Here is a 57,792-nt window from a genome sequence, read left to right as displayed (position 1 = left end):
CCCGGCCGCAGCCCGGGCCCGGAGCCGCGCAGGTGAGGGCGGGGCCGGGGCGGGGCCGAGGAGCCGACGCCCCTCCCCTCCCCGCCCCTCCCCGCTCCCGAGCCCCGCGGCGCCGCCACCTCCACCTCTGCCCGCCGCGGAGCGCCGCCGAGCGGCCGGCTGGCGGCCCTCGCTCCGCCCTCCCGGCCCGGCGCGCCGCTCCCGCCTCCTTCGCTGTGCGCCCGCTCCCGCCCCCTCCCTTTCCGCTGGCGAGGCGGCGGGAGCCGAGCCCGAGCGGACCGAGCGCGCCGCAGCCGGCGGCTGGCGCAGAGGCGGCGGGGCGGGCCGCGGGCGGTCGGGCGGCGGCGATGCGGCGGCCGCGCTGAGCCCGCCCGCTCCTGGCGCCGGGAGCCGGCCGCGCGGGGCGGCCCCGGCCGGGCGGCAGCATGCGCAGCGGCGAGGAGCTGGACGGCTTCGAGGGCGAGGCCTCGAGCACCTCCATGATCTCGGGCGCCAGCAGCCCGTACCAGCCCACCACCGAGCCGGTGAGCCAGCGCCGCGGGCTGGCCGGCCTGCGCTGCGACCCCGACTACCTGCGCGGCGCGCTCGGCCGCCTCAAGGTCGCCCAAGTGGTAGGTGCCGGGCGGGGCCCCAGGTGCCGGGCGGGCGGCCTAGCCTTCCCTCCCTGTCCCCGCCGCGGGGCGCAGGCCTGGCCGGCCTCCGCCGCGGACCCGCTTCCCGGGGCTAGACCCCGCTCCTCGCACCCCCTCTCCCTCGCGGGGTTCCCAGGCCGCCTTCCAGCCTCCTCTGGGGACCCCACCCTCGCCTAGACCCTGTCCTCGCCAGCCCGGCAGCCTCAGGTGTGCACCTTCTACCTGAACACCTGCCCTGGGGCCTACCTATCCACTCCCGCCTGCGCTCTAGGGCGTCCGTTTGGTTACTGGGCTTGGTGGTGCGCAGAGCCTGGCACTGGGGGTCATGCTGTCGCCAGGTTACTCCTGGTCTTAGGAACTTGTGGCAGGTTTTCGGGCTGCCTGTTTCTGCTCCAGAAACTGGGGACTGGCTTGATTCCTCCCTGGCACCTGGCAGGGTGCTGGGCATACGGTAGACGCTTGGTAAATATTTGTTGAATGGAGGCATGTAGCCCAGATGGATTTGGGGGGCCCAGATCTGCCCACAGAGGCTCCAGTTTACACTGCAGAAGTTTGAGCCCTCCTAATTAACCTAGAAGACAGAATTGGCATCCTGGAAGCCACTGCCCCAGCACGGTGGCTGGCACTGCCCAATTGGTACCCAGAGTTAAATCACTCTGGGAGGGCAGCCAGTTTTAGATGTAACAGAAACAGAGAACTTTCTGTTAGGCTTGTCCATAGTAGAGTTCATTTCTCAGGGTCCTTAGTTTTAGCTTTCAGGGTGTTCAGGGCAGGGGCCTGTCAGCTCTGTTCTTGTTCTGTGGTTTTGCAACAGGCCTTTCTGGGCAGTTGCTTAGCTCTGTTGTGGACAGGGCATGCTCCACTTCAGAAAAATCTGTTTTTCCCAGGAATTCCCTGTCACAGGTAGGCAGGCCTGCCTCTGAGGCCCAGCCTCAAAACTTTAAGACTTCTCACCCAGAGAAGCCATTTGCACGGAGCTGCACTGTATGTGCATTTTGTTTCTTGAAGCATTGGTCCCTCTGTTCTTACTTGAGTGCATAAACAAACATTCCTTGGGAATAATATGTGTGGACACCCTTTAAATAAAGGTCCTGGTGTTTGTGAATTGCAGAATCACTGGCTGTTTTATCTTTCTCCTGAGTGAAAGGCTTGTTCTGCTTATTGCCAGAGGGTATTTTTTGAAGGGCTTTAAGGAAAGACAAATGGATCAGGTTACCTGTCTTTAGAATTTCAAACTGACTTTATCCAGTAAACTGGAATGTTCTCGAAGATGTATTGGTTCTGTAGTTAGGCATTGCTGTTAGCTGAGAGAATGTAGGTGGTGGTGGGGGGGACACGTGTGTGATTGCCTCTTAAAGGAGGCAGCTAGCCAGTGTTTGAGTATAGTATAGATAATCAGAAATGACTAAGAAAAGAGCACAGCCTGGTCAAGTACTTTGCCTTGTTTACACTGTGGGCTTTTGAAGTAAATAGAACTTGCCACTGTAAGGATCTAGTAAAAGAATTGCAATCCAGTAGCTTGTACAAAGCATTAGTTATTACCTTATTGCTTGGACTCTGTCACCTAAGGCCAGGGATGGAAGCCAGTGGTATTTATTATCACCTTTTGGTAAGGTACTGTTTTGTCATAGAGCTTTACTTTTAATCTGGAAGAACTTTTGGGCCCAGCCCGTAAAATCTCACTTAACTCTATTTGTTTAATCTCTAGACTTTAAACAATGAGAAATTACGCGTGGGCAAGTGAAGGAAAGGGACCTGTTTGAAGGGTATGGCAACTTGAAAGAGTCTTCTATGTACTTGGCTTTTTAGCCTGGATAAAAATCCAGGTTTTTAGGGGGAACCGCCCCCCCCCTCAAAATTCCAAGAAATTGGACTGTACATTTAAACTTGGAGAAAACAATAAGTCATTATGAAGATAGTTCTAAGATGTGACAAAACTCAGAATCCCATCAAGAAATATGAGTACGTTCTAATTATGTGGTTTTGCAGAAAAATTAGACTTTAAAAATTTCAGTTTTTATAGACTTTTTGTGGTATGTGGCCTATTGCAATGTGTAGATCTCTGCTACTCCAGGTTTGGTCCCTAAGCCAGAAGCATTGGCATCACCTGAGAGCTTGTTAGAAATGCAGAATCAGTGCCCTTACCCCAGACCTTCTGAATCATCTGCATTTGAACAAGGTCCCCCAGGTGATCCACGTGCGCATTAAAGTTTGAGACTTTAAATCATTTTAGGGTTAGTACAAAACCTTGCACAGGTGCTAGCAGTCAGCTCTCAATAGTAACAAGGCTGAGATTTTTCTATAAAATGAGCCTATATCTCCCTCAGAGGAATACGAGAATGAGGTAATACGTAAAAATTAGCACCTAGTTTATTAGGCCTTTAATTGACGTGTTTTAAACGTTAGCTGTCATTGTTGCTAATTAATATTTCCCGTCTCTAAAGAAACTTTGTGCAAATATCACCAAAAAGTCATAATACCATATTTGAAAGATTGTTCACTTGCTTATGATTTAAGTTGAATTGATATTTTAAATGGAATGTCATTTGACAGTAAAATTAATCTGGGATATTATGAAAATTAGTACAGTTGTATAGATGATACCTTTTCAAAATGGAAACCTGTACCTGTCTCTTAGTTGGAGGGAATGTCTACCATGGTTACATCAAATAATGTGCACTTTTTGTGGAAAACAAAAAGAGTTGGTTTAAACAGCTGATTTAAATTACCTTCTTCCTCAGGAGTGTGAATTCTGTGGGAGCTTATTGGTTTTTAGCTCTGAGATACCATTTCATGAAATAGTTAATGTAGACCTTTTGCTTTTGCTTATTATTTTTGGTTTTTTAAGAGACAGGGTCTCACTCTGTCACTCTAAGTTGGAGTGCAGTGCCCTGACCATAGCTCACTGTAGCCTCAAACTCCTGATCCTTCTGCCTCAGCCTCCCAAAGTGCTGAGATTACAGGCCTGAGCCACCATGTGCAGGCTGTTATTTTTTTTAGTCAACGTGGTTGAAAACAGAGTTTTGCCCTTGGGATGGGAGTGGTGGTGGGCATCTATTATATATACCAGGATGTGGCAACAGCCCCTGGATTGGACACGACTTTTTTTTTTTCTTAACAGTCCTAAACTAGAGACAGACAAGACTTTTTGAATAATAACAGGCATCATTTAGTGAGTGCTTACTCTAACTCTACTGTTGCCATCCCCATTTTATGGATGAGGAAATTGAGGCACAGAGGTTGTGAGTTGTGGTGGAGCTGGGATTTGAACCCAGGCAGTCTGGTTTCAGAGTTGCTTTTTACTGTCTCTTCAACACACCAATTTGAGTTGTTCCCTTTAGTGAGGGAGACCTCAAGACCAAGGACATTTCTGTGATCTTTGGGCAGCTTGGTGTCCTTAAGGGTGAGTTTTTCCAATGCGAAAGCAATGGATTTAAAGGTTTTGATTTCTCTTGGGTTGTGTGGTGTTCCTAGGTGTGCAGCTCCACACTTTTGTGATTGGGGATGGGTCCTTTCAAGGGTATTTCAGTTCCAAAAAGACCTCTCAGGGAGCTCCTGTCACTTCAGTTCTCTTCCTTGAGACCTTCCCATGCCCAGTTGACTTTTTGACAGTGTACTTGTTTAGGACTTTTTATAACAAAAGCTGGGTCATAGGATATATTTAAATTAAAATTTTAGCTCTGGTGATCTTCACATCTCAATTTCATCACATCCTGCTTCCTCAGTAGTATCATGGAATATGGGTGGTAATGACTAATTGAGCATTTTAGGAATTGTAAGAAGGGATGTTTGATGGGTGCTTTCCTAAGTAACTTGGAGACAAATTTGAATGTTTGCATTTCAGGATCAGGGAATGGCATATCTTTTATTTGATGGGAACCTAGTCAGTTTTTCATCTCAAGCCAGTCAACACAGTCCCTGGCCGGTTTCTGCTCTCTGGAGGATGCGCTGGGTGTGGGGCAGTACAAACCTGTATTTTTACTAAAATCTAGTGGAAAAATAAGTTATAGAAACTATACATAGCATGAAATAGCCACTTTTACAAAGTTGCAACCTTGGTAAACAGCAGTGAGTTTATCAGTCCCAAATCCCCTCAGCTGTGTTGGAAGAACTGGTTCAACTGATGTTCAGTAGAGTTGGATTTGGTTTCCTGGTTCTTAAGAGCTGGTCAGATGACTGGGCAAACACAAAATGACTCATGTCAAACCATGAAGGGTCAGTGTTTTGTTTACTACTGAAGATTCCTTTGTCCTCCTGGCTCCCACCTATCCCTGCAGATTGCATATGCTGGTGGGTGTTGTGGGTTTCATTACTTTGGCTTCTCAGATCCACCAAGATGTGGCTCCTTGTAAAACAGTCCCATTATCCTTGAGGAAGATTGTAGTCTGTAGGAGTTGTCTTCCTGATCAAGGACTTGGAATCAAATCCTAGCAGAGAAGCAAAGTTATAGCTACTCTTAAGTTTTTATGATGATTAAAAATAGTAAAATTATCATCCATGACTTCAGAAGAGGATGTTAAGTGTAGAGTACACATCTGTTTTTACAAAACCAGGCAAAGCAGTTCAAGAAAAGAATACTACAGACCAGTATTCCTCATGAACACACACATAAAAATCCTCAGCAGGCCGGGCGCTGTGGCTCACGCCTGTAATCCTAGCTCTTGGGAGGCCGAGGCGGGCGGATTGCTCAAGGTCAGGAATTCAAAAAACCAGCCTGAGCAAGAGCGAGACCCCGTCTCTACTATAAATAGAAAGAAATTAATTGGCCAACTGATATATATATAAAAAAAATTAGCCGGGCATGGTGGCGCATGCCTGTAGTCCCAGCTACCTGGGAGGCTGAGGCAGAAGGATCACTCGAGCCCAGGAGTTTGAGGTTGCTGTGAGCTAGGACGCCACGGCACTCACTCTAGCCTGGGCAACAAAGCGAGACTCTGTCTCAAAAAAAAAAAAAAAAAAAAAAAAAAAAAAAATCCTCAGCAAAAAGCTGTAATTAGGAAATAGAAGCTAGCAAGGTGTAAAAAAAAACACACCAAGCCAATTGTGATTTATCCCAGGAATGAAAGGCTGGTGCAGTTTTAGAAAATAGACGTACACCATATTAACAATTTGAAAGAAAAACATGTGATTATATCAGTTGATGCAGAAAAAAATCATTTGATAGAATTCAACACTCTTGACAGGTGTCTGCAAACTACGGGCCACATGCAGGTGTTTTTGCCCATTTATTTTTTTACTTCAAAATAAGATATGTGCATAGGAATAAGATATGTGCATAGGAATAAGATGTGTGGATAGGAATTTGTCCATGTTTTTTTTTTTTTTTTAATTATAGTTCGGCCCTCCAACGGTCTGAGGGACAGTGAACTGGCCCCCTGTTTAAAAAGTTTGAGGACCCCTGCTCTTGCATGATAAATGCTGCCATCAAACATAGAAGAGAAGGGAACTTCCTCAACCTGAAAAAGAGCATCTAAAAATATCTACAGGCCGGGCGCGGTGGCTCATGCCTGTAATCCTAGCTCTCTGGGAGGCCGAGGCGGGCGGATTGCTCGAGGTCAGGAGTTCGAAACCAGCCTGAGCAAGAGCGAGACCCCGTCTCTACTATAAATAGAAAGAAACTAATTGGCCAACTAATATATATAGAAAAAATTAGCCGGGCATGGTGGCACATGCCTGTAGTCCCAGCTACTTGGGAGGCTGAGACAGAAGGATCGCTTGAGCCCAGGAGTTTGAGGTTGCTGTGAGCTAGGCTGACGCCACGGCACTCACTCTAGCCTGGGCAACAAAGCGAGACTCTGTCTCAAAAAAAAAAAAAAAAAAAAAAAAAACAAATATCTACAGCTAACATCATACGTAGTAGGGAACGAATGAATGCTTTTCCCCCTAAGGTGGGGAACAGGCAATGACATCTACTCTCACCACTCATGTTTAGCATGGTACTGGAAGTTCTAACCAGGGCAAGAAAAATAGGGCATAAGGATTGGAGAGAAAGAAAACTCTCCCTATTTTCAGATGGCATGATTTGTCTACGTAGATAATCTCATGGGAATCTATTAAAAAAAGCTCCTAGAACTCATAATGAGTTAGCAAGGTAGCAGGATGAGATCAACACAGAAAAACCAATCATATTTCTATATCCTAGCACTAAATCATTGGAAAGTGAAATAAAAATCAGTATCAGTTACAATAGCTCTGAAAAGAATGAAATGCCTAGATATAAATCAAAACATGTACAGGATCTGCACACTGACGACTACAAAACACTGAAGAAAGAAATCAGAGATGACCAAAGTGGGCAGTTATATCTGTTCCTGGATTAGAAAACTCAATATAGTTAAAATATCAGTTCTCCACATACGATCTCTAGGTTTAACACAATCCCAAATTCCTAGCAAGACTTTTTGTAGATGGAGAAAAAGTGATTGTATAATTTGTATGAAACATCAAAGCCAGGCAAAGGGATGGTGTTGGGTGATGGAAGCGTGTCAATGCTAGTGGAAAACTTCTTCCATTTGAAAGAAATTTACCCTCATTTATTAGTGAAAATGTAATGTTAAAAGTAGGAAAAAAAATGCAGAAAATCATCTTAGTATGACGGACTCAAATCAAAAGAACTTTGGAGATTTTTCCTTTCAAAGGCTATGTAAGATACCCTGTGGTATCCCAATTTTTTGCTGTTAGGAAAACTGCATCAGTAAACGTCCTCATGAGTGTAGCCTGGATTTTTCTTTTGGATTATTGTTTTTTCGTTAAATTTCAAGGAGTGCATGTACTACATCGGAGGGCAATACCATCACATGTCTGAACATTAAAAAATAATGCAGACTTGGTCACTGTTCTTCCCCACAATATACCTGAAGGGCTAGTTGATCACAGGTCCGCAGTGTGCTTTCCCCACAAGTATAGACGCCTGGGAAACCGCAAGCTCTGTGAGCCCTTACGGTTCCTTCTGGGCCACAGGGCTAAATTCTTTCTTGACAGCTCAGAAAGAACTTTATTCTTAATTAGAAATCGGTAAGACTCTTCCAGAGGATGCTTAGAGGCAAGGACAGGGCTTGTGTGTGTCCTGCCGGGTCCAGGATGCTTCTCTCCTAGTAGAATGAATGCCTGCCTACCTGGGTGTCCGAGAGAGGCCTATTTCCAACCTGGAAGTATGCTGGGTATACCTGAGCCGTACTGCATGTGTAGTCTGCCCCATTAAGGACTGAGGTATATGTGGCAGCCAGGGTTGTTTCTCCCCCCCCCCCAATAGTCCTCCCAGATCTATTGAAATAACCTGGAAATACCAGCATTTTGACCTTCATCCCATAGCTGCTCTCACTACCTCTTGTATTCTTATTCCCGGATGTAGCCCCAAATCGTTTTGTAGGATGATGTCAGATTTCTTTGGAAAATAAAGTTATTTGCTAGAGTATACAGCAGGCCTGTAGCTGTGGTCACATATAATCAAATTTCCCAGACCAGTAATTTCTTGTGCTGCCTCATCAGACCATGCATAAGTATATCCTAACTTTAAAAAAAAATGATTTTACTTTAAATTATGAAACATGCCAAGCATTGAAATTACAGCAGTTCATATAACAAAATACCCATGTACTCATGATGTGTTCTGATATTTTTGTTTGGAAAACAGGATGATTCCTGGTGGACAGGCTGTGTGTGCAAGAAAAGTAGCAAGCAGGGTGAGATGAGATGGGATTTGGATTCATGAGCAAGGTGGGAGGTTGGGGGACCAGGAAGGAGGAGGGACAGACTGGGAGAGGTAGAGAGCAAGGCATCCCTGCCCCGGCAGTGGCCTCATCGTCTCCTGTGGCTGCAAAGAGCCAACTGAAACTATGAACTCAGTTCGAAGCGGTCCAGGGCTCTAGAGCGAGGGCAGGGCAGATGAATTGAAGGGTACAGAATTCAGAAAGTGACCTCCTTGGAAAGAAGATCTTGCTTTTTTTTAGTATTTGGAAACCCTTATTTTTAAGCAGTTTCACTTCTTGAGAGGGGAGGGTTTTGTGTGAATAATTCTCCATTAAAGGGAGGGCTCAGTCTTCATCCCGAGGCCCCCCATGCATGGCCTTATGTCCTTACTTAAAATGATGGAGTCCATCACTGGTTTTCAGAGCAGGGTCCCCTGGGACTCCTAGAGTTTGTTAAGGTAGTAATGGGAGACTGACACAATGAGAGGTAGGGTAGTAATTATATTTTAAAAAGTCTAATATAGACCACATTAGGCCAAAGGAAGCAAATTTCTTACCTTTTCCACTGGATTTTTTTTTTTTTTTTTTGAGACAGAGTCTCGCTTTGTTGCCCAGGCTAGAGTGAGTGCCATGGTGTCAGCCTAGCTCACAGCAACCTCAAACTTCTAGGTTCAAGCAATCCTGCTGCCTCCCAAGTAGCTGGGACTACAGGCATATGCCACCATGCCCAGCTAATTTTTTCTATATATATTAGTTGGCCAATTAATTTCTTTCTATTTATAGTAGAGACGGGGTCTCACTCTTGCTCAGGCTGGTTTCGAACTCCTGACCTCGAGCAATCTGCTCGCCTCGGCCTCCCAGAGTGCTAGGATTACAGGCGTGAGCCACCGCCCCCCGGCCTCCACTGGAATTTTATAGTACTGATTATTGCATGTTGATCAGAAGTTTTGGTTACTGTTTTGATTAACGTACTCCTGCCTTCGTCTTTGCACTTGGGGTTTATTCTACCATCTCTCACCCACTTCCTGAAAATGCCCACTTGGCTCTGTTCTTTGGATTTCTGCTCCAAAGAGACTTTCCCTGACCACCCCATCTAAAACAGGATGCTCCCCCACCCCTCCTCTGCTTTATTCTTCATAGCATTTCCCAACTGGCTGGAATGTCAACTCCATGAGAGCAGAGACTTTGAGTTCAGGTTCCCTGCTGAATCCCCAATGTCTAAACCGGTACCTTGCATGTAGTAAGATAAACGGTTGAGTGTAATGCATGTTTAATAAAAGAAAAATTGTAGATTATTAACATAGTTTATAAGGTCAAGGTTTTTTTTTTTTTTTTTAACAGGATTGGTGCTGTCCCAAAGGTCAAGGTTTTTGAAAACATGGAATCCATAAGGGAAAAGTAATTACATGTTTATAAATAAATTACTGGACTCTGTTCTAAGTGGAAAATACTGGGGAGAAAGTATGGAAGTAAAATGCCATTGTAATTACTTTTTCTTTTTTTAACTTTAAGTTTTAAAAGAGTATCTACTGCTACTAGGAAACAGAAGCTTTTGCTTAGGAGACAGATTTTTGTAGAAGTTGGGGAAACCATAAGAGGCTTTGCCAAGCCTTTTGCTTAGAAAAGTGTAAAATGAAAACCAGGGATTCTGTAATTATTATTGAACTTGTCTGCTTTCTGATTAACATATTCAGACAGAGTGTCACTCATATCTGCCAAGCCAGAATCTTCTGAGAACCCTTAGAGGAGACACTTTACATGTTAAAAAAAAAAAAAAAGAAGTCCCCACTGGGATCGAGGCTGAGGGCCATAGTGGTTGTTTTTATAAAGCTTTCTGATTAAAATAAAAGAGCAGCAGTTGCATGGGGCCTAAAAAGGGAGAGGCCAGCGATCTTCAGTGAAGGCTAGCGAGGGCTCTAAGAAATCCTGTAATCCAGAATTTTGTTGCTGAAAATTTCAGATGATTAGTTAAATTTGGGAATTGAGTTAATAAACACTTAAAGTGTTCAGCGTTTAATCAAATGTGGATAGTTCTGGATGGTCTCTTCATTGCCACTGTGATTTGATGACTGTCCTAGTGGAAGGAAGCCTTCATTTTTGTGGTTTCCCGTTTATTCCAGCACAGCTATGAAAAACAGTTTAAGGCTAAAAGATCTTTGTGCCAGTGGGGAAAAAAAAACCCCCAGGAACAATGGCTCTTCCAGTGGTGACTGCTTCTTTGGCTTGTCTACTTTTTTCTCACTCATTTTCAGGTCAAACCCTATAAATGTGTATAATTTGAGATTAAGAGTTGGCTAAATAACTTGGGAGTTTGATCAAGATCAGTAATAAACCTCATTGGCTACGATACTGCCACTGCACAAAGCTATCCGCCCCTTTGGAAAAAAAAAAAAGGATCCATACTTTCTATATATTTGAGTGCCTCGGCTGGGCACTGAAATATAAATTAGACTAAAGGTCCTATTTATATATGTCTAAATTTGTGTATTTTTTTTTTTTTTTTTTTTTTTTTGAGACAGAGTCTCGCTTTGTTGCCCAGGCTAGAGTGAGTGCCGTGGCGTCAGCCTACCTCACAGCAACCTCAAACTCCTGGGCTCGAGTGATCCTTCTGCCTCAGCCTCCCGGGTAGCTGGGACTACAGGCATGCGCCACCATGCCCGGCTAATTTTTTTTATATATATATATCAGTTGGCCAATTAATTTCTTTCTATTTATAGTAGAGACGGGGTCTCGCTCTTGCTCAGGCTGGTTTCAAACTCCTGACCTTGAGCAATCCGCCCGCCTCGGCCTCCCAAGAGCTAGGATTACAGGCGTGAGCCACAGTGAGCCACAGCGCCCGGCCTAAATTTGTGTATTTACATATACATAAATAGGACAAAAATCCATGCCTCCGAGGAGTTCACAGACGTCTGGGGTGTGTGGCTTTGGGGTGGACAGAACCCTTGGACGATCTGAATTAAATGCTCTGATAGAGGCCTGGGGACAGTGGGCTTGGCAGGGAAGTACCCATGGCCTTGTGGGAAAGGGGCACCTTGCCATGAGATGTTGCATGGCTGGTGCCTGGAGTAGGGTGTGTGTCCTGTGGCAGAGGAATATCCCAGGTGCTGGGAGTCAAGCCCAGGAAGGGGTGGGAAGAGGCAAATCAGCTGTGGTTCACCAGGCAGAGGCAGGGAAGGGAAGGGCACTGGTTAGATGTTGGGGAGGGCCTGGTTTGTTATGCTCATGAATTTGGATTTTCTGGAAGAGATGGGGAGGGAGCACTTGAAAGGTGGCTGGTATAAATCGAGATGTGCATAAGTATAATATACATGCTGAATTTTGAAAATTTATTAGGAAAAAACAATGTGCAATATCTAATACTTTTTTGTATCGATTACATATTGAAATGATAACATTTGGGATATATTGGGTTAAATAAAACATACGATTCAAATTAATTCCCCTGTTTCTTTTTACTTTGTAAAATACGGCTATTAGAAAACTTTTGAGTTGAATGTGTGGCTTGTATATTTCTATTGGGTGTGGCTGGGTTAGAAGGTGTGAGGAATGGCTTTGAGAAGGGTGAGATTAGGGCAGCAAGGCCTGGTAAGAGACTTTGAGTAGACCAGGTGAGAAAAGAAGGCCCAACTGGTCTTTTGGCAGTTTGGATGGAAAGGAAATGACACATGGGAGAGAGTTAAGAGGTAGTATTTATGTTTTATTATATTTCTTGTTTTTATTTTACAATACATTAAACTCACTTCTCAATCAAAAAGATGATATTAAAACTAATGTTATGGTGCATTATCACTGTGTGCCAGGTTGCTAAATATTTTATACTACCAAATGTTCCCATTTTACAGATGAGGAAACAGAGGCTTATTGGGGTGAATAACTCACTAGTAAGTGGGGAGCTATGCAGTCTCCCTTCAGAGACCACACTTGGAACCCTTGTGTGAGCTTTTGTTTCTGCATTAGGCAGATTATGAGTATAGTTCCAGCACCACTCGTCCGTCCCATCCTACGACGACTTGATCCACTTCTGTTGTCCCCTCTGCCGGCACTGCTCCTGGTGTGTCTGCCAGCCTCCAGAGAGCCCCCTGGCTCCTAGTTCTTGTACCATTCATGGGTCACATCTCCCAGAGTCAGGGGGGAAGGGCGACCCCTCAGCTCTTCTGTCTCCTTGGATTAGCAACGAAATTTAAGAATTACTGAGGTCAGAGCCAGGAAAAGTCGTGAGGAAGCTGGAGACCATATTCCTGGTGCAGGGAGGGGTAGAGACATGAAAATTGAGACTTGATTATCTTCCTGTTTGCCAGCAGACTTCACAGTGTTGGGGCCTGGAAGAATTATTGACCTGACGTTGGCACCCTTTTCAAGTTTAAATTATTTGTGGGTATTAAATGGTAATTTTTAATTTAAAAAATGGTAATTTTTAATTTAAAAAATGGTAATTTTTAATTTAAAAAAATTTTTATTTCAGGATATTATGAGGGTATGACATTATGTCTTTGCCTCACCCAGGCAAGGGTTAGAGGCATGCCCTTCCCCTCTACAATGCTCACTGTGTCCATTAGTTGTGGCTTCAACCCCCTAATCCCTGGAGAATATTACTACCAAGTCAGCAAAAATGGTAATATTTTAAAGATAAAATTGTAACTCATACAAATATAAAATATTTTATTAATCAATGAGGGAACCAGTAAGATGTTACAACCTGTTCAAAGGAAAATTCAAAGAGCAGACACGCATACATAATCTTCCATGAAATGAATTTCAAGTAGATGCAACTCTGGCTTGAAGGGGAATCAGTTGTCTCTCTACCAGACAGAATTCATTTGCCTATTTATAGACGAGGATCGTTTGCATTTCTGTCAGTCATGTATAACTTAACAGAATTATAAAATAGCTCACCGATAATGAAAGGCACAAATTCTGTAGGATCAGATAACTCGGAAAGTTATGTTCTGACAAGGCCTAGTTTTCCACTGAAGAGACTCCGTAATCATCTTGGTCCATGTCAAAGTCTTTCACAGTTTACCTTGAGATGGGGGGAGGGGGCTGAGTGGGCTGGATTTTTATCCAAGCCAAGTGTTAGAGCCTCCCGATTTCATTTGTTTCTTTCTCTCCCTTTCCTCTGTTTCTCCTGCCTGAAGGGGGGATCCCTGCATACCTGGGGTGCTGCAGGAGCATCCTTTATGGCCGCCTGCTCCCCACCTTCTGTTTCCCTGTTGTTTTTCTCTGATCATTTTTCTTCTCAAAAATAGACCTCAATTACCTACACTGAGGGCCATGCCCTTTTGGCCTCGGCCTGACCTTTAAGGGCCGGAGTCAGGCCAGAATGGCTAGGAGAGTACAGGTGAGAGGGTTGCCTGCCGCCTTAGGGTTGCTGTGGGATTGAATGGAAAGCGCTTAGCAGGGAGCCTGGCCACAAGAAGGCGCTTGGTGAGTGTTAGTTGTGACTGTTCAGGCGCTGAGGGTCCCTGCCTCATCTAGCCAGGTTCTGGTCCAGTCACTTTCCTACTCAGATTCTCTCCATGAAAATCTGCCAGCCTCAGCCTGGCTGGAAGCTCCTTGTTACCTCCTAGTAACAAGCCTGGAGACATCCTGTTAGGGAGTGAGCTGGGCGAGGCAGTGCCCTGTGTCCCTTCCTCTCCCTCCTGTCCCCACCGCTCTTCCTGCTGGCTCTACCATGCCTGGCCTCATTGGTTTTTCTTTGCTCTGATTAATGTCCTGTGATGTCCTGTGATGAAGCTTCATTATAAACTAGCTAACATTACATATGCCCCTCACTCTCTGGACACCGGCTTTCCGAATAGATTTGAATAATGAGGAATACTTATGTTCTATTGTAATAACTTTATAAGCATCTGCATGGCAGAGACCCTGTTTTCTTCTGTTCAGTGCTCACAGTGACCCCTTAGCTGCTTGGTAAGCACTTGCCAGCTCATCCAAGTTCAGCTTGATGGTGATTTTGGAACAAGTCCCAAATCCAGGAAGAAAAGAAAAACAACTCATTCATGTTGAAGGTGAATGCATGGGATAAATCAATAATGGAGCTTCACAGTGGCCCAAAACAGTCAGCAATTCAAGAGTTTTATACTCAAAGGGATCTGTGGCCATCCACGCATGCCCCTTCCTTGTTAATGGGTGAGGAATCTGACCCTTAGAGAAGCTGTGACTTGCCTGGGCTACCTGGTTGGTTGGTGGCCCTGGAACTTGAGCCTCGGTCTCCCATTCTTTCCCTGTGCTTTGCTGCTGCTGCAGGGGCGGAGGTTTGATCCTTTCCTTGAAGCCAGATGTGGGACAGTTCTGTGAATTTTGATCATTTTTCTTATCCATCATATGATTCTGGGGGGAGACAGATGAATTGTGAAGAGCCTTAGGCATTTTCTTAGGATAGTAGTTTAGAAAAGACTATGACAAACTCTTTGCGATCTATTTATTTATTTTTTTATTAATTAATTTTTCTTCTTCTTTTTCTTTTTTTTCTTTCTTTTTTTTTCCTGTGCTACCATAGCGACCTAGATCGTTGTGATCTATTTAAAGGGCAGGTATTTAACCAGCCCGGGCCAAGCGAACGTACTGGGGCAGGCAGCATGCTTAGGAGCCCTAAGGTTTGGACTGTAACAAAACCCTGGTGTTGGATATAATTCTGCCTTTTAGTTCCTTAATTCCTATAGCAGTAAAATGAGATCAGGATAACTTGCCAGCAAACTTGTCTATATTTCTCTTAGAAAATCGGCTTAGAGCTGAAGCTGGGGAAACAGGTGGATAATTCTCCATGGCCGTTCGCATGGTCCTGCGGTGCGTGACATTGGAGGCGGTGGTGAGGGTGTCACCGGTGGTGTGCCGCTCGGCGCTGACTTGGGAGGGTAGCTGGAGAGGGACTGCTCGTGCCCGTGCCTCACCTTCACTAGAAGCTTTGGAAAAGCTTCAGCTCTTGGTCTGGGACCTCGGGGGCCCAGACCAACAGCAGCCCAGGGACCGCCAAGCTGAGAGAGCGAGGGAAGCTGATATCCAGCTTGTGTGCTCTGCTTGCCAAGCCCTATGCCCTGGCACTGGACAGTGTCCACTGGGAGGAGCGGTTGCCTGTTCCCAATTCATCAGCCCAGAGGAGGTGCCATTTTTAATTTGCTCTCCCCTTGCCAAGCTAAGTTCCCACCCAGACCGGGGTCTGTTTCTTATTGGCGTAAAGGTGCTATATGGAGCAGCTTATGTCTTAATTATTTAATCAGGAAATTAATTTTTTTCCACACGCTCAATCATAGTGCACTATAGCCTCAAACTCCCAGCCTCAAGTAATCCTCCCACCGCAGCCTCCCAAGTAGCTGGGACTATAGGCTCATGCCACCATGTCCAGCAAGGAAACTAACTTTAGATACATGGCTTAACTGTGATACTAAGCTAGATAGGAGAGTGTATTTTAAAGTAAGACTAAATAAAGCAAAAATGTAAACTTTAAACATTTTCCAGATATACTATTTTAAACAGAATTGTTTTGCATGAAGACTATGCAGTGCCTTTCAGCATTTTGTATGGTCCTCTGTGAGGTGTGTAGGTGATGTATTCTGTACCAAATGACTGACTAAATACAAATAAACAGGTAACCTGCTGACTCATTTCAACAAGAGCTTTTGTTGAAATGAAAAACTCTCGGTTGTGCTCAGAACCCAGTTATCGGAATATCTGTCAAGCGGTCGATGTTGTGTGATGGGTAGTGGAGGTCGATGCAGAGAGTCATTAGAGTTTCCACGCCACTTGTTCCTGTCTGGCTGTGGCATGGAGGGGCCTCTGTGACTGGCTGGGCTGTTCTGGGGCCGTGCCCACCCCTGCAGTGTTGGTGTGCGTTGCCAGGAGCAGATACATGGGTTGTCTTGGGTTCACTGCAGGACCCGCTGGTAATCCGGGCCTTTGAGGGAACCCTGGGAGGGCCAAGCAGCTGGGCCTCATGAATCTTGGAGGTTTGACTCGAGTCAGTGCTTCACCCAAAGGGACTCAGCTTTTCTCTCAGTCTGCCTGGTGCAGGACAGTCTGTGGCTCCCAAGGGCCCATGTCCTCCCTTCACAGACCAGACCGTCACCTGATCACCCCTGAGAGAGGACTTGGTTCTGCCCAGGTCCGTGTTGGCCCCACTCTAGCCTGAGGCCAGCCAAGGGCTTAGTGTCCTGCCAGCTTATGGAAGGGGATAGGTCCATCGGGCGTGCAGGGGCTTACGAGCACTGACTGCTTTGGGGATAAAAACTGGCTGGTGGGGTGCAGGGGCATTGGCCCCACTGTGGAGGGCTGCATATGGCATTTTGTCTGTCTTAGGTCGCAAAGGCCCGGCCACCACTGACCTGAAAGAATCCCATGAGCGGCCAGGCGCAGTGGCTCACGCCTGTAATCCTAGCACTCTGGGAGGCCAAGGCGGGAGGATCGCTCTAGGTCAGGAGTTTGAGACCAGCCTGAGCAAGAGCAAGATCCTGTCTCTACTAAAAATAGAAAGAAATTAATTGACCAACTAAAAATACATAGAAAATATTAGCCGGGCATGGTGGCGCATGCCTGTAGTCCCAGCTACTCAGGAGGATTTCTTGAGCCCAGGATTTTGAGGTTGCTCTAGCCTGGGCTACAGAGTGAGACTCTGTCTCAAAAATAAATAAATAAATAAAAAGAAAGAAAGAATCCCATGAGAGACCGGTTAAGAACCTCAGGGGAAGTTGTAAACCATTGAAAAGGAAGGTGGTGTTCTCAATAAAATGCAAATCCTCTGTTTGGTTGCTGCCAAGAAGAGAAAACTGGCTGAGGAAGATACTATTAAATATATTTTAAAGTAAATAGACTGCAAGGAGTATGTTAAAAAACATTGCTGCCTAGCTTGTTTGCAGTGGGAAACACAATCTCTTGCTTTAAGGAATGTCATATTAAGAGGCCCAATGGAACAAACCACATTTCACTGTTAAGTAGTTGCACAAAAGTATAGTACAACATTCAGAATCTGCAATGTGTACACTTAGGTAACTTGTGTAAATAATAGCATAACCCCAAAAAGCAACTCTTCAGGGTTGAAGAATGATAAAAAAAAAAAAATGCTTAGCAAAGTTGCAGGCATTATGTTTTCTGAAATATGTATATTATAAATACATGCTGATAGATTATACATTTGAAATGTTCATCACAGATCTGTCTGCTCTCGGTACTGCTAACTTGCTGGCTGTGGTTGAATTCCAGAGAGCATCTGACTGTCTGCTTGGGTGGAGCTTTCTCAGCTAGGCCAAGTTGAGGTGCCTGGCCAGCCTGTGGGCTGGTGCCCTTGGGTCAGGTGTCCATCCCCTTGTGCACGCAGGGTCCTGAGCATGGCCCCGTGTGCGAGGAACAGCGTAAGTAAGGAGTCACTTCCCTTGGGGATGAGAGGGAGGGAGAGCAAGCGAGGGGAGAGAGATAGAGCAGTTAGATCTAGAAGGGATGGATGAGCAACTGACCTTTCCCTATGAAACCACTGTTACTGTCTCCATCACAAGCTCTGCCCTTTTCCTTCACACCTCTTCCAAATTGTCTGCCTCCCCTAAGCCCACTGTTCCAGCTCACGAGCCCTCTGCCTCTTCACCTGCATTCACAGGCCGCCTTCCATCCAGCCACCTTTGCCACTTGCCTGATTCCTAATCCCTCTCTTTATTTGGAGACTCCTGAAGTTACCACTCCTCTCTGAGAAGTCTTCCCTATTTCCTACTCCTCATTCTGCAGCCACACATCTGGAAGTGTCTTTTGGGAATCTGGTACTTACCAACCTCCCTTGTGTCAAGGAGCTTACAGTCAAGTCGTACTTACATTTGTAATATAAACATCTGATTTTTAACTTGAATACTATCTTCCAAAATGGGAAAAAAACATATTTTCTGATTGTAAACGTATTTATGTCCATTTTTTAAAAAAAATCAGACTACTGTAGAAAAATGAAATAAAAAGTAAAAATACTTGTGTTCTCATCAGCTAGAGAGGACTTCTGTTAACATTTGGGTCAGTATCGTTCTAGACTTTTTTTCCCGTGTGTGCATACTTGTAAAAATGGGATATTACACATGCTGTTCTATAACTTGCTTTTGGATATGACATAGAATGATTTTTGGAATTATAAGTTTACATTATTGCTTTTAAGAACTTTTTATGGAAGAACAGTGCACATACAGAAAAGTTGTACAAATTGTAAGTATATAGCCAATGTCTGAACGTTATGCTTCATCCTCGCTCTGGTTGGTCTTGTCTGCTGGATTCTGTCTTTTGTTTTGGTTGCCATTTTCAAATTCATGCTTCACATTATATTTTGTTTTGTTTCATGAGTGACTGGCAAAATTGAAGGCTTTATTCTCAGTTTTGAATCTGGAAGAAATAACTAAAGCTAATTCAGAATTTGTCATATGGTTTTTAATTAAACAAAAAACCTAATAAGGGAATGCACAATATTTTCTTTCTGAGAGCATAAAACTGGCAAATGTTTGAGTTACAGAGGTTTGGGCACATGCCAAGGATGTTGGTGGTCTCCATGTGCTGCGTTTTTTAAATTAGTAGATAGTAAATTGACTTTTTTTGGTGTACAGTTCTCTGAGTTTTAATACATATACACATTTGTGTAGCCACTACCATAATTAGGATACAGAACAGTTTCATCAACCTGCAAAACTTCCTCTTCTTTTTCTTTGTAGTTGCATCCAATTCTTGGCTACTACTCATCTGTTTCTCATCACTATAGTTTTGTGTTTTCTAGAATGTCATAAAAATAGAATCATATAGTATGTACTTGTGAGACTATCTTTCATTCAGTATAATGCACTGGAGATTCATTCATGTTGTATTTTATCAACAGTTCATTCCTTTTTTATTGCTGAATAGTTTTCCGTTGTAGATACTTTCCACCATTTCTTTACTCGTTCACTTGTTGAAGGACATTTGAGTTGTTTGCAGTTTTGGGTAATTATGAGTGGAGCGCCTGTAAACATTCATATACAATTTTTGTGTGAACGTAGGTTTTTATTTCACTGAGGTTAACACCAGTGAAATTCAGTTTGTCAACTTTTTTTCTTATGGATTACGCTTCTGATGTCATATTGAAGAAGTATTCTCAGATTGTAAAGATTTTCTCCCATGTGTTCCATATCTTCCATTTCTTTATGGAGACTTTCTGTCTTTCCATTTGTTTTAAGAATGTGTATCCTTGGATTATTTTATTATAGCTGATTTAGATTTATTATCTGATAATCCCAACAACTGTGTCATCTTGGCATTGGCATCTGCTAATTGTCTTTTTCCATGTCAACTGAGATTTTCCTTGTTCTTTTTGTGTCAAATAATTTTGAATTATATCACGGACATTTGATTGTTATGTTATGAGACTCTAGTCTTGTTTAAATCCTATGAAGAATGCTGATTTTTGTTTTCTTTTAGAAGGCAGTCAGCCTGGTTGGATTCAGATGGCAAGTTCTGACCAGCATTCTGTGGGTTGAAGATTCAGTGTCAGTTCGATTTCAAAGCCTTTGCAGTGCTCTTTGGATCGTTCCTTCATGCATGCCACCCAGTGGCCAGTCTGGGTGGTGACCTGTCCCATAGTTGAGATCCACTTATGTACAGCTGGTGGTGAGCCCAGGAGTTTGTAAACTTTATGGGTTTGATTTTTTTGGTTTATAACGAGTATTTATGGAACTTTATGGGTTTGCTTTCTCTTTTTGCTAACTGCTTGTTACTTTCTAATAGTTAAAACTCCTCCTTTTAGTTCTATTTCCTTTTTTTTTTTTGAGACAGGGTCTCACTTTGTTGCCCAGGCTAGAGTGAGTGCCGTGGCGTCAGCCTAGCTCACAGCAACCTCACACTCCTGGGCTCAAGCCATCCTCCTGCTTCAGCCTCCCGAGTAGCTGGGACTACAGGCATGCGCCACCATGCCCGGCTAATTTTTTCTATATATATATTAGTTGGCCAGTTAATTTCTTTCTATTTTTAGTAGAGATGGGGTCTCGCTCTTGCTCAGGCTGGTTTCGAACTCCTGACCTTGAGCAATCCGCCCGCCTCGGCCTCCCAGAGTGCTAGGATTACAGGCGTGAGCCACCGCACCCGGCCATCTATTTCCTAAATGCTGGCGCTTTAGTTACTCTGTTGTACACTTGTCATAACTTTGTCCATGTCCTAGGCCACATGATAGGAAGACAGGGAAAAAAAGCAATGGGAAGGGGGTTCACTTGTCCTCTTGGAACTCTAGTTCCTCTGAATCTGCTCCCTCAGAGTTTGGGGCATCTTCAGTCTGCAGCTGCATCCTCCTCTGCCGCTTCAGGATTGCCTGGGGTCTGGAATATAAGGGAGAACGAAGGAAGAAAATAAAAATATAACTAAAAATAAAAACCAGGATTGTCCCCAATATCTATGAGTGTTAGGAATCCCCTTGCCCACTCCCCAGCCAGAACTAGAGGGCTTGTCCTGGAATCTCTCTGTCTGCAGTTGGTTCCCTTTTCTGGGGTTGAGGCTGCCTATGAATCTGAGCTGGAGAATACTGGAGGAAAAATAGGAACCTGACTGTTGATTCAGTGGTGCTTTGAATTCTGGTCCTTTCCCCCATCTGCCTACTCCTGTTTATTTTTCAGAGTCCTGGAATAGCTGCTTCTTGCACTGTTTACAGATTTGACAGTAGCATTCAGTGGGAGAGACAGGCTGGATTGTACCTACTACATTAACTGGAACTGGAATTCCAAAATTGTGATATTTGGAAGGTTTCTAATTTGTTTTTATTGTCAGCTTTTATTGTCTGTTAGCCAAATAGGCTGTTGGCTTACAGGCTGCTTGGGCCCTGGTTTGCTTAGACTAGAGATGACTGACTCACAGTGCTGTGATGTTTTGGTTTTTTGTTTGTTTTGTTTTTGTAGTAAGGACATGTTTTAAATATCACTCTGGGGTATTCCTGGCAAGTGCAAGGAATCATATAAAAGGATCCATTTTAATAAGGTTTGGACTTAATACCTTTCATATTAATGAACAGACTTCTGCCTGTGGATTTGAAAACACAGCACTCTAGAAAAGATTTGTGGCCACTCAGCTTAACCCCCAACCAAAAATGAAGAGTCTTTTACTTCATCCCTCACTGACAAGCGTTTAGCTTTAGTGTGACTGATGTCACCTAAAATTACCAAGTCTGTTCTCATGTGGCTACTTTTATCAAATCTGTTCTCCCCTTTTCTATATTCCTATAGCTGAATGTTTTAACTGTAAATTTGTGCTGGGAGAGGCCACCTGTGGTACCGATCTAGCTGATGTTGGGATAATTTTGATGTTTGATAATTTTATCATCTTATAAATTAACAATCTCAAGTCTGTTATCCACAGATATTATAGGTGATAAGCTACCTTTGTATGTTTTTTCTCCCAAATAACTTCTGGAAGCTTAAGTGGCTCTTCACCTGAGCCTGTATGCTAGGCTGACACGGAACATGAATTATTACCCTTCGGATAGTGTCCAGTTACCTGTGGATGTGGTTTAATGGTTGCTTGTTAGATGCCTGTTCATTCCCAGTTGGTGGTCAGTCATTGGCGATTTTGCTGAGTATCTGGCCAGGGGCGATAGAGCAGGAACCAGCTAGACATGATTCCCGAGACAGGCCCCACCGGGCAGTCAGCTGGTAGAAACCGGGAACAGGCTCCCTTGGGGGCACTTTTGCATTCAGCAGGGTTAGCAGGAGAGGGAAGAGCTGACTAGGGCTGCACATGTGCTTTGAGGAGGCAGCTGGAAGCCTGCAGAGGGAGAGGCTGACTGTGGAGGGATCAGGAAAGACCTCCCAGAGGAGCTTGCAGTTATCTTTTTATCTGCTACTTTTTAAATTACTTCTTACATCACACAAGTAATACCAATTTATTTTATTTTAAGGAGAAAAATCAGAAAATATCAGCAAGTTAAAAGAAGAAAACAGGCCGGGCACAGTAGCTTACGCCTGTAATCCTAGCACTCTGGGAGGCCGAGGCGGGCAGATTGCTCGAGGTCAGGAATTCGAAACCAGCCTGAGCAAGAGTGAGACCCCATCTCTACTATAAATAGAAAGAAATTAATTGGCCAACTAATATATATATATATATAGAAAAAATTAGCTGGGCATGATGGCACATGCCTGTAGTCCCAGCCACTTGGGAGGCTGAGGCAGCAGGATTGCTTGAGCCCAGGAGTTTGAGGTTGCTGTGAGCTAGGCTGACGCCACGGCACTCACTCTAGCCTGGGCAACAAAGTGAGACTCTGTCTCAAAAAATAAATAAATAAAAAGACTTGACTTTGCAATATTATAATTTCAGACTTAAAGGTTGCAAGAGTAGTTCAAAATAATATATGCTTTCACCTAAATTCTCCAAATGTTAACTTTTTACCGCACTAGCTTTATTCTCTCTCTCCCCCATTCCTCTGTTCCTGTGTATATGTTTATATATGCATGTGCATATTTATATAATATTTTAAGTCTTTTGAAGCATATTGCAGACTTGATGCTTTTTTATCCCTAAAAACTTCAGTGTCCTAAAGACAAAACCACTTTCTTACATACCACAGTATAATGATCAAAATCAGGCAATTAACATGATTCAATGTTATTCAGATTATCAATATTCAGTATTGATTCAATACTATTAGCCAATCTATAGACCTTATTCATTTTCCCCTCCTTATCTCAAAACTTTTCTTTTTAGTAAAAGAAAATCTTGGATCATGTGTTGCATTTAGTTGTCATTTCTCTCTAATCTCCTTGAGTCTGGAATGGTTCTTCAGTCTTTGTCTTTCTTGCCATTGACAGTTTGGAAGAAAACAGGCCAGTTATTTTGTAAAATGTCCCTCAATTTGGGTTTGTCTGATGTCTCCTGTTTTGATTCTGGTTATTTTGTGGTATTATTGCCAAGAATGCCCCAGAAGTGACTATGCTTTCCTTTCCATCATTGTATCAGAGCCAAATGATGTACATTTGTTTCAATTACTGGAGATTCTAACTTGGTTATAAAGTATGTCTGCCAGGCTTCTCCGCTGTGAGTTACTATTTTTTCCTATGTATTTAGTAAGTATTTTTTTTGTGTGTGGAGAAGTACTCTTAGACTATGTAAATATCTTTTAACTTCTCAAACTTTCATTCAATTGTTTTAATGTCCATTCTTGTCTTAATCAAGTATTATGATGGTTGCCAAATGGCGATTTTATAAATCCACTATTTCTTCTATATTTCTTAGTTGGCTTTTTGACTGTGAGGAAGAGTTTCTCTTCTTCCTTCTTTATTTATGTTTTTATGAACTCATGGGTTTGGATTTTATTCATAGATTTTAATACTTAACTATCATTATTTACTTTGATGCTCAAATTGTCCCAGATTTGGCCAATGGGAGTTCCTTAATGTGGCTCTAACATCCTTTAGACATTTCCCTTCATTCTCTGAGCACAAGGTGTTCCAGGCTTGTCTTGGGACTCTCCTAACCCAGCCCTGGAATTCTCCAATGAGTCCTGGTTCCTTTAAGTGAAAAATGGGTAATATTTAGACTAAGATTTGGATATCATTTTATGTATATATCAATTTCCTGTAGAAGAAGAGAATTAACCATTTCACCAAGAAACTCTTGATCCTTTTAGTGGGGAATATTATTTATCCTGTGGATGTCTTGCCTCAGACCTGAATTAGCCACTTCACTAAAAACCCTTGTTCTTTTTAGTAGGAACCATATTTAGAGACTTCAGTCTGGGCACTAGGGATGTTCATTTTTTCTAGACCTTTTCAGTGGATACGTCTATTTTTAAAAAAGAAAAAGTACGTTCTTATTATTAATAATATTTTCAATTCAAATTTAAGATTTAAGGGTTTTTATAATACTTAATTACTTTTATTTATTTATTTATTTTTGAGACAGAGTCTTGCTTTGTTGCCCAGGCTGGAGTGTGTGCCGTGGTGTCAGCCTAGCTCACAGCAACCTCAAACTCCTGGGCTCAAGCAATCCTCCTCAGCCTCCCGAGTAGCTGGGACTACAGGCATGCACCACCATGCCCGGCTAATTTTTTCTGTATATGTTAGTTGGCCAATTAATTTCTATTTATAGTAGAGATGGGGTCTCGCTCTTGCTCAGGCTGGTTTTGAACTCCTGACCTCAAGCAATCCGCCCGCCTTGGCCTCCCAGAGTGCTAGGATTACAGGTGTGAGCCACTGCGCCCGGCCACTTTGATTTTTATACTTTGATCTCTTTTTTCTTGTGATAGATTTTTCATTCCTAAGAACTAAAAATAGAATTACCATGTGATCTAGCTATTCCACCTCTGGGTATATACTCAAAAGAATTGAAAGCAGGATCTTGAACAGGTATTTGTACACCAATGTTCATAGCAGCATTATTCATAATAGCCACAAGGTAGAAGCAACCCAAGTGTCCATTGGTGGATGAATGAATAAACAAAATATGGTATATACATGCAATGGAATATTATGGGCATGGTGTGAAGTATTTTACATTTAATCCTCACAGCGCCCCTATAAGGTCATTGTTCCTTAATTCATTTTATGGGTGAATAAAAAGAAAAGATCAATTTTACAATTTATAAATAGAGGTGCAGAGAAGTTAATGTGCCTAGGGTTACAGAGCTAATAAATGGCAGAGCTGAGGTCAAACCTCAGTTCTGTGGGACTCCAGAGCCCCAGCTCTTTAAAGACTCTGCTTGCTAAGTGGCTTTGTTCATGGCTGGGGATGCCTTTTGCTGAGTCAGGGAAGGGGATTGTTGCACTCACATTTATGAGTGCTTGGGGAACGTTAGGTAGAGATGCTCAATTTGGGGGAGCTGTTGTGGCCTGGGGCTTGGATAGAAGTTCAGACTAGAGGGAATCTGTTGGCTAAGTGTGTGTCTGGTGAGAAAGCAGCAGAGGCAAAGCCCTGAGTGCACCTGCCATTCGGGGGACGCAGGACACAAAAGGAAGTCGAGGGCAGATGGAGGGTGATCACCAGTGCCCAGTGCTGCAGGGTTCTGTGGCCTGGGTTTGAAAACCAGCTCTGCTGTTGATGAGGATTTTGTGATCTTGGGTGGGTTGCTTAACACCTTCGCCTCATTTTCCTTATCAGTAAGATGGGGATTAAAATCCATGCTCCTCTTGGGGTGATGAGAATGTTCTGGAATTGCATAATAGTGATGGTTGCACAACTTTGAATATACTAAAAGCCACTGAATTATACACTTTAAAGGATGAATTTTATGGTATGTGAATTATATCTCAATTAAAAACCCACCACCCAACCATGTTCCTAATAGGATAGAATGAAGATTAATAAGGGATATAAGGCCGGGCACGATGGCTCACACCTGTAATCCTAGCACTCTGGGAGGCCGGGGCGGGCAGATCGCTCAAGGTCAGGAGTTCGAAACTAGCCTGAGCAAGAGCGAGACCCCCGTCTCTACTAAAATATAGAAAGAAATTAATTGGCCAACTAATATATAGAAAAAATTAGTCGGGCATGGTGGCGCATGCCTGTGGTCCCAGCTACTCGGGAGGCTGAGGCAGCAGGAGGCTGAGGCAGCAGGATTGCTCGAGCCCAGGAGTTTGAGGTTGCTGTGAGCTAGGCTGACACCACGGCACTCACTCTAGCCTGGGCGACAAAGCGAGACTCTGTCTCAAAAAAAAAAAAAATACATAAATAAGGGAGATAATTAAGGGAGAGAATGTTTATAGAAATGCCCAGCACTGTATTAGACACACAGTAGAAGGGCTCAGCAGATGGTGACTCTTTTTAGGAGGGCCACTGTGTCTCACATTCTAGGGGCCGCTGTGCTCATCGTCTCTGGAGCTGGGGACACTATTTACAGACAGCACACTGAAGGCTCTAGTCCCTGCATCTGTGGGGTAAGGACAGAGGCCCCGGGGTCATGGGTTTGGGCACTTAGGAGACTCCCCTCTTCCCCTGCTGCTAAACCTTAGCTCGCTGCTTCAGCCTCCAATAGGAACCAGTCTGGGAACCCTCCCTCACCTGGATGGTGCAGACCCTGTGGGATTCCTCCTGGCCTCTTAGGATATGCAGTTCATGGTTTTGGCCCAAGCCAATCTTTTGCAAAAAGCTGCTCCTGGCCTGCTGGTTTCTTATCCAATGAGAAGAGCAGTGCTTTGGTTCCCATTCGGTTAAGGTGGCTTTCAGAGTTGTTAGGTTAGGGAGGTGCCCAGGAACTAAAGCAGGAAAAGGAAGGAAAGGGAGGAAGTTTTGCTTTAGAAGCATGTGGGGATGTGACGCCTCTTCCTGGGCTTTCAGCTTCATCCGTGAAGCTAGGACCATGAGAAAGGAGGGGGGAAAAGAAGGTCCTATGCCAGCAGCATGGTTAAACATCTTCAGATATGCATGGTTTGCAGGCAGCCTGTTTCCTGTGTCCTCTACGTGTGCATTGTTTTTGCTCCATTACGACTTTAAATGGCCCGAAAATTCGGCTTTTTGGGCAGGGCGGCATTTACAGTAAAATTCTGTGGGCATTCTTTTGGCAAGAAAGATGCTGACCGTCCTGTGGTTCTCTGAAATCATGTGCAATTATATCATCAACCACGTACTAAGGTTTTCTAGATTTTCTTTTAAAAACAAAAAACATGTTTTGCACTTTATTCGATAACACTGTGTGCTCAAAGTAGTTGCATATCCAAAAATAAGCCTGTTTTAATTTGTCTGAGACTGTGATATACTGTGGCCAGCTGTAGCTGACAAAGTAACCTGTGGGTTTAATGTGTGTTAGAGCACACTTATGCCGTAAGTATAAAAATGTATGTTAAAGATGAGAGTCTTGCAAAAAAAAAAAAAATTGAAATTCAATGCAATCTCCAGAGTTCAACTTATTTGTGGCTTTAGGATTCCAAAATAAGAAAATTATTTGCACAATAGAACCCGGCACGAAACATGTGTCAGATTGAGTAGGCCTTGGTGACACAGGCCACATTCAGACCAAACCGAGCTTCCTGGGGCATTACCAGCCTGAACCTTTCTGTCCTCAGTGGAAACAGGGCCTTCAGGGGTCTGGGGCAAGCACGGCTCCAAGCGTGATTGGCCCAGGCTGGTGGGCTGCCAGTGGGTGTCCCGTGGGCACATACCTAGTGGCCCTCTGAGGCTCTCCTGGCCTGCCCACCCTCCTTTGTTTTCTTCTGGCCACCGTGTGCCCTTGGCAGCCTGTCCCTTTCTTCTCAACAGTAAAGAACTTACCTGCCTTTGCCTCTTGGCTTCTTTGCTCAACTAATTGCCGCTGACTAATTAGTCCTTTCTGCCAGCCTAGGTGGCTTTAGCTACTGGAGGGCTCTCTGCCCTTCCAGAGCAGGTAGTTTTGTTTGTTTTCTTTTTAATTCTTTGCAGCCCTGAAATCCTAGCTTGGGCACTGTTTATTTAGCTGGAGAAAAACAATGAAACCAAAGATCACAGGTAAAGACATTGGTTGCAGGTTAAATAATTTACACCTGCAGTGAGCGCCTTTGTTTTGGAACCAAAAAATATTTGCTGATTGCTTTATTGTCTCAAGGGTAATATTTTAAACTTATCTTCCTCATGGGAGGGCATTTCTTTCCCTTGAGAGGGAGGAAATCATAGATTATTTTTATTAGAAAAATCAAGATGTTACTGTAGCTAGATCCCTTTTGAGAATGAGTAATTACGCTGAGCGCTTAGTCAGAGACCCTCAGCACTGGCTACCCGGTTTCATGCTGTGTTCCTCGAAGAGAAATCATATAGGGATGATTTTTCCATGGTCAAAGGTGTTGGAAGACTCGGGGTAAAGTGCATGTTAGGTGTCTCATGTAGGATAGTGAGGCGTGGGGAGGAACTAGCTTTGGGCCTTTGATAAATGTTCTGGGCCACCCAGTGGCAGTGCTCCCTGCTTCCTGGGTGGGTGTGAAGAGCAGAGATAATGCACAGACTTGTGCCTAGCGCCGAGCCTGACGGCACCCTTATAGGTAATGCTCCCTAAATGCAAGCCATTGCTACCCTGGGGTGCCTGGCGCTTTGCAGACCATATAACATGGCTTCTGGGTCAGGAGCTTATGTTTTAAGGTGATCTGTCATTTAACAAACAGGCATATATACAAAGCCGCTTAAAACCCCTGGTCTCAAGACTTGGAAGGATGGGGGTGGGGGGTGTGGGGAGGCCTCGTGCCTCTTCTGTAGCTCTAGCTGCAGGATCCTGTCATACCTGCCCTGTTAGGTGGTATGGATGGAGCTGGCTTCTAAACCGGGCGGCTGCCGTTCCCCCTACTGCCCTCTCTGGCTTCTCCGTTCTGTGTATCCCAAGGGCTTCTAGCAGCAGCAGCATTTAAACAACTCGTCGTTTAGGTCTTCATGGCTCCATATGAGCCATGTCTCGGCTTTCAGGTGTTCTTTCAGTATTGGCAGGAAGAGAGGCATTTGAGTTCTGAGCGTGCTGGAGCTGACGGGAACGCCACTCCGTCTGGTTGTGAAGGCACCTTGGACGCTGCTCTGTGTGTGTGGTCGCCACTCAGCTTCGCAGGGCTTCACTAGGTTAACGGGGTCTTCACTAGTTGCCGCCCTGCTGGGTAGGTGACCTTTCTGTATTTTTGCTCTGTACCTTGCACGAGATCAGACAAAGCTGCGTGTTGACCAGCATGTGCTTTTTGTGTTTCCCAAACTAGTTTCCCTCCAGGCGTAACTAGTAATACTAGTAATACTATGTAAAGTATTTGATTTGGGAGTCAAGTGAATACGGAGTACATTTAAAGCAATGGGTCAGCATCACTACAAATAAAATTATCACCGTTAGCCAATGATTTCTCAAGCAGATGTCCAATTAAGAATCAAAGAAGAGCCGGGTGCGGTGGCTAAGGCCTGTAATCCTAGCACTCTGGGAGGCTGAGCAGGGTGGATAGCTCAAGGTCATGAGTTCGAAACCAGCCTGAGCAAGAGGGAGACCCCGTCTCTACTAAAAATAGAAAGAAATGAATTGGCCAACTAAAAATATATAGAAAAAATTAGCCAGGCATGGTGGCGCATGCCTGTAGTCCCAGCTACTCGGGAGGCTGAGACAGTAGGATTGCTTGAGCCCAGGAGTTTGAGGTTGCTGTGAGCTAGGCTGACGCCATGGCACTCTAGCCCGGGCAACAAAGCGAGACTCTGTCCCCACTAAATAAAAAAAAAAAAAAAAGAAAAAAGAAAGAAAAACAGTTCGATGTTAGAGTCTATGGTGTTTGTGTTGGCGATTAAGACTGGATCCCAAACAGTAGCACTCAGAGCAGCAGATGGTCACATTTCTGACTTACCCTTTTGTCTGTCTTCTTCCCCAGCCCCAGCACTTACCTTCTTTCCTCCCCCCGGTGTATTCTCAGAAGCGATTCTCACATATTTCTAGGTGATGTCACCAATTGCATTTTTCGATGGGGAAAAAAAGTGAGGATAAGTTGTTTCTGACTTCCCAAGCTACTGACAAGATTAAATCTGGACTGAAAAAAGAATTCCCCCAGGCTATAATTGTGTTGCCTGCATACTATTTTTAGAAGTTTTTATTTATTGAAAAATTGAAATTCATTTTACAAGCTCGGTTTTGATTAAGTTATTTATCTTTGTGAGGCATGTCGCGTTTCATGACAACGAAACGTGATCCTAGATACGTTTTCAGAAGGGGGTTCTGGTGCCACATGAGCTTGTGTGGGAGTGTGGTTTGTTTATAGGGGACTTCAGCTCCTGTCTTGTGCGCTGCTGGGAGGCCTATGGGCTGACATAACATAGGATCCCCCACATTCATGTTGTCGCAGACACCTTCAAATGGGTAGTCAGGCATTTAGCAACTGGTGTTTTTGTTTTTAATTTTTTTAGAGATGGGGTCTTGCTGTATTGCCCAGGCTGGCCTCAAACTCCTGTGTTCAAGCAGTCTACCAGCCTCAACCTCCCGAGTAGCTGGGGCTGTAGGTGTGTGCTACTATGCCTGGTGTATCTGGTGGTTTTTGAGGCTTCTCATGTAGTTTAGAATTTAAAAAAACTTTTTTAGGCCGGGCGTGGTGGCTCACGCCTGTAATCCTAGCACTCTGGGAGGCCGAGGCGGGCAGATAGCTCGAGGTCAGGAGTTCGAAACCAGCCTGAGCAAGAGCAAGACCCGTCTCTACTATAAAATAGAAAGAAATTAATCAGCCAACTAATATATATAGAAAAAATTAGCCGGGCATGGTGGCACATACCTGTAGTCCCAGCTACTTGGGAGGCTGAGGCAGGAGGATCACTTGAGCCCAGGAGTTTGAGGTTGCTGTGAGCCAGGCTGACGCCATGGTACTTACTCTAGCCTGGGCAACAAAGTGAGACTCTGTCTCAAAAAAAAAAAACAACTTTTTAAAATGCCATTAATTTTGCTTGTATATGTATTTTATTTTATTTTATTTTATTTTTATTTTTATTTTTTTTAAGGAACCAAGTTTTCTGCTAGTTGTATATGTATTTTAAATTGAGCTTCAGTAGATCCTTTGATAAACTGATGATCAAGGAAGATTAGAATTTTGTCTAATCTTTGAAGATATTTTTGGAGATTTTAGAGACACTGTTTCTTCCTGAGGGTCCTTACCATCTCGTTAGTGAGAGTGAGGCTGGCCTTTTTACTATGTGCCACCCCCTCAACTTCAGAGTGCAGTGGTGGCCAGGAAACAGGCTTGCATACTATCAGGGAGACTTTGGAGATGATGAACTCTTCTGATAAAGAAATGGGACCAACATAGACTAGCAGAGTGGCTTTCACTTTCCATTAAAGTTTTTAATTTCACTTTAAAATATTCATGAATAGTTTCAAAACAAATAAGGATTGGTTTTTAGAGATCACTAGCATTTAATTTATAATAAACCTGGATGTTTTAAAAGTGTTCATATATAGCACTAATTTTCACCCTTCTATGACTTAGGCTATCTCAAAAAAAATACATACACTCTTTGTAGAAATTGTGGAAAATAAAGGAAGCCTAAATAAAAACAAACCTATCCCTATTCCTGCCATATAGATGGATCCACTATTAATATTTTAATAGGCGGGCGCGGCACCTCACACCTGTGAGTAATCTTATAATGCCAGCACTTTGGGAGGCTGAGATGGGAGGATCACTTGAGCCCGGGAGTTTGAGGCTGCAGTGAGCTATGATCATGTCACTGTACTCCAGCCTGGGTGATAAGTAAGACTGTCTTATAAAAAATTAAAAATAATTTTAAAAATTTTAGATTCTTCCTGAATTTATAATATATACACGTGATATAGTTACACATGCATATGATATATATCAGTGTATACATATATGCATATATTATAAATATATACATATATAAGTATACATATTATATACTCAAACGTTATTAGTGTTTTATTTATTTATTTTATTATTATTATTTTTTTTTGAGACAGAGTCTCACTTTGTTGCCCAGGCTAGAGTGAGTGCCATGGCATCATCCTGGCTCACAGCAACCTCAATCTCCTGGGCTCAGCGATCCTCCTGCCTCAGCCTCCCAAGTTCATGCCAACTACAGGCATGAACCACCATGCCCGGCTAATTTTTTGTATATATATTTTTAGTTGGTTAATTAATTTCTTTCAATTTTTGGTAGAGATGGGGTCTCGCTCAGGCTGGTTTCGAACTCCCGACCTCGAGCAATCTGCCCGCCTCGGCCTCCCAGAGTGCTAGGGTTACAAGCGTGAGCCACCGCGCCAGGACCATTATGAGTGTTTTAAATAAAGAAAGAGAAAGTCTCCCTGATTCCCCTGCTCCCCACCCAATCCTAATCCATAGAGGATTGATTTTTTTTTTTACTGTTGAAATTCTTCAATACTTGTAAGTGTATTTGTAAACACAAATATGGTTTACATTTTTTGTGCTTCACCAAAAATAGGGTCACTTTATGCCTAACATTCTGCTTTCTATTCTTTCTCTAAGTATCCCCCAGATGTCTTTTTCTGCCAGTACATGTAATCCCACCCATCCTCCGCCTCACGCTCCTTACTGTGTATACATGCACTGGAGTTTATTTAACCATGGCTCGCCTGCTGGACACTTTTTGTTTTGTTCTGAGACAGGGCCTAGCTATGTCGCCCAGGCTAAGTTTGAACTCCTGGGCTCAAGTGATCCTCCTGCTTCAGCTTCCCGAGTAGCTGGGACTGCATATGTGTGCCCAGCATGGACACTTTTTAATATGACACAGTGCAGCAGTGAGCATGATTTGTGCAGTTATTCTTATGGGACATATCTGTAGCATTTCTGGGTCGAAATATCTGCATGTCTACAGTTTTGACAAGGACTGAAAGATCACTCTGTACATACTGTGCCAGTCTCTACCCTCATGCTAAGTGTGGGAAATGGACTTTTTGCCCATTCTCTGGCCAGCGTGGGATATCATTTTCATCAATCTGGTAGATGAAACTGATATCTCAATTTGCATTTCTTTTGTTGGAAGTGAAGTTGAGCATCTGTTCCTGTGTTTATTGGCCATTCATTACCACCACCACCACCACCCCCGCCCCCCAGTCTGGAATGGTGAGGCTGCCATGGCAGGGATGGAGCAGGGTACAACTGTTTGCAGTCCCTAAAAGCTGCTACCAGAGGTCACAGACACCTCACCCACTCACATTTCATTGCCCAAACCCAGCTGTAAGTTTTGAGGGCCTTGAGATTCATACGATTTTGGAGGCCCACTTTAAGGAAAAAGATATACAATTAAAAATGTAAAGCCAGGTACAGTAGTGAATATTTATTTAGAATAAGAAACACACTAAATTACAAATTTAAAAAATATTTTCCTTCTGTTTTTGTTTTGGCCTCCACTATGATAGATCCTTCCCATTGTATTCAGACTTGAGTATGACCAGTAGTTCTGAAAAAGTCTACAAAATCAACCTGAAATCCAGGTGAGCAAAAGAACAATTAAGATTTTATTAGTAGAGCACCGCCACATTGTATCGAGCACCATTATTATGCGGTCAGTGTGCTCTCAACACGACATACATTGATTTATTGATGAATATGGAGTATCGCTGGAACAGCTGTTTCTTCAGGCTGTTGCAGTGAGTTGGAAGCCATTTTGTGTGCCATTTTATTTGGGACTGTCAGACTTTGTCAGTTCGAAATGCGTCAGATGCACCAAGATGCTTATCCGATCCATTGGGATACACAAAACCGCAACCTCCTTCACGCACTTGCTGTTCGTGCTACTGCTACAGGTTTGTGTCTACAAACCCTGGAATTCGGATAAATTGTTTTATAGGATTCCCACCAGAAAAGGGAGGAAATGTGTAGTGCATTTGTAGTTGCATACAGTATGTTGCTGAGTGTATTCCTGATAAGGATGAACTCCCGTGTAGGCCCTGATGGCAATAGAATTCTCCACTTACAGTTTTATGCATTTCATGAGCTGAAGAATTTCCCATAGACAAGCTCCTGGCCCCATATGATTCAAACCTGTTTTTCCTCCACTACCCGCATTCCTCTAGTTGGGCGTCATAGGACACATTTGCCTCTTGAATTTTGGAGCCTGTCCCTGTCGTGTCATGTCAGTCTGTGCGATGGCTGTCGGAGCATATCTGGAAGCCGTCCCTACACAGGAGGCTACAGTAACTTATCCATACTTTGGAAGTGACGGCCAAACCCAACTTTAATGTATCCCTCACTCAACTTCCAATTTGTTGAAACTCAAAAATGCCCATTGGTATTCCATCAGCACCTGGCACGAGGAGCTGCGAGAGAGGAAGGTGGAGAAGGAAGGGTGTTATAATAACTTAATCAGCCAGTCCTCTGCCCTGCCCTCCCTCCCTGCTTTTCGGTAGCGCCAGTCGTGATTAGCCGTGGTTGTGCAAAGTCTCCAGTTGTGGAAACCTGACAGCCTTTTAATATTAATTTCCTTATCGACTATGTAAATATGTACTCCAGGTCATTTGGTAGGTGCTACATGGAAAGGGCTCTCTCCAAGGACACCCACGATCTCCCGATTAGCAAATACAACAGCTTTTCCTTATTTACATCTTCTTGGACATCTCTGTACTATTTTTACGTGTGACATTTGTCTACTTCCAGGTCGTTCTAAGTCGAATTAGTTTTGACTCCTGGGTTGCCTTGTTGGCTGCCAGGGTAACTGTGAGTCTTTATTTTCTTCTTGTTGGTCAATAGGTAGCATTTCTTTCAGCAGTGATTATTGGATTTCACTTTGCTAGAGGAAATTTTGACATTTTGCTATGCCAAATGTCAGACACGGCCGGGCGCGGTGGCTCACGCCTGTAATCCTAGCACTCTAGGAGGCCGAGGCGGGCGGATTGCTCGAGGTCAGGAGTTCAAAACCAGCCCGAGCGAGACCCCGTCTCTACTAAAAATAGAAAGAAACTAGAAACTAAAAAATATATATACAAAAAATTAGCCGGACATGGTGGCACATGCCTGTAGTCCCAGCTACTCGGGAGGCTGAGGCAGTAGGATTGCTTGAGCCCAGGAGTTTGAGGTTGCTGTGAGCTAGGCTGATGCCACGGCACTCACTCTAGCCTGAGCAACAAAGTGAGACTCTGTCTCAAAAAAAAAAAAAAAAGTGTCAGAAGAAAATGTTCTGCTTATAATGGCAGAGTATTAGAAACTGTCTTAAGTACCTATCAGTAGGGGGTTGATTAAACTATGGTAATGTGTAAATGTGTATATGTGTCTTTGTATCTATATAAATATTAAGTAGTTATTAAAAACATATATTTCTATTTATGTGGAAATGCCTGTGGGTGGGTATACTGTTTAGTAGAAAAAGCAGGCTAGAAAACAAAATATATTAATACATGATTTTATAGTTTAAAAACTATATATGTATAGATTATGTTATTTCCTTATTTTGTATGTAGTGTTTTACCCTTTATAGAGTCCTTTTACATACATTTTTGTTTTGATTTTGGCCATGGTTACCATTTGAGTTTGCAAAGAAGGCACGTGTTATTTTCTAGATGAGGAACTGGTAGGGAAATAATACAGTGAGGCGGTAAGAACTTGAAAGACCGAGGATCAAACCTTGCTAATAAATCCTGGCACTGCCTCTTGCTGTCTGTGTACGTCATAGGACCTTTATTTCCTTTGTCTGTAAAATGGAACTGATGTTGGGGGACTAAACGACAAAGAATGAGAAGTGCCTACATAGTGCTTGATTTGTAGGTACCTGTAATCAGTGAGTAATAATTTATATTAATTACAATAATGTCTTCAACATTAAGAGATCTTTCTTCCCCTAATATATTATTTAATGCTGTATAACTAACCCCAAAACTTAGTGACTTATAACAACAACCTGTTGTTTTAGTTTCTATGGGCCAGGAATTTCGGAGTGGTTTTGGTAGGTTTTCTCAGGAGAGTGCAGTCAAGCTGTTGGCTGGGGGGCTGAGGCTGTGTCGTCTTGCCTGGGGCTGGAGGACCCATGTCCAAGATGGCTGCTTCCCATGGCTCTTGGCAGGAGGCCTCAGCTCTTTGGTACTTGGACCTCTCCATAGGGCTGCTTGTGTGTCGTCCTGTTACGGCACTGGTTTTCCCCAGAGTGAGTGACGAGAGAGAGAGAGAGAACGAGAGAGAAAACACACACCGGGAGTATGGGCATGCAGGGCAGAAACCACAGTGGCTCTTTTGTGTGTCACAGGATGAGAATGCTGGGAAGGCATGGCTGTTGGGAACCATCTTGGAGGCTGGCTGCCACACTCAGTCACTGGCAAACTGGAATTTAAATCCAGGTCGCTGGGCTCTTTCTATCACCGACGTGGTGGAGTGCCCCAGGCTTAGCACTTAGTCTTCCTCTTTTCTGTCTACACTGACACCCAATTACATCTCAATTCCAGACCTTTCCTTGAACTCATAACCCATGTGTCCAGTAACCAACTCTCTTTGAAGTCGAATAGGCATTTCAGCCTTAGCATGTCCAAAACGGAGCTCCTGACACCCCCACCCCGGCCCTGTCTCCCTGTGGGCCTCCCCATCTCAGTGATGGCAGTGCTATTCTTCTGGTTGCTCAGGCCAAAACTGTCATGTCCTGTTCACCTCCCTCTTCCTCTCCCATCCGGTCGTCTGTCTGCAAATCCTGTGGCCTTTGCCTTCAAAACACACCTGGAATTCAGCATGTCCCACCATCTATGCAGCCCCCACCCTGATCCGTCTCTCACCAGGATGTCGCAAGGGCCTTCTCGTCCTTCTCCCAGCTTCCACCCTGTCCTCGCCATCGTCTGTTCTCCACACGGTAGCTGGTGGCCCTTTTAAGACCCAAATGAGATCGCGACACTCTGTGGCAGGTCCGTGGCACTCAGCCACAGACCTCACTGCACCTGTGGGCTCCACGGGTCCTGAGGGGCTCCCCACTGCCCCCCTGCCCCGTCCCAGGGCCCTCACCTCTCTGCCTCGAGTGCTCTTCCCCCAGGCTGCCATCCCCTGCTTCTCAAATGGCACCTTCTCATGGAGGCCTTCCAGAGCCACCCTGTCTAGACTCTCCAACACCCTTTCCCATTTGTTACGCCTTGTTCTCCTTCCCTGCTTCAGTTTTGCTCCTTTGTTCTTATCACTGTCTGACTTACTCTATTTTTTAATTTAATTTTCAAAAACTTCTCTTAGACTGTGAACTAGAGAGCAGAGATTTTTGCATGTTTCTTTCGCTGCCATATCAAATGGCCTAGTGGATTTGCATATTCTTGAAGGCGTTTTTATTTTAATAGTTAAGAATGTAGGTGTTAACTTCCCACGCAAATATGGTTGAAGTTAGCATACCAGAAACATTTGTAACTCATCAGTACAGTGTGTTATTTCTTGCCCAAGATTACTAGATCCGATTACAGGGGTGGGAAAAAAAAAAAAAAAGGGAACGTTTAGGAGTTTCCCTTATGTGAACTGTTTCTTTTGTGAATTGATTGCAAGTTAGGCATGAAATTCAGATGCACGATTAAAGTCTGTGTTTCTGTGGGGAATTATAAGGAGAGCCATTAGGAGAATCACAAAGTGTGTGTTTAAAGACCCATGTATTTTATTTTTATTGACAAATAAAACTTGTATATATTTACTGTGTACAACATGATCTTTCGAAATACATGTACAAGTGGGAATGGCTCAATGAGCGCTAATTAACATACGCATTACCTTGCCTACTTACCTTTTTGGTGATGAGAACACTTAAAATCTACACTCAGCTATTTTCAAAATACAATACATTGTTATTAATGAGTCACTACGTTGTATCTCTTGACCTTGTTCTTCCTATCTAACTGAAGCTTTTGTATCCTTTGACCAACAAAACCCTTATCTTTAACATGCTTAGAGTGTGAAAGGACGACTAAGAAGTAGTATGACAGTGGAAAAACCAGAACCACCTTTCATTTCATCTAAAGACACTGACAAGTATGTCAGGCATTGTAGGTGTGGGCCTTTTCGTGGCTCGTTGAGCCCCCATTTGCTGACTACGTGCAAGTTACCGTGCTTGATGCCTTGGGGGCAGAGAAGGATGGACTGGCCCTGCCCCCCAAAAGCTCAGGAGGCAGAGAAATGCAATCGCAGATGAGCAAGCTTTCCTGGGAAGAGGGCGGAATAAAATACTGTCTGGCAGGGAGAAACAAGGATGGGGAGGGGGTGGCAGCGTTGAGAGGAGCATTGAACGGCATGAGCAGGATGTCAGTAGGCAGAGAAGGGCCCAGAACAGCCCGTGTTGTGGATGCTTCTTGTACTTTAATCATCTGGGGACCCTGTCAAAAAGCAGATTCTGATTCTGTGGGTCAAGGAGAGGCAGCGGATTCTGCGTTTCTGACAAGCTCCCTGGGGCTGCCGGTGTCTGTGGTTCTAGAGGACCCACAGAGCCGCCTGCTTGTGCTTCCCCAACTGGGAGGCAGGGGCAGCCGGGAAGCTGCGGCACAGACTTCACACGTGGCCGGCTCTGGGACGCTGGGTGAACGCAGCTGTGGCCAGGAACCCAAGACCGATCTGGTTTTAGGTGGGCAAGTCCACCTGCCCTTTCCTTGATCACAGAGCCATTCACTCAGCCTTTGGGCCACTGCCCTCTCCTGTAATGTCCCTCTACAAGTTCGCTTGGCAGTTTCCATTGAGATTCGTTTGACTTTATGATCTCTGAACTCTTGGGGCATATTGCTAGAATGTTACTTTGGTCCTTCAGAAAGAAATTGATTCTATTATTGGTAGATTTTTAAATGTCTGGGGTTTTTTTTTTTTACAAGCTGCCAGTCTATCTTGCGATCAAGTCCAATGATTTACTTTATTTTTTTATTTCAGCATATTATGGGGGTACAGATTTTAAGGTTTCAATAAATGCCCATTTCCCCCCTCCCCCCACAAGTCTGAGTCTCCAGCATGACCATCCCCCATATGGTGCACATCTCACTCATTATATACATATATACTCATTATATACCCGCCCCCCTCCCACCTGCAATGATTTACTTTTAAAAAGCATATGAATTAATTACATGGGCCTCTTGTTTTTAGGGACTCCTAACTGGGGGAAGAGGAGGTCATACCAGTCATTCTTTAAAGCCATCAGGGGTCCCGGTTAACCTGCATGACCTCAGCATGAACCACCAATAGTGGTAGTTGCAGATGCCACCAAGTGGACACCACCAGGGTCACGCCTCTTCTTTCTGTAAGAATTGAAGCAGGTTGAATTTCTGATAGTTACACTGTGGTCCCCAGAGGAAAACTCTGTCACCGTATATTGTTGTTTCTCAGTTGTATTTAAGCGGGGCGGGCACACGTGTCTGCAGATGTGTACTCAATATGCACATGCATGCATGTTTCCAATTCTCCTCCTAGGTTCTGGGCCTGATTGCGTTCATCTGCATAGAGACCATCATGGAGTGCTCCCCTTGCGAAGGCCTCTACTTCTTTGAGTTCGTCAGCTGCAGCGCGCTTGTGGTGACTGGAGTCTTGCTGGTTATGTTCAGTCTCAACCTTCACATGAGGGTCCCCCAGATCAACTGGAACCTGACCGTGAGTACAAGTCGCCCCTCCAACGATGAAAGCGTCATGTGCTGGCTGGCTCCAGGGGGAAGCTGGGAACCTCCCCGTGGCGTGTTTGGTTCTAGTTCATTTTCATTCTTAAATATTCTATTATATGATTTAACTATGAGACTTAAAAATTCTGTACTGGGTTGACTAAAACTACAAAGTAAATTAAATCTTAACTAATGGTAGATCATAACATCATCACAACAAAATTATTCTGGCCCTTTTAAAGATGTCATTTCAATTTAGCGATCATCCGAGAAAACTGGTAATGTTGATATTTGCAGACTGTTGGAAAGAAAATGCAACGAAGGCATTTACGTATTTTTCAGACTGGACACAAAAGCTATTTGCAAAAATATTGATTCTGAAAGAATTGAGAATATGCATGAAAATGCCAATAACTGGCAAAGTCTAGGAATGTCATTGAATTCAGAGTAACTGGGAGGACCCGAAGGGTTTGGTGGTTTGATCAGAAAGTCGGGAGTGGACGTGTGTCCTTTTCTCCCCGTGGTTTGGGTTCTTAGCCTTGTTTGGACACCCTTGTCATTCGGCATAGAAAACTCGGGTTGGTCAGTCCCAGACCCCCTTCCCTGGACTGTGTTACTTGTCCTTACTGTGTGGAATGAGAAAGGAATTTTAATACTGATTGGTTTTCTAGATATTTCTTTGCAAGTAAGCATGTGCAAGAGCTCAGAGGGAATCAGTGAGGGAGACACACAAGCACAGTCCGCGGCTTTGCCCTTCTTTGCTTTTTGACGGAGAGCCCTGCGGACACCACAGCTGCGGAGGGGGAAGGGGAGGGGAGAGTACCACAAGGAGCCACCCTGGCCCCGGGCTCTGGAGCCAAGCAGAAGCCACGCATGGCTCCCCGGGGGTGTGTGGGGGGGTGGGGGGGTGCCACGAGAAAGTACAGCCCTGTGGGAAGAGGCCTGAGCTGTCACCTTGCCTGGCAGGGCGGCTGGCACGGGGTGCCCTGGGGCGTGAAGAGGGGAAGGCTCTGCTGACAGAACGTCCCATGTGCCATGCTAACAGACGCAGACTCCTAAAGGAGAAAAAAATAAAAGGAGAGCTGCTGGTCTGGAAATGTTGACGTCAGTCGAAAACTTAGCTGGTTTTGTCTTAGCATTGAAAGCTGAGAAAAAATTGGATGGCATTTTAAATGTAAGCTCTAAAGCCTCAAGATAACTGGAAGCATTTTGTTTAAGTCTTTGTGACAGGTTTTAGTGTCTCAGCTATTTTGTAAGATAAACTTTGTGCTGTCCGTAAGGAAATGTTTACAGAGTCGCATCCTACATTGATAGCGTGGTCGGCAGATCGCTTAAGAGAACCTTACAAACCTCTCCCAACCAAGATGTGTGTTCCATGGGAGTAGGGCAAGGTCAAGGTTAGTGTCTCATTCATTGGCTTCTCAGTCTCCCAGTGTTTCCTTTTTTTTTCCTCTCTCTCTCTCTCCTTTTAATTTTTCTTGGTCACCCAAACAACACCCAGTGTTTCTAAGGCCCTCTCAATAACAACTAGCAGGAGGGGGTGGGCCCAGGAGTGAATGAGACCCTGCAAGAGGGCCTGTTTGACAAAGCTACTGGGAAGGTTAAGACCATAGGCTTTGAGTGAGACAGACCTGGCTAGGTTCAAGTCCAGAATGGCTCTTAAGGGCTGTACATGCCCCTGGCCAAGTCACTTAGAGCCCTATGTTGGTAAGTCTCTCACCATGGGTAAAGTGGAGATAGTAATATTTTGTTTTTGCAGGGTTGTTTTTTTTTTTTTTTTTTTTTTTTTTTTTTTTTTTTTGAGACAGAGTCTCGCTTTCTTGCCTAGGCTAGAGTGAGTGCCATGGCGTCAGCCTAGCTCACAGCAACCTCAAACTCCTGGGCTCAAGCAATCCTACTGCCTCAGCCTCCCGAGTTGCTGGGACTACAGGCATGCGCCACCATGCCTGGCTAATTTTTTATATATATATATTAGTTGGCCAATTAATTTCTTTCTATTTTTATAGTAGAGACGGGGTCTCGCTCAGGCTGGTTTTGAACTCCTGACCTCGAGCAATCCGCCAGCCTCGGCCTCCCAGAGTGCTAGGATTACAAGTGTGAGCCACCGCGCCCGGCCGCAGGGTTGTTTTAAGTATAAAATGAGATAACGGGTATAAAGGCATCTAGTAAGCCCTCAAACTAGTGGGCACTGCTGCCAGTTCTTTTTTTTGTTTGTTTTTTAGTTTATTTTGAGGTGGGGTCTCACCGTGTTGCACAGGCTAAACTCACAGTCTAACAATGTTAATCTCACCCTGAGTAGGAGGTTGTTCTGGCAGGCTGCTGTTTTCTTGTAACCATACTATTTGGTAGACTTCCACCAGGTTTGACTTGACTCCCTTCATTCTGTTTTGTCAATTTATTTGATAGCCATTAATCTGTTAAAAGATTTCATGCTTCACATTTCCCACTAATTCATACTGGCCTTTGACCCCAGAAATACCTACTTAGTGAGCTTTCTTAAATTCTGATTTTTCTAATTTAATAACGAAAGACTTTCCACTTGTTGACTACCACGTTATAGGTTGGATCGACGTGCATCTTTTTCACTGGAAAGTTGCTATTCGCCCTTTTCTTCTGGGTGGTGTTGGCCGGGGCCCATGGCTGGGTGGTCATGGGATGTCTTGAGAACACCTTCCTGTCCTTTGGCATCCTTTCCGGAATTTGCACCCTTTTGGAGCTGATGAAGGTTGTGTGCAACATAACAAACGGGCGTGTGCGTTCCATGAACTGGAGGAGACGGTGCCTATTGGCGGCAGCTCATGCCATCTGTTCTCTGAAAGGGGAGACAAAGGGAGTGAGGGCCGCTTGTAGCTCACAACTGGCTACGGGAGAACTGGCCCTGGCTGTGTTGTTTCTAACACGCTGGTGGGAGGGTTTTTGCCCCTACCAGAGCCAGCCAGATGAGTGAAATAGGGTGTGATGGGTATAGATTTAGAAAAAGCGGGTCATTTCAGGCACCCAGGTTGGCATAAATATGGACAAGAAATGGTTAATAAGGAGGACAGTGCAAAATATTCTACAAGCATAATTTGATGTCATTTGAAAGATTCTGTTAATGTCGTGTTTTGGGGGTATTTTTTAGGTGAATTATTTTTTAGGTGAATTGTTTCTGTGATTCTCGTTTTGCTCTGCGTACCAGGAGCTCACCTACCTGTGTTTCACCCTGTTCAACTCAGTTAGTGCCACAGGCCTCCTCCCCAACCCGCCCACTCTCCTTCCAGCCCTTTCCCTACTCTGATTCCGCTGCAGCTTGGAGCATCTGAAGGGTGTGTCTGACACCCCTGTCCCTCGTCGCAAAGGCCTGCTCAGCTGAACGTCTCCAAAGAGGAGGTCTGCACCTGCCTTCTCTACTTCCTTACCTCCTAAGCTCGTTTTTCTAACCTTTTGTTGTCAAATGCAGAAGAATTTGTGAAAGTAAATATATAGTGTCATGAAGAATGAATGATAAAGATTATTAGGTAGCCACCGTCTGAGTCAAGAAATGGGCTATCGTCAACACCCAGAAGCCTCCCATGTGACCTTTTCAAATACAACTCCTCCTCCAGGCCACTGTCCTGACTGCCTGGTGCTCCCACCTGGTTCACCTCCCGCCTCTTCCAGCCTGGCTTCATCAAAGGTCCTCTGGCCAGGATCACGGGACCTCCGTTTTCCGGGTCCTCTCGCTGGTCCTCACCCCACTCAGTGTCTTGGTGGCATCTGCTGTGGAACACTCTGTCCTCCTGCTGTGCCCTCTAATCTTGCCTCCTGGGACCATCCTGCTTTTCTTCTTCCTCCTTGACCGTTCCTTCTCAGTGGCCGTCGCGGCCCTGGCTTCTCTCTCGGACCTCCCGCTGTCTGAGGTCCCAGGCCGGCCGCTGAGGTGGGTTGAGAACAGTCTGCAGTCGCCCACGGGGTGAGCCCTGACTTCTGACTCATCGTGGTTTTTTTCTGACACCAAATACATGTTCTACGCCAAGCAGTCCTGTGACACCGACTGGGTGTCCAGCAGTTCCACTGAGTTCTGACACCTTGTCCCACAGTTGGCACGGAGCCCGCAGGTGAAGGGCTCAGTCGCGAAGACCGCCCCACTTCAGACACTTGGTGTGCCGGGCGCCTCTGTCTGGCCCACCACAGATTCTGTGCTTTCTACGACCCCCTCCTCAGGTTCGAGAATTCTCTAGAGCAGGGGTCCTCAAACTTTTTAAACGGGGGCCAGTTCACTGTCCCTTAGCCCGTTGGAGAGTGCACACCCTGGGCCCGGGTCCAGCCGGCTGCTAAGCAGGACAGGCAGCGGCAGCAAAAACGACCCAGTGGGCCGGATAAATGTCCTAGGCAGGTGGCATGTGGCCTACGGGCCATAGTTTGAGGACGCCTGCTCTAAAGCGACTCACAGAACTCAGGAAGACACTTTACTTAAAACTACTGGTTTATAAAGGTCCAATAATTCTCTGGAACAACTGACAGAACTCGGAAGTGTTTTACTTACAATCAATCACTGGTTTTGTTGTAACGGATACAGGTCAGGAACAGTCCGATGGAAGAGATGCACAGGGCGAGGTCTGGAAGGGCCTCGAGTGCTGAGCCTGTGTCAGAACGAGCCACCTCCCAGCACATGGGTGTATTCATCAGCTCAGAAGCTCCCCAAACCCACCCGTTTGAGGTCTTTTTTATGGAGTTTCATTAGGTGGGCGTGATTGATTGGCTGAATCATCGCCATTTGGTGATTGAACTGTGTCCAGCCCCTCTCTCCTTCCTGGAGATCCAGGGATGGGGCTCAGAGTTCCAACCCTCTAATCACCTGGTTAGTACTTCTGGTGACCAGCCCCCATCCTGAAACTACCTCTACCTTCTTAACCTTAGAGACTCTGTCTCTAAAAAAAATTAAAAATATTTAAACACCAATGTTGACTAAAAAACCCAAAACCTACCTCTGAGGCCACACCCGTGTGTGCCTCCTAATATGAAGAATGAATCTACAAGCCTTGATTTTGTTTCTTGGCCCAGGAACTCAAGTGGTTGATGCTAACTTTCGCAGTATCTCAATTTTAAGCCTTTATAGTTTTGTTTTTATTTTCGTCTTTTGAGATAGGGTCTAGCTTTATTGCCTGGGCTAGAGTGCAGTGGTGTTGTCAAAGCTCACTGCAAACTCAAAACTCCTGGGCTCAAGCAATCCTCCTGCCTCAGCCTCCCAAGTAGCCGGGAATAAGGCACATGCCACCACACCTGGCTAATTTTTCTGTTTTTTGTAAAGACGGGGTCTTGACCACTTGATCTCAAGCAATCCTCCCACTTTAGCCTCCCAGAATGCTAGGATTACGGGCATGAGCTATTGTGCCCAGCCAAGCCTTTTAAATTGTATTTGTTGCAGAACAACTAGAAGATATAGGCAATTAAAAAAAAGTGGTGATGACCCAAGAGCAATGAAAACACATCCACCCAAAAGCTTGTACATTGGCTGCATTCATAACCAAAAGGTAGAAACAACAGAAATGTTCATCACTGATGAAAGGATAAATAAAATAGTGGTGTATCTGTATAATGGAATATTATTCAGTAATAAAAAGGAATGAAGTGTTGATACATGCTGCAACACGAATGAACCTTAGAACCATTACACTAAATGACAGAAGCCAGGCACGAAATACCACGTATTATGTAGTTCTATTTATATGAAATGTCTAGAATGGGCGAATCGATAGAGGCAGAAAGCAGATTGGTGGTTGCCAGGGGCTCAGGGAGGAGTGGGGAATAGCTGCTAATGAGTGTGAGGTGGTTTTTTTTTTGAGTGCTGAAAATGTTCTAAAATTACATTGTGATTAAATTGTACATTTTAATTGGGTATATTTTATAGTATGTGAGTTATATCTCAATAAAACTGTTTAAAAACCTGTGATGCAGCCCACCCATGGGTAAGCATTTATGATACTTGGGTATAAATTCTCCTAGATTGTTTTTCACATATGCATGTATGTTGTGATGTGTGGGTAGGGTAAACAGAGCCCTTAAAGTCATTCTTTTTGGTTTAAATTATCAAGAGTATCTTCCATGTTAAATATAGAACTGCATCATTGTTTTTAATCACTGCATAATGTCCCATTATGGAAATACACTTTTATTTAACAAATCCCTTATTTATCATTTTATTTGCTTCCAATATTTTGCTATTTTAAATAATGTCAGGAAGAACATCCTTAATACTTAGACCTTTTTGCCCTAATATATTTAAGATGAATTTGCAAGTGTGGGATTCATAAGTAAATGACATGAACCTGTTTAAAATCTTTGACACCTCTTGGCAAATGGTTTTCTAGAAAGTTGTCATTTAAGCCCTTACTTGCTGGTCTTCTCTCTCTCTCAATCGCACTCACCCTGGGCATACAGTCTTTGCCATCTCACAGATGACTAGCAGTATATGATTGGCAATTTAATTTTCTTTTCTCCCCTCCCCTCCCCTCCCCTCCCCTCCCCTCCCCTCCCCTCCCCTCCCCTCCCCTCCCCTCCCCTCCTCTCCTCTCCTCTTCTTTTGAGACAGGGTCTCACTCTGTTGCCCGGGCTAGAATGCCATGGCTTCAGCCTAGCTCACAGCAACCTTAAACTCCTGGGCTCAAACAATCTTTGTGCCTCACCCTCCAATGTGGCTGGGACTACAGACAGTGCACCCTCATGCCCGGCTAATTTTTTCTATTTTTAGTAGAGACAGGTCTCACTCTTGCTCAGGCTGGTCTCGAACTCCTGAGCTCAAGCGATCCTGCCTCGGCCTCCCAGAGTGCTAGGATTACAGGTGTAAGCCACTGCGCCTGGCTTAATTTCCATTTCTTTGGTTACAAATAAACATTTTTTTTCTTGCTTCTTGGCCACTTATAATTCTTTTAAATTGCTTATTTGTATCCTTTCCTCACTTTGTTACTTTTTCTGATTAATATGCAAGAGCTAGTTATAAACTAAGGATATTGACCATTTTATCAAATGGTTATTTAAGGTTTAATATTTGTCAAGATTTTATTTGACGTTTTCCACATTTGGTATAATGCTTATTAGAAAGTTCTTCCTGACCAGGGAAGACCACACTTTTGTGATTTTGCTTTTGATAATATAATTTTTATTCTCTTTGATTTATTTTGGTTTAAAGTATTAGGTAGGAATACACATTTTTAGAAATTATTTGTTTAATCACTTGCCTTAGAACCAATCCCTTTTGTTTCCTCACTACTTTTCTTTTTAAAATATAGCACTATTTTTTAAATGGCACTATGCCATTGTCATACCCAACAGAATTAGTAACTCATTATTTAATATCCAGTTCATATTCAGATTACTCCCTTGTCTCAAAATGTCTTTTTACATTTGTTTTGTTCAAATCTTGAACCACACATGGTTCCCACAGCCTCCTGTGTGGTTTTTTTTTTTCTTATTATTCTATTGATTTCTTAGAAAAACTGGGTCATTTATCCTGGAAAACATCCCACAGTTTGGAGTTGGCCACTTACACCCTCATGGTGGTGTTTGCTTGTTCCTCTATCCCCGTCTTTTCTGTGACTGTCATTAGGCTCTAGGACAGCTCGAGCAACAGAAGCTTCTCTGAGAATGCAAATGTTTTCTGATCCACGCTGCCCTAGGTGGTGGCCACTAGCCACATGTCGCTGCTGAGCACTTGAAACATGGCTAGTGTGATAAAAGGACAGAATTTTAAACTTTTATGTAATTTAATTTAACTTGAAATAGCCACATATGGGCTAGTGGTTACCCTCTTGGTTAGCACAACTCCAAAGGCTCAGTTGTATTCAGGTTGGTTTTTTAGGTAAGCATTTCAGCATTTAAATAGAAGTCAGTGGAGGTAGCACAATAGGGTGAACACAGTTAACAATAATTTATTGTATATTTCAAAATAACTAAAAGTGGAATTAGACAATGTGCAATGATCAAATCAGGGTAATGGTGATGGATACCCCAATTACCCTGATTTGGTCATTGCACATTGTATGCTTGTATCAAATACCACACGTACCCCATAAATATGTGCAACTATTATATATCCAAAATAGTAATAATTAAAAGTTAAAGAAATCAAAATAATTCAGTGGGATTTGGGGAGGCAGACATGTTATACTCTTGTTAGCAGTTGCTGTTTCCCCTGGTTTAATCTGGTTCCTTAACCCCAGGTCATGTTGGGAGATTTGTCTTGTCTTTTTTAAATAAGCTTTTTGGAATTTTTCTCACTGTACTCTGTGATCACAATCATCATTTCAGTGATGATTTCATCTATTTACTATTGTTAATTATCATTCCTGGAACAAACTGAAAACTTCTGGTACTCTTAGATTTTTGCCTATTTATTTTCCAGCCCTTTGCCACTTACATATATTTTTTTTTTTTTTTTTTTGAGACAGAGTCTCACTTTGTTGCCCAGGCTAGAGTGAGTGCCGTGGCGTCAGCCTGGCTCACAGCAACCTCAATCTCCGGGGCTCAGCGATCCTTCTGCCTCAGCCTCCCGAGTAGCTGGGACTACAGGCATGCACCACCATGCCCGGCTAATTTTTTTTTTGTATATATATTTTTAGTTGGTCAATTAATTTCTTTCTATTTTTGGTAGAGACGGGGTCTTGCTCAGGCTGGTTTCGAACTCCTGACCTTGAGCAATCCGCCCGCCTCGGCCTCCCAAAGTGCTAGGATTACAGGCGTGAGCCACAGCGCCCGGCCCCACTTACATATTTTTACATAGTCACTGTTGATGTAGATGCTATTTTGTTTGATGTTTGACCTCAGCATTGTACCATGAAATATTTTTTTCTGTATCTGAATAGCCTCTGCTTTGGGAGGTATGTTTTATAGTCTTTTTGACTCCTGTAGGATCTTACCCAGAGCTGAGCGTAACTAAACGCTTCCTGGTTTGAATTTGTGCAAACTTTGCCCTGGCTTATGAGGGTCACAGCTGAAACCTGTCCTGCTGGCAGATATTTCTGAACAGAGCTTCCCATGAGCCCACGAGGAAGCTGTGAGCAGGAGCAGGCTGGGTTTCCGCTTCACGTTCAGCACTGTTATTATGTGAACATTGTCTTGCTGCATCTTTAAAAAGAAGAAATCTACCTTGAAGTCAGCCAGACAAGAGGACCCACCAGGTGTTAATGGTGTAGTCAACCTGGCAATCAAGCAGTTTGGGCTTCTTCCTGAATTTTCTTTCCCTGTAGAGATCATAGAGGCACTCTGGTCTGACTCAGGATCTTGGGGGCCTAATGCCAAGGTAGTAATGACAGAAGTGACAGTAAACCTGTAGGGGACCCTGCCTGTGGGCCAGGCACCATGCTTGACCCTTCACATTTCATTCTTCAATTCTGGGAGGAAAGAGGTACTATTCCCCCATGAGACACAGAGAAATGAAATAGCTTATCCAAAGTCGTGCGGTTGGTTAGGACCCTAGTCTGGCTGTGTGACCCTTAATCACTGTGCCACGTTCCTTTCTGCAAGTAAAACAGGAGTGAAATCTGTGGAACACCGGGTATGTAAACTGATCTGCTCTACATGAAGCTTAGGAGAAAATCCTCCGGGGTCTGATGACACAGAGGCTTGAAAGACTGCATGAGAAAGAGTGCACAGTTTGGCGAAGTGTGTTCTCGATGTGTGAAACTGTTCTAAATGTCACATATGAGTGTGAGGAATGCTGGAAGGGATTTGACATGTGTGACGTGTGACTTTATTTTTTTAAGAGACAAGGTCTCTGTTGCCTAGGCTGGAGTGGAGTGGTGCGATCATAGCTCACGGCAGCCTCAAATTGCTGGGCTCAGGTGATCCTCCTGCCTCAGCCTCTTAAATAGTTGGGACTACAAGCCATAGGATTACCACATTGAGCTAATTTAAAAAAAAAATTGAAATAAAATCTGTAGAGATGGGGTGTATCTATGTTGCCCGGGCTGGTGTTGAACTCCTGGCTTCAAGCAGTCCTCCTGCCTTGGCCTCCCAAAGTGCTGGGATTACAGGTATGAGCCATCACACCCAGCCTGAGCGTGTTTTAAAATGACACTGGATCTCTAACAGTAGTTAGCAGTTTGGGTTGCTAGTTAAGTCAAGAAATGGTAACGTGTTGGCTAAGGTGTAGATTTGGCTGTGGTGGTTTATTAAGCAGCGTCATAAACTGTTAACCACCCTTGCCCTCCTTTGTGTGACCAACACCCCTGCGTCACGGAGACGGAACTGTGGCACCCTCAGGGAGGTTGGGTATGGTGGTTCTTATTTTGGAAGTTCCTCAGTTGCTTTAGAGCAAAGGATGGAATGGTTCTGTTCACGCAGTTTCATTTTATCTTTCTCTTTAGGATTTGGTCAACACTGGACTCAGCACTTTCTTTTTCTTTATTGCTTCAATTGTACTGGCTGCTTTAAACCACAAAACAGGAGCAGAGATTGCTGCCGTGGTAAGTGAACTCAGACAGTTACAACACAGGCTGGTCGTGCACCTCCTGTGGCTTGCTGTCCTGCGCCCCTGGCGTGCGTCCTGCTCTTCCTTCTCTTCTAGCCTTTTCTCTGCTAACCATGGCGTTACCAGGCCAGTGGCGGTCCCAGCTCCTCAGTGCTGCAGTTCTCAAAGTGTGGCCCCCTGAACAGTAGCCTTGGCATCCCCCCAGGAACCTGCTAGAAATGCAGTGCTTAGGCCCCACCTCAGAGCTACTGAATCAGAAATGTACTTTAGCAAGTCCTCTGGGTGATTCAGACGCACACTCAAGTTCGAGAACTCTTGTTAGAGTCTGTTTCCAGCAGGGTTCTGAATGTCTGTGAACGATGTTGGTCTTAAAAGCCTGGGGGGGGGGGAACGGAAGGGGGGGGGAATCTTAAGAAGAATGCAGTCATGACCCCATTTAGCACCCACATGACATTTCTGCTCTTCAAGGTGAAATGCCACGGGGCTTGGGGACAAGATAATATTAGATGTTCCCTCTCCATGCTCTGCCTTTCTGAATTGTTTTTTGTTTTTTTTTTTTTTTTTAGCATTAGAGACGGGGTTTCACTATGTTGCCCAGGCTGGATTTGAGCTCCTGGGCTCCAGTGATCCTCCCTCCCGCCTCATCCTCCCGAGTAGCTGGGACGACAGGCACGTGCCATAGTACCTGGCAGTATTGTTCTTTTGCTTTTTTTTTTTTTTTTTTTTTTTTTTGAGATAGAGTCTCGCTTTGTTGCCCAGGCTAGAGTGAGTGCTGTGGCGTCAGCCTGGCTCACAGCAACCTCAAACTCCTGGGCTTGAGCAATCCTACTGCGTCAGCCTCCCGAGTACCTGGGACTACAGGCATGCGCCACCATGCCTGGCTAATTTTTTCTATATATATTAGTTGGCCAATGAATTTCTTTCTATTTATAGTAGAGACGGGGTCTCGCTCTTGATCAGGCTGATTTCAAACTCCTGACCTTGAGCAATCCGCCTGCCTCGGCCTCCCGGAGTGCTAGGATTACAGGCGTGAGCCACCATCCCCGGCCAGTATTGTTCTTGATTTACAAAAAACATGTATCACTTTTGCAATTGGGGGAGATTAAAAGGCTTATGAAAAATATTAAACGAGCTGCTCTCCCAGGTGTCACTTAGTCGCTTCATCCATGCTTGTCTAGTAGTGACAGCCCGGCTGCTGCTCACGCTGGGGCTGCAGGGGAGAGGTGGCCGGCAGCAGGTTGTGGTGGGGGCTGGGATTTGGAATGTCTGCCCTGTGGCCTGATTGGAACTCAGACATGAGACCTTAATTTTGTCTACATCGTATTTTATCTACGTTGTATTTTCTCATCTGGAACCAGAGGCCATGAAGGTGCTGTAAAAGAGGTACTTTTGTGATTTTGTGTTTTTTTCTTAATTGGTCCAAAATACTTCAGAGGAAGCCCGAGGCTGTCTTTTAGGTCAGGCAGGAATTTCTGTGGGTCAGCTGTGGTGTGACAACCACACAGCCAGCAGGGCTGGGGGACAGGGCACAGCTGGAGAGGCTGCACGCGGCTTTCTTGGTGACGCAAGTGGCTTGCGTCACCAAGAAAGCCGAGTGCTGAGGACTAACGGAGCCCGTGTGTTTTAGATATTTGGCTTCTTGGCGACCGCAGCGTACGCGGTGAACACATTCCTGGCAGTGCAGAAATGGAGAGTCAGCATCCGGCAGCAGAGCACCAACGACTACATCCGCGCCCGCACCGAGTCCAGGGACGTGGACGGTCGCCCGGAGATCCAGCGCCTGGACACGTGAAGACCTGCCAGGGTCCCCCTCCCTCCCGTCCCCGCACCCGTCTCTCCCTCGAGTTTTCTTTCCCTCATCACGTCGGGTCTTCATGTGATTCAGTTGAATTTTGTCCTCTTTGGTAAAAGTTCATTTTGGGAAAGGGTCTCCTGGGTGGCCCAGCGGGCGGGTCCCAGGCGGGCTGGGGAGGCCCACGTTCCCCAGCACTCGGCGGCTGTGGGGGCAGCTGGCCGCACTGACTGCCCAGGTCCACCTTAGGTCTCAACTGTCCCGGGGCACAGGCTTCCGACTCTGAGCCACCCTGTCATGTGTATTTGTGACGAGACTTTGGATTTAATGGGGCTGCTAAGAGGGAGAGAATATCAAGGAAGGAAGGTAGAGGGTAGGGCGGTCAGCGGCAGTTCTCGGGCGGCCCCGCCACACGCTCTAGGTCATTGCTGAGCGTGGCTGCCGGGATCCATGCTGCTCTCGTCCTCTGTGCCCGGGGAGGCAGCCAGCACCAGCCCGGGGGCCACGTAGGACTCTAAGGGTCTTGGCGGTGGATGCCCCGGTTGAGCCCTCTGCTGGGCCTGGGGACAGCCAGTGCCCTGTGGGGACGGCGCCCCAGGACCGCTGACTCACGGGAGGGTGACCTTTTGTTTCCTACACCCTGCTGAGAAATCACTTGACTGTTCCTTAAATGAATCACATTCCCGAATCCCAGATTCTTCCCCAGGAATATGGGGACCAAGTCTTGTTCTTCAGTTTCCTGCCTACCCTAAATACTTTGAGGCTGACCTGCAGATTTTCTATGAGTTTACCTTCTCAGGTAAAAGCCATGCGAGAGACACGTCCATTTCACCAGCCGGAGCGCTTGCCCGATTGCAGGCCCCGTGGACCGCAGGTGGGAGGCGTGCGTGTTCTAGATCAGCCCACGCGGACACGCCTCTGCCGCGGGGATGCGCGCCGACTTCCTCGACGCCCGAGGAGGGTCCTAAAGGGATTCTCAGTAGATTTGTCAGGATTTGGAAATACTTGAATTTGCAGCAGGACACGCCCCTTCCGGAGGCACTCACTGTCACGACCACGAGCATCATCGGTCTTGGAAGTTGTTGGGGAAAATCCTAGTTACTTACGGTCTGATCGACTCTTGACAAAGTGAGGATCTTTGGCTTGTGGTGAATGAGTTCAACGAGCCCCTTCGATGCTGTAGTTTTTTTTTTTTTGAAACTAGAGATGAACTGTATCTTTTATGGAAAAATTGTTTCGTCAGGTTTCCACTCTTCGGACTGTTTTTAATGTTTACAAACCTCACTCGAGCTCTAATGCTGTGGTCAGCCCTCACGGAGGCGGAAACACCGTGGGTGGGCGGGCGGGGTTTGCAGCGATGTGGGATGGAGGACGCCAGGACGAACGGGCGGTCACAGCTCTGGCGGTGCGCTGGGCGGCAAGTAACTCGGGAGGGGCGGGGACGACGTCCCCGCACGCACGCGTGGCAGTGCATTCTTCAGAACAGCAGCCCGTGGTGGTGGCGGCGGCGGTCAGGTGTCACTGGCAGGCTGGGGGCTCTGCAGGCAACGGTGCCGTGCTGTCGCTGAAGGGCCGGGGTTCCAGGTCGGCGCCCCAAGCTGAACCTCCAGTGCAGTCTGAGTTTTGCCACAGGCCCCGCCCGTGGCGGTGGCCCAGGTCAAGCGCCGTGTCTGTGTTGGGCCGCCTCCCCTCGTCTCCCACAGGAGGGCAGCTGGGCCTGGTCACGGCCGGGCGTGCTGCCAGCGGGTCTGACAGAGCCCTCGTCCCATCTATGTCGTGAGCCAGTGTGAGTCGTGCTTCACAGACTTTGAACCAATTCTCTGTAGTGATTTCGGGGGAGATTATGACATCTGGATTTCATCCGTTCATTTATATATTTATTTTGCATTTGTCGAGTGTGTGCGTGCGCCGTCAAAATCGGGCTTATCTCCCTTTGAGAGTTTCATTTAAAATAAGGCCACAAAGGCTCAGCCTTGCATCAAATGGGGCCCGCTTGGGAGGACCACCCTGTGCTTTAGCAGAAATCTGCTTGGGATCACGTTACGTGGCCTCAGTAAAAGGCCACCTTTGAAGTGAGACTGGAAACAAGAACCCCATTCAGGCAGGATCGTTGCCCGGGTTTTCCCAAGTCGCTTCAGTAAACCCAGTTTATCATCTGGTGCCAAGGAGACAGGTGAGTGGCCTCCCAAGCATGTGTCTTCAGCTGCAAGAAATAGTTCTGGAGGCCACCGAAATGGGAAATGCTGAAAGGTGATCAAAAGCGATGACCTCTGACATCACAGCGTGACTCAGGAGTTCACTCAGATCTGGGTGATAGACTCTTTGGAATTATTTATGTCCCTGTAACTATGTAGTATCTTTTGTGCCGTGAGGCTGCCCCGTGGTTTCTGTAAATGTATCACCTGTGTTAAGTGGCTCCCGCTAGAACCACAGGTGTCCGAGGACACTTTCCAGTCGCACACCTCGCCACCCCTGCGCGGCGAGGAAAGTTCCGAGGGGAGCAGGTCTGTCTGTGGCGAATGGAAAGGCCCCTGTGTCTTTGTCACGCGGCCTCTGTGCACAAACAGAAGACAGTCTACACTTGCAGGCCTTAACATGGCCTCTTTGCAAAGCGGAGGAAGCATTTTTGCATTTAATGGTTCCAGTGTGTTTGGTTTGGGACATTTGAGGGCTGAAGCCACCTTAGTCTTAGTTTTCTGGTGGGATGATACTCATTTTCATAGTTTGAGCAAAACTTGAAGGGACCTGCAGCTGCTGTGTACATTTGGCTTTGTACCTGGAGACGGTACAGTTGAAACCCTCAAGCACTTGGTGGAACCGCTGGTGGTTTTTCGACGGATGCAAACACTGACGTCCTCAGAGAAAGTTTATTTTGGCACTGATTTGGTATGTTTTATTTTTTTCTTTCTTTCTGATTCTCCTTGATCCTCCCTTCACACTGCTGAAGGCATGGCGGGAAATAGCTTTTCCCTGCCACACAGAGAGATTACAGTCATGGAAGCCTAAAGACACTTGCTTTAGGCAAGGGCAGACTTGGTTACAGATTAAAAATCTCATCAGAGCAGTTTGATTTAAAGTGAACAGCCATCCAAGGGAGTTGATTTCCGTCTGCAGAGAAAGCAGGGATGTGGCCGCCTGCACATCGTCCTCGAGCTAGCAGCCCACGTGGGCAGAGCCTGGTCCGCGGCTGAGCGCTCAGCCCTGGGAGGCTGGCGGCACACTGGTCTTTGGGGCCCTATTCCTGTCCCCTGGCAGGAAGGCTCACGGCCGCAGGCAGGCACGGAGTGTGTCTGACCTCCCCCCGGGCTGCTTCCGGGGAGAGCTTCGTGCCTCAGTGGGAAACATTCCTACTCTCTTCCAGTTGGCAGTTTCGTCTGCCTTTCTTTGAAGCTTTCCTAGTGAGTCAGACCTGGTTAAGGCACAGGCGGTCTCTGAGGAGACTCAGCGCTAACTCTTTGGTCTGGATATGTCTGTGAATTCCCGCTTGCAGTGAAAGAGCCTTGAATAACCTTGTGTGTGTCATGTCCCGTGTGTGGCCTGAGCTCACCTTTTCTCGTAGATTCTCACATGCTGTTTGGAAGCTACCCCACACCTATCCACGTGCTCTGAGAGGTGGATCAAGGTCTGATCTCTGTGCAGGATTTCCTGTGGGTTGGCCTGAGAACCTGTCCCAGCAGATGACTAGGGCATGGAGACACATGGCCAGCGGAGTGACTCTGGAAGGCAGTGATGATTTAGGCAGTTCCTGCTGTGCCGTCTGTATTCAAAACAAAGCAGTCGTGAAGTCACAGTGCCACTGCCCGACTGTCATGTTCTCCAGATCTTGTTTACGGTGACATCAAACAGGTAGCAAAAGGCAGAAAACGCTTTCTGGGCCAGGGGCTGCTGGGTGATTCTCTTGAGCAGAATAAAAAGTTGCTTTCTGTTCCAGGGATGGCCGTTCGCTTTAGAAGTCTCCAGGCACCGTTTTAGTTCCTAGTGAAGTTGCCGAATCCAGGGTTTCGCTCTTGCCCAGGTCCAGGAGGGCGGTGGCGTGGTGGGCTGGTGGGTCCACGCAGGGGCAGGTCTGGGAGGTGGGAGGAGGAGGAGGAAGAGGAGGCAGCCGCCTGGCACACCCAGCCTCTGTCTGCTGTTGGCCTGTTGATGACGCTAGACGTCTTTACAAACTCGGGCTGTCCTGGAGAAGTGCACTGCTGGGTCCGCTACCTTCCTGTCCGCTTGTCTTTGGAAAAGTGAGCTCCTGTGTCCCAGAACCAGCTCGAGGGCAAGAGCAGCATGCCGGGACCAGTCCGCTTTGGTGCTGTGGGTGAGCTTTTGGCATCTGGCTTGGGAACTCCATCTCAGACAGGACACAGACCTAACGCTGCCACCCTCTTAGCTTTGTCAGCTTTCCTGACTCTTGATAAAATCTTTTGTTGCTTCACTTTTGGGCAGATAGCATCCAAATCGTCAGATTTTTATGAATAAAGTCAATCTGGTTGAGAAAGTAATTTGAAATATTTGACCTTTTATGTTTATTTAGAAACTGTCTCTGAAAGAAAAGGCCTTCAATATCAGATCTAGAAGAATTTTCTTCTGAAAGTGAATGTTCTGTTTAACTTTTCTTCATGCCAGTCAATAGCACTTGTATACTCTTCGGCTTGAGACAGAAGAGTGGGTCCTGTTATATTTTCCCTTCTTTTGTCTGGAATATATTCTTTTTCCATTTGGATACAATTTCTCAACCTTTGGGATTGTGTTTTCCTTTCCAGTTTTTCTTATGCCATAAACATAACAGTAAATTAGACAGAAATTACCCACAAGCCCACTGAGTTTGACTCACTGGCAACTTGCCTAGAATAGAGTTTAGATGGTGGGTCCTGGCATAGTGTATCTATTTTGTAGGGTTACTTTGTTGTATCTGTATGTTTTATGCTGAGACTTTGATTCAGGGGGCTTGCTATCTAGACTCTGGGATGCACAATACACAACAGCCAGAGAGCCTTTGCTTAAGGGGTTAATACTGCTTAGACTCCATGAGCTGTCTGAACCTTTATGGTTCTAATTTAGGAGTGAGATACCTTAATCAGCTTTATCGATGGGATTTAGGGTGAGGCCCAGAGTTTCTTTTCATAATCGTGCCTGAAAGGAGAGAAGGTGCAGAACAAGATTCCGGTAATGGTTTGTCTGGGTGTCAGTAAGAGTCTGAAACTATCCAATCTGAGTCATCTTTGGGTGACAGTGGTGACACTCAGTAGGTATTCCCTTTTGATCAGGACAGTCACTTGAAGGAATGGTCAGGAAATGAAGACAGTGGAAGGGAGACCTGGTACCCAGGGCCGGCCAGGCCTTGACTCCCTCCACGGGCTCTGCTTTGCTTTGCTTGCCTGCTTTTTCCAGAATCGATTTTGCAAGTTCAGGACTCCTCTGTAACCCATTTAAAAATGAGTTTTCGAATCTTGCCTCATGATGAAATTAACCTCTTTGGATAAAGTCAATGCTTTTCATAACTTGGTTTTGTTTGGCATGGTTCCAAGAGAGTGCTAGGGATTGAAACTAAATACTAGGGATTGAAACTATGTGTATATGTTGAAATTTGTAGGGGTTCAGGAACCCATGGCAGAAATACTAAACTATTTATTTACAGGTATGATGGTATTTTTTTTTTCAAAGTAGGCAATTCTTTGTATATTTTAAAACAAATAATCACTTCACCTTTGGTGCCTTCCATGTGTCGCATAAGCACTCTTGTCAATCATGGAATTGGGAAAAAAAAGATGTACATTTAGTTAAGCCAAATAACACTATTTTTGTAGCATGGTTTTAGATGATGTCCTTTTAATATTGTTTTCAACAATGATGGTTATGAAGTTTTGGCCATTTTCTCTTTAATCTTACTCTGTATTTTAAAAAAGAAAAAACAACAAAAAAAAACCCCTTGGCTATTCTCTTTCTTCTCTGCTGCTTTCTCCCCACCATCTTGTTTCTGCTTACTTAAATGGTCAGAGTAAATTTCTGTGAAATAATCATGAGTCAGTATAATTGCATTTGGCATTTGAAACCACTTGCTCAGGTGGGAGGGCCACTGCTCCCCCCCAGCAGTCAAGAGGAAGGTGGTTTCACGTTTAACACCCTGACTGCCATGTGAGTCGCATCTCACTCTCAGGCAAGTTTTGAGCCCGGGGCCTCGTGAAGCAAACCTCTGCAGTTGGTTCATAAAAATCTTGTTAGGCCGGGCGCGGTGGCTCACACCTGTAATCCTAGCACTTTGGGAGGCCCAGGCGGGCGGATTGCTCAAGGTCAGGAGTTCAAAACCAGCCTGAGCGAGACCCCGTCTCTACCAAAAATAGAAATTGACCAACTAAAAATATATATAC

The 57,792-nt window shown here is 45.0% G+C and overlaps 1 protein-coding gene and 1 long non-coding RNA gene across 2 annotated transcripts; both read left to right on the top strand.

Moving 5' to 3' along the window:
* Window positions 1-327: 327 nt before the first annotated feature.
* Window positions 328-52,632, top strand: CMTM4 (CKLF like MARVEL transmembrane domain containing 4). The gene is made up of 4 exons (XM_012742554.3): window positions 328-611; window positions 39,037-39,213; window positions 49,541-49,639; window positions 51,272-52,632. The coding sequence occupies exons 1-4, from the start codon at window positions 426-428 to the stop codon at window positions 51,434-51,436; spliced, it is 627 nt and encodes a 208-aa protein (XP_012598008.2). The 5' UTR covers window positions 328-425; the 3' UTR covers window positions 51,437-52,632.
* On the top strand, window positions 9,117-10,101 carry LOC142862559 (uncharacterized). Its single transcript, XR_012913637.1, has 2 exons — window positions 9,117-9,638; window positions 9,687-10,101. It is a non-coding gene; the product is annotated as an uncharacterized LOC142862559 (long non-coding RNA).
* Window positions 52,633-57,792: the final 5,160 nt, after the last annotated feature.

The sequence above is a fragment of the Microcebus murinus genome, chromosome 20, assembly GCF_040939455.1.
Source record: "Microcebus murinus isolate Inina chromosome 20, M.murinus_Inina_mat1.0, whole genome shotgun sequence".
NCBI lineage: Eukaryota > Metazoa > Chordata > Mammalia > Primates > Cheirogaleidae > Microcebus > Microcebus murinus.
This window is presented reverse-complemented; position numbering and strand designations above follow the sequence as displayed.

Bases quoted from the DNA above. Each gene is read 5' to 3' on its own strand.
- CMTM4 (XM_012742554.3), top strand. From the start codon at position 426: ATGCGCAGCGGCGAGGAGCTGGACGGCTTCGAGGGCGAGGCCTCGAGC. The intron at 612-39,036 runs GTAGGTGCCGGG...TTCTCCTCCTAG, and splicing joins GCCTCAAGGTCGCCCAAGTG to GTTCTGGGCCTGATTGCGTT. The intron at 39,214-49,540 runs GTGAGTACAAGT...CTTTCTCTTTAG, and splicing joins AGATCAACTGGAACCTGACC to GATTTGGTCAACACTGGACT.